We start from the raw sequence: 72,089 nt of genomic DNA, 5'->3' as shown, positions 1-72,089 counted from the left end.
CTGACACTGTGCCATCACATGCTGCGACTGTGCCATCAAATGCTAACACTGTGAGTGTGCCCCCCCGCCTGTTCGCCATCTGCCCGGCACTTACCGTGTCTTGTGGGGCAGCGGGTGACGGCGACAAGCGGGGTCCTTCATGTATCCTGCACTCCCGTCCTCTCCTCCCATCAGGCGTCCAATAGCGGCGCCTGTTGTTTCAGCCAATCAGGTGACAGGTAACCAGACCTGAGCAACCTGATTGGCTGAGAGGCAGGTCAGTGTTAAGGAAGCAATGTATTTGGTTCCCTAACACACCACTAAGCAATCAGCGAACGTACAACAGTGCGCCCGCTGTCTACCCTTTTGGAAGCCTATTAGAGCCCACAAGCTCTAATCAGGAAGACTATTAGAGCCTATAGCTCTAATTAGGCGCTTCCAAAACACCATCCCAGGAAACTGACTATTCTTGCCTGCCTCAACCACACCCTGGAAACTGATTATTCTTGCCTGCTGCCTACCTCAACCTCAAAAATGATTATTCTTGCCTGCTGCCTACCTTGACCTCTGCCTAGAAAATGACTATTCTTGTCTGCTGCCTGCCTCAACCTCATCCTGAAAACTGATTATTCTTGCCTGCTGCCTGTCTAAACCTCACCCTGGAAACTGACTATTCTTGCCTGCTGCCTGCCTCAACCTCACTCTGGAAACTGATTATTCTTGCCTGCCTCAACCTCAAAAATTATTATTCTTGCCTGCTGCCTGTCTAAACCTCACCCTGGAAACTGACTATTCTTGCCTGCTGCCTACCTCAACCTCAAAAATTATTATTCTTGCCTGCTGCCTACCTTGACCTCTGCCTAGAAACTGACTATTTTTGCCTGCTGCCTGCCTCAACCTCACCCTGGAAACTGATTATTCTTGCCTGCTGCCTTCCTCAACCTCACCCTGGAAACTGACTATTCTTGCCTGCTGCCTACCTCAACCTCAAAAATTATTATTCTTGCCTGTTGCCTACCTTGACCTCTGCCTAGAAACCGACTATTCTTGCCTGCTGCCTGAATCAACCTCACCCTGGAAACTGATTATTCTTGCCTGCTGCCTGCCTCAACCTCACTCTGGAAACTGACTATTCTTGCCTGCTGCCTGCCTCAACCTCACCCTGGAAAATTATTATTCTTGTCTGCTGCCTGCCTCAACCTCACTCTGGAAATGGATTATTCTTGCCTGCTGCCTACCTCAACCTGGAAAATTATTATTCTTGCCTGCTGTCTGCCTTGACCTCTGCATATAAACTGACTATTCTTGCCTGCTGCCTGCCTCAACCTCACCCTGGAAAATTATTATTCTTGTCTGCTGCCTGCCTCAACCTCACCCTGGAAAATGACTATTCTTGCCTGCTTCCTGCCTAAACCTCACCCTGGAAACGGATTATTCTTGCCTGCTGCCTGCCTTGACCTCTGCCTGGAAGCTGACTATTCTGGCCTGCTACCTGCCTCGAAACTGACTAGTCCTTCCTGTTTTGACCTCTGCCTGTAACTGACTATTCATGCCTGCTCCCGATTATTGCTAGTGATAATCACTGTCTTCTCCTGGTCGGGGAGGGCTTCCTCCCCCCACCCCGCTGCTGGGAGAAGACAATTGCCGATTCCCCTCTGCTTGTTCTGAATATTCTTGTATGCTGCATTCCTCAACCTTGGTCTAAACCAGAATATTCTTAGCTGCCTTGACCAAACCCTGGAAATTGACTATTCATGCCTGCCACCTGCCTCAAGCTCACCCCGGAAACGGACTATTCTTGCCTGCTGCCTGCCTTGACCTCTACCTGGAAACTGACTATTCTTGCCTTCTGCCTGTCTAGGTCTATGCCTAGAAACTGACTATTGCTTCCTGCTTTGACCTCTGCCTGAAACGGACTATTCATGCCTGCATACCTTTGCCTAGAAACTATTCTTGCTTGCCGTGCCACCTGTCTCGAATTCTGCCTTGAAACTGACTATTAATGTCTGCCACTTTCCTTGACATTTGCCTGGAAACTTTTCTTGCCTACCACCTGCCTCTACCTTTTCCTCAAAACGTACTATTCCTTCCTGCTTTGACCTCTGCCTGAAACAGTTTTTTCGCCAACTGCTGCCTGGAAACTGATTATTCGTGCCTGTCTGCCTGCCACCTGCCTCGGAGATTGACTATTCTTGCCTGTTGCCTGCCCTTACCTTTGCTAGAAAACTGACTATTCCTGCCTTGCACCTGCCTTCACCTCTTATGAGAAACTGACAATTTTTACCTGCTGCCTGCTTCAACTCTGTCTGCCACCTGCCTTATCGACTAATCACCTCTGCACCCTCCAGCCATGGCTAACCCACATCCACAGCTCACCTCTGCATCGCCCTACATAGCTTACACCCCATCCATGGCTCACGTCTGTACCCCCTGCCATAGCCAACCCGCATCCATGACTCAGCTCTGCACACCTTAGCTAACTCCCATTCAAGACTCCCCTCTGCACCCCTCAGCCATACCTAAATCTCATCCACGATCTATGGGTTGCATAGGTAAGCTGTGGATGGGAGTTCGCTATGTATGGCGGGGGGGTGCAGAGCTAAGCTTTGGATGGGAGTTAGCTATGGCGGGGGGGTGCAGAGGTAAGCGGGGGATGGGGGGTTAGCTATGGTGGGGGTACAGAGGTAAGCTGTGTATGGGGGTTAGCTATGGTTAAGGGGTGCAGAAGTAAGCTGTGGATGGGGATTAGCTACAGCGGGGGGTGCAGAGGTGAGCCATGGATGGGGGTTAGCTACAGCGAAGGGTGCAGAGGTAAGCTTTGGATGGGGGCTAGCTATGGTTAAGGGGTGCAGAGGTGAGCTGTGGATGGGAGTTAGCTTTGGCGGGGGGTGCAAAGGTAAGCTGTGGATGGGCGTCGACTATGGTGGGGGGTGCAGAGGTAAGCTTTGGATGGGGGCTAGCTATAGCGGGGGTACAGAGGTAAGCATTGGATGGGAGTTAGCTTTGGCGGGGGGTGCAGAAGTAAGCTGTGGATGGACGTTGGCGATGGCGGGGGGTGCAGAGGTAAGCTTTGGATGGGGGCTAGCTATGGTGGGGATGCAGAGGTTGAGCTGTAGATGGGGATTGGCTATGGCAGGGGGGCAGAGGTGAGCCATGGATGGGGGGTTAGCTATGGCGGTGGGTGCAGAGGTAAGCTTTGGATGGGAGTTAGCGATGGCAGGGCGTACATAGGTAAGCTGTGCATAGGGGTTAGCTATGGCGGGAGCAGGGGCGGACTGACCATTGAGTCACTCGGGCACTGCCCGAGGGCCCCATGCCACTAGGGGGCCCCATCAGGGTTGCCAGGCTCAGTAAAACCAGGGACAGTATGTAAAAATCTGTGTTTTTTTTAGATCTGTCCCTGATATGTCCGAAACTGACATGCTTTTGATGTGAATATCCCAAGATTTTAGCTTCCCTGCCTCTGCACTGCCTCCTGGCGTGGTGGCCATCTGTAAGCCAGAGGGGCCCCATAATCTTCTATTGCCCGGGGGCCCTGTTGGTGTTGAGACCCTGGTCTCACAGATAGTCCCTGACTACCCGGCGATCAGCTCGTGTTGTGTCTGCAGGCCTGGGAGGTTGGTTTCGTTTCAGAGAAGTAACATAGACGGAGACATATAATTGTGAAACCAAACTCTGTTTATTTTTGGCTCGTTTGCTGATTATAAAGAGGGGAAATAAGGGCGTACATTGTGGTTTTCAAAATACATATAACAATTCTTATAGGTTAAATGTTTTGCAGAAAAACAATCGTCATTTAGGGGATTTTTGGATTTTTAAGCGAGTAAGCATATCACCGAATATAGACATAGAAACTCATGACAAAAGGCAGCTGACTGTCTGAGTTTCTACGTGGCCCTTGATTGCAACAGAAAATAGAACAACTCAGCAAAAAACACGTATACACTTATATTGCTTATGTGGCTAAAATATGTCTGTATAAAATGGAGTATATGCATACAAAATGGAGTGCAAGCTGGATTGAGCTTCTGTCATCCCCCACAACCCCCTCTTAAAATATAATTAAATCCTTAATTAATTTTCTCATGTTGGAACTCATGATCATTTAGGAATGTCATCAGGGGATATACATCGCCCTGGTATATCTAATGTGGGTGGCGGATTAACCCTTTGCATCCCTGCTGGAGGAAAGGGACCAAGTCACATCCATCCCTAAATGATGAGGTTCTTTTTCTTTAGTTTATGCATTTTAATGTATGTTGAGTAATCCCCGGGTGCGTGTGGTTTCAGGGTGTCATAATCTGGAACTTGATTTGACACCATGGAAGTGTCGTGGGTGGGGGATTTGGAAGCCCTGGCAATAATACACATTATGAGCTTAAAACATGCATATAGAAATAATAGAAAAAGCAAAATTATTATAATAGTCATAGCAATGTCTTTCAACCATGAGAATATCCCTCCAAGCCCAAAACTCCCTTTACCAAAAGGACTCCATGTTTTAGCAATATCCCTGGCTTCTTGTTGCAGGCTATCTACCTCCTTCCGGTGTTGTGCAATAATATCATAATAATCGGGTATTTCAACAGATGTGTTGTGTATCCATGTGCAACACTCGTAATCCTCTGTAACCTCACATAACCCAGTAAGGGCAGCACTCATGCTTTCGATGGCTAGGTCATGGAGCTCAAGTTGTTTCTTAATTGCTCTCATCTCTTCATTTAAATTGGTGATGTCCCCCGAATTTTTATCTAGGATTTCATCAAGAATTTTAGAGTAATTGTTTAGCCTTTTCATTATGTCTATTCCCCAACCGGTCCAAGAAGGAAACCAGGCCCATGCCATATCCTTCTCGAAAAATAATTCCCTTTTATGGCGATGTTTAAGGGGATATCTAGGATGCATACTAGCTTCAAGGAGATGCTCACCCTTGTCACCTCCCACTACGCCCATAATGGGGACTAGGGATGCAAGATAACACCATCCCTGGGGTTTAGTGGGGATCCAAGGGTGACAGATTTTCCCACAACAAATATAAATACTGTTTCCTAGGGCTAGGGGCCGTTTGTTGAATATTGTCATTACCTCGTCAGAAAGACTTGAAAAGGTGAAACTTGACAACAGCTGACCTACTGGGGAGGTGGAGCTTGAGCTAAGGAAATCCATTAAGGTGGCGTTCATGGTAGGGTCTGAAGTGTGAAATACAGGGTCCTCAATTGAAGTCATTGAAAAATTAATTTTAGTATGTTGGCAAACTTCAGCCCTTTTTGTGGAGTTCCCCAACCTGAAACACCAGTCTGGGGAGTGGCTTCTACCAATAATTGGAAACGTAAGGGTATTATTTGGAAGCATCCTCGTGACGTTTGTAAGGATAATGGGAGGTGTGCCGTTTAGAAGGGGATAAAAATTTAGGGGTATCGCCATTAGAGGGATCCTAGCAGTACTAGGGTGTAGTTTACTACAAATCCAACATTTTTCATATCCAGTTTTTCGAGCATAGGCATACTTAAACTTTAACAATAACATATTGTCTGTGAGACTATCTGTCTTGCTCCCTTTGTTATATAGTCGTGTACCTCTCTTGTGCCTGGTATGTATAACATTGGTGGTGATCTGATCTCTAACTTGTGCGATGGTTATTTGTTGGGAACTAAGGTTACTGGAAGGGATACTCCTCTTACCTCGGGGCACTTGCATTTCTTCGCTGTAATTTTTACCACAAATACCTCGCAATCCCCCTAAATCTTCTGGGCTATAAATACAGTTGGTGGTAACCCATACTATGGTGAAAACTGATAATGAGGTAAGTCCTATGAGCAACCAAAGTTTTCCAGAGTCCGGTGAAATTAAGATTGTCATTTTTCTACAGGGCCAAGGCTGTCTGCCTCCGGAACCCCCTTTTCTTGATTATCCTGTTCAAGGCCAGGGCAAGTCAGCTTGCCCTCGTTAGTGCCTCTCTTGCTTCCGGATCTTCCTCTTCAAGGCCAAGGCAACTTGCCTCCGTTAGTACCTCTCTTGTCTCTAAATCCGGACTTGCTTCTGGACTTGCTTCTGCGGTTGGACCTTTCTTTACCAGCTTTACTCGGGTTGCGTGGATCCAGGTGGGGCTGTTCTCTGTCAGGACTGCTGTTCTGGTCACTGCAACAATGATGGTGGGAGGTCCGTAGGTGAAGTCTTGCGGTCTTTTCCCTTTTGGATGTAACTTGACCACTACTTCGTCCCCCTCTCTGAAGGGGTGTGTGTTTTCCTGTGAAGAAAAAGGACATTTGCGAGTAACATCTTCCTCGGTGCGGACCAAGGTTTCGATCAGCTTCCTTACATATTCATCTCTCAGGTTATCAAGGTTATCCATGGTCATAAAAGTTTTCCTAGACCATGGGGTGGGGAAAGGTCTACCAAACAAAATTTCGAAGGGGGAATACCCTAGGGCTTTGTTGGGGGTCATTCTTATTTCAGCCATGATGGCTGGGAGGTACCTTTTCCAATTGGAAAAGGTTCCACCTGTTGCTTTCCTCACCTTGTCTTTAATCGTCCTATTCATCCGTTCCACAATCCCAGAGCTTTGGGGGTGGTAGGGAATGTGGAATTTCCATTCCACCTGTAATGTCTTGGCCAGTTCTCTACAAATTTTAGATGTGAAGGCGGGGCCTTGGTCTGAGTTTATTTGTATAGGTATTCCCCATCTGGGGACTATCTCTCTTGTCAGGATTCCTACCACTGTTTTAGCATCTTCTCTTCTTGTAGGGAATGCCTCTGGCCATCTACTGAAAACATCTATAATTACACAAACTGGCTGTGTGCCCCCCTTTACTGGGAGATGTGTAAAGTCAATTTGTAGATGTGTAAATGGCGTTGTTGGATAGGGTAGGTGCTCGTGTTTGACCTTGTGTGGGTTGTTGGGGTTGTTCCTAATGCAGGTTATGCATCTCTGAACAAAACTTTTTACCATAGGTTCAACTTTGGTAATGTAAAACATTGTTTTAAGTTGTTGTAAAGTGGCTTTCCAACCTATGTGTCCTATTCCGTGAACATGTGCTATGTAGATTGGGGCACTATGTTGTGGGATGCATGGTCTCCCCTCTTTGCAAATGAGTCCAGTTTTAGGACTCTTTTGTAACACCGGAAAACACCAATCAGCAAGTTCCTCTGGGGTAGCGGAAGCTTGCAAATCAGTTAGCAGCTGTGTTTCATCTGGGAGGAGAGGTACCAAGGTTGGCATGGTCAGGAAAGTTGAAATAACTGTCTTAGCCGCTGACTTGGCTGTGATATCAGCAAGGGCGTTTCCTTTTGATATGTCATCTGAGCCTTGAGTGTGTGCTCTACAATGGATGATGGCTAATTCTGATGGGAGTTTTATGGCATCTAGCAATTGTTTTATCAATTGGGCATGTGAAATGCGCTTACCGTCGGCTCCTATATATCCTCTGATGGACCATAATACTCCATGGTCAAAGACAACACCATGAGCGTACCTGGAATCAGTATATATAGTCACAGGTTGGTTGGCATATAGAGTGCAAGCTCTTGTTAAGGCTATTAACTCGGCTGCTTGTGCTGACTGGTGGTTGATTGGTTCCGCCTCGATGACAACATCAGGTAATTTTACTACTGCATAACCCGCATGATAAGTGTTGTCATTTGGGCGGGAGCAAGAACCATCTACAAAGATTACATCCCCTCTTTCCAGAGGGGCCTTTTGCATGTCTAATCTGGGAGATGTCATGACTTCTATAGATTCTAAACAACTGTGTTCTTCCGCTATAGTGTCATCATGGGACTTCAGTCCCAGCAATCCATTTAAGATCATTGCTGGTCCTGCCGTGGTGGAATTGTACTGGACTTTTAGTTGGGGGTTGCTCAGCAATATAATCTCATATCCACTCTGTCTCTGGGCAGACATATGTTGTGTGTGTATCCCTTTCAGAATAGATAACACATCATGTGTTGTGTGTAGGGTGGTAGGGTGACCCAGTGTGAAAACAGTAGCCATTTCGACAACCATAGCGCAAGTAGCCAGTGCTCGGAGGCACGAAGGAAAACCCTGGACTTGTAGAGGCATGACCTTAGAAAAAAATGCGACTGGTCGCATCTTCCCACCGTGTTCTTGGCCGAGAACGCCCGCCATGGTTTTACAATTATCCCTAGCATACAAATGGAACATTTGACTATAATCAGGGAGGCCAAGACCAGGACTTGTCATCATTGAACATTTCAATGCCTTAAACGCTTCACACATTTCTTCTGACCATTTAACATTATCGGGGGAATCTTTTAGCGTGGCTTGTCTTAAGATATTATCATAGAAGGAGCAATCGCGTATCCATTGCCTGCAATAGCTTATCATCCCAAGGAAAGATAACATGTCTTTCTTGGTGTGTGGGGTGACCAGGCCCACGATGGCATCGACCCGCGATTTGCTCAAGCTTCTTACTCCCTTTGAGAAGACAAAGCCTAAGTATTCCACCTTTTCTAAACACCACTGTAACTTCTGTTTCGACACTTTGTATCCACATTCTAACAACCACAATAACAATGACTTGCTATCTTCCTGGCTGGCTTCCACTGATTGGCTGCAGACCATCAGGTCATCGACATATTGCAGCACTACCGAACCTTGGGGGGGGTTCCATGGCCTTAGTGTGGACTGTAGTACAATGCTAAAAACCACGGGGGAGTCCACATATCCTTGCGGTAATCTTGACCAAGTCATTTGGCGCTTTCCATCAAGGCTAAAAGAAAAAATGGGCCTTGTCTCTTTGTCAACAGGTATACTGAAGAAGGCATTCTTCAGATCGATAACCGAAAAATGGGAGGCTTCATGTGGGATGGTTGCCAGAAGCGCGCTAATGTCTGGGACTATTGGCGCGATGGGAATAACTAAGTTGTTAATAGCCCTTAGGTCTTGAACAAAACGGTACTGGCCATCGGGCTTTTTTACTGGGTTTACTGGTGTGTTGTAAGATGAGATACAATACTCCAGTATACCTTTCTCCAGGTATTCTTCTACCTGGGGAGTGATTCCTTCTATTTTCTCTGGTGACAAAGGGTACTGTTTTTGGTAAACTGGCATAGCTTGGGGTTTAAGGGTGGCTTTATACGGGGTACAGTCTATTAAACCTGTGTCATGATTCCCTTCTGCCCAGATTTCGTTCGGTAGGTCTAGTGGTAGACTTACACAAATAAAATCTTCGCTTCTCTGAGTAACCTTCAGATTTGGTTCCACTGAAAAACAGGGCGAATCTACAATCAGTCCTCCCCCCCTCTTATCCACTGTGATACTCAAACTTAGTTTTTCAAAGAGATCTCTACCAAGCAGGTTTACTGGGCACCCGGGTATTATACTAAAGGCATGGGAGCAGATGAATCTGCCTGTACCATCGGTAACCTTCAAGCGATTAGTCTTGAAAGTGGGAGTTGATACCCCGTTTATTCCCATAGAAGGCGTTGACCTTTCCCTTGGGCCAGAATAATTACTTGGTGCCATAACGGACGTGGTCGCCCCGGAGTCGACGATGAACGCAAGTTTTCTTTGGTTTACCGTTAAGTCTACGAGGGGCAGTTCCTTCCAAGTTTCTGTGATTTGTGGGAAAGTCGGGATATCAGCCTCCGGGCACCATCAGCGTTGTTGCTGTTGGTTTGACCAGTTGATAGGAAATTTATTCCCTGTCAACGTCGCCTGTGGTTGTTGTTCAGTGGACATGCTGTTGTTCTGGGGTTGGTAGTTTTTCCGGGGTCTAGGGCAGTCCCTGGCCCAGTGATTAGGGTCTCCGCAATTGTAGCAGGTACCCTGGGGATACCTAGGCTGTGGTGGATCTCTCTGGTTCCTTCCTCTCCCATACTCATTTCGGTTTTGACTAGGGTAACCTCTACCTCGACCTCTGCTCATTCCCCTCCCATACTGTGGGGCTTCAATCTTGTCAGTAAAATGGTGGGTACTGATGGTTGGTTTCTTTATCTCAAAACATCCAGCAGCCTCCTTTTCAAAAAGATGCTTCTGGAAGTCTGTCACCGTATCGGATGGCCAAGAGGAAACCATTTGTTTGATGGGGGTGACGAGGTGAGGCAGAGTGTTAATCAGAAAAGTAGAAATGAATAATTGATCATTATCTTGTATCTTTAAACCAGCCTCTTGAACCCAACAGTCATGGAATCTCTTCCAATATTCGGGGATGGGTTCATCTTTCTTTTGTTTGCATGCTAGCGCGGTGGATAGGGATGATTTTTGTTTAAAAACTCTTTTCATTTCATCTTCCAATTCCTCCCACATTTTGGCCACTCCAGCTTCCGTGTTTAATGCATACTGTCCGGCTAAAGGATTGGATGGGGGAGGGGGTCGTGCTGGTGGTGGGTCTACTTCCTCCTGTTTTATCTGTATTGTATTAATGGAAGGTACCTTTGTCCAATCCCACTCTGACCTAGGACCAATGATTCCGTCTATTATCAGACGCATGTCTTCCTGTGTATAATTCCTACCCTTACAAGCCTTTTTTAGATAATTCAATGTTCCCAATGGGGCCGCTGTGGGTTTGGGACAGTTCTTCACTATTCTATCGATATCTTCCAACTCTAAAGGCTTCTTTACCAGATAATTCCCCACTGACATAAAAGGAAAATGTTTATTGTTCCCTTCGGCAATGGCTGGGAGCCCAGGGGGGTTTGAATTGGGGTCAGATGGATTGTAGGTTTTTCCAGTCCTTGTATGGGGTGGAGAGGCTATTTCTTCTTCCAAACTCCCAGGCTCCGGTAATTCCCGGATGACCTGGGGACGATTGGAGAAGGTTGGGGACATCCGAGCTGAGATAGCGGGGGAACGGGGCATTCGGATCGTTGACCTAGCTGGGCTATAGGTAGTGACCCGTGGTATACCTTGTCTCTGCAGAGCAGGGGTAGATGACCCCTGAGTGGGTTGGTCAGGTGCTGTTGGTCTTATGTGATATGTTCCTTGTGGGTCATTGACTGGTTCTATTTCGGGCAGGGTGGATACTATGGCCAGTGACTCAATCTCACGTTCATCCAGTATCGGGTAAATATGGCTGTAGGGCGGGGGTGTAGTGTAAAATTGCTTAGTGTTATTTTTTTGAATATGGCTTGGTTTGGACAAAGTGTTCATCCGCTCCAAGTCATGGCACTTCTTTGGGTCTAGAACTTTAACTAATTTCTTTTTACCCTTTTTTTGTTGAACTTCCTTCCAGTAAGGGGCATATTGTAACCAACTCAACCCTCCTTGCTCCATATATTCCTGGTCCCACCCTGGGTCGGGACCATAATATGGCCACACTGTTTTGTCTAAAAGACATAATCCTTTCACCATATCCATGTGGAAGGGGTCATTGGCGCCTTCCCGTGGAAAGGGATTGGAACTATGCATGGCTTCGGTCCATCCCGCTATATTATCCACCCATGGATTGATTAGGAAATAATCAGTCCCGCTAACCCTTGCTACATATTCTTTACATGTTTCTCCAAGATCTGGTACAGGGGGTGGTTTACTACCTCCGTGGCCCATGGTTGTAAACAACGGCGGTCTTCGGAGGGGTAAGTCCACCTTAATCGGTGACCAACGTTACCGACTACGCTATAAAAATCGTCGTGCCAGACGACTTGGGAACACGATCCTATTCTTCCTAGTACCGATGGTGCTAATACTTCGTTGGGGGAGTTAATTATTGCCCGAACGACAGAATGTAATAATATCCCGTCGGTATTTGATATTATATATGTAACCCGTGGTTCTCCCCTGTTACACCAGTGACAACTCATTTGTTACAGAAAGCTGATCCCTGGTGTTGGTAGATATTTCTTATCTGCTTATATGTTATACCGATCAAATTATCGTCTATCTCCCCGTGAAAATTGATATTATATTCTACAGTCCTATACTTGGGGTTGGTGGGATTAACAACATGGGTTCCCAAGTCCCTTCTCCTTTTAGGTAAGCCTATAAACACTAATTTAGCAGAAGTTAAATTACAGTGCGTTATATCAAAACTCAAACAGTGGGTACAGAGGGGACACGTCATGTATTTTATCACGGGTTATGTATCAAGATATGGAACGTTCACAGTGCTCGACTGCCACGCAAATCGCTCCGCGTGCGTCTTCCCAAAACGTGAACTGGTCACCGTTGTATTTCAGCCGTGCTGACAATACGGGGCGGTTCGAATGCAGTGTGACCAATCTGGCATTCTCATCAGATAAAGGACATTTTAGTAAATGACTCGAGTTTGTCCACTTACCAACCAAACCCGTTGAGTCATACAAACAGATTATCTTACACTTCTATGCGATAGATAAGAAAAGCATAAAGATTTTCAGACACAAAACGAGCTAATTTTCTAACTCTTCTAAGCCTCCCCGAGACTAGATATTTCCTTGAAATATCTCTATTATGTGCAGACTGTATTCCCGGAATACATCAACACTTATTATGGTTCAATTGGATCTGAGTTTAATCAGCGCCCCCGTCACCTCACTACAATCGGTTACATAGAAAAAAGATTTCTACTTACCGAGTGTGTAGGTGTCCGCGGAGGATGATTTTCAGATCCCGGACGAGCCCCCACTTCTGTTGGTGTTGAGACCCTGGTCTCACAGATAGTCCCTGACTACCCGGCGATCAGCTCGTGTTGTGTCTGCAGGCCTGGGAGGTTGGTTTCGTTTCAGAGAAGTAACATAGACGGAGACATATAATTGTGAAACCAAACTCTGTTTATTTTTGGCTCGTTTGCTGATTATAAAGAGGGGAAATAAGGGCGTACATTGTGGTTTTCAAAATACATATAACAATTCTTATAGGTTAAATGTTTTGCAGAAAAACAATCGTCATTTAGGGGATTTTTGGATTTTTAAGCGAGTAAGCATATCACCGAATATAGACATAGAAACTCATGACAAAAGGCAGCTGACTGTCTGAGTTTCTACGTGGCCCTTGATTGCAACAGAAAATAGAACAACTCAGCAAAAAACACGTATACACTTATATTGCTTATGTGGCTAAAATATGTCTGTATAAAATGGAGTATATGCATACAAAATGGAGTGCAAGCTGGATTGAGCTTCTGTCATCCCCCACAGGCCCCATGAGTTGTCAGTCCGCCCCTGGGCGGGAGGCAAGCATTGGATGGGGGTTAGCTTTGGCGGGGGGCGCAGAGGTAAGCTGTGGATAGGGGTTAGCTATGGAAGGGGGGGGTTCAAAGGTGAGCTGTAGATGAAGGTAAAAAAACTTTTGTGTACAGCTCCCCGGTTCCCCAAGCTTCTCTTAATACTTACCCGAACCCAATGTATGTGCATGAGAGCAGGGGCTCGGCAGCGAGCACACAAGAGTGTCCACAAGCGGCTTGCTATGGGAGCATTCAGCTGGGAGGGGGGGGGGCAGGAATGACGGCAGGGACCCGAGAAGAGGAGTGCAAAACCATCACATAGATCAGGCAAGTATGATCTGTTTGTTTGTTTTTTCCTTTTTTTAACCTTCAGCGTAAAAATAAAAGTCGCATTGCCCGGTGTTTGCGTATCTCACAGTCGTGACTTAAGCAGCCAATTCACACCTATCATTTCTAGTGTCACCGCCGAGGTCACCGGATCTGCATCACGCTTTACACTTGGGAATTTGCCCATTTTACCCTGTCTTATCTAATAATGGGATTGCTGTGGTGGTAACGACGGCACGCCATTGTTCATGCCTGAGGAGTCTGCGTTTGTATGCTACGACGCGGCGTGAGCTCCGAGCCTCCAGCAAATCCTTGTCAGGAGAACATTGGGAGACAATAATAGTCATCAAAGTAATAAAGTATTATCCCCGAAAGACGCAAAACATCGTAGTAACCACAGAGAGGAATAATAAACATTATCGGAAATAAATGGCTACCTGGAGATCTTTTGGGCTATTTTGTGATCCAGCATCAGATAGTCTTTTTCATGTTACCTGCATATACATTGTCTTGAAAAAGTATTCATACCCCTTAAATTGTTCCACATTTTGTCATGTTGCAACCAAAAAACGTAAATGTATTTTATTGAGATTTTATGTGACAGACCAACACAAAGTGGCACATAATTGTGAAGTGGAAGGAAATTGATAAATGCTTTTCAATTTTTCTTTACAAAAAAAAAATATGTGAAAAGTTTGGGGGCATTTGTATTCAGCCCCCTTTACTCTGATACCCCTAACTAAAAATCTAGTGCAACCAATTGCCTTCAGAAGGCACCTAATTAGTAGAGTCCACCTGTGTGTAATCTAATCTCAGTATAAATGCAGCTGTTCTGTGAAGCTCTCAGAGGTTTGTTAGAGAACCTTAGTGAACATACAGCATAATGAAGGCCAAGGAACACACCAGACAGGTCAGGGATAAAGTTGTGGAGAAGTATAAAGCAGTGTTAGGTTATAAAAAAATACCCCAAGCTTTGAACATCTCACAGAGCTCTGTTCAATCCATCATCGGAAAATGGAAAGAGTATGGCACAACTGCAAGACATGGCCGCCCACCTAAACTGACCGGGCCAGGCAAGGAGAGCATTCATCAGAGAAGCAGCCAAGAGGCCCATGGTAACTCTGGAGGAGCTGCAGAGATCCACAGCTCAGGTGGGAGAATCTGTCCACAGGACAACTATTAGTTGTGCTCTCCACAGATTTGACCTTTATGAAAGAGTGGCAAGAAGAAAGACATTGCTGAAAGAAACCCATAAGAAGTCCTGTTTGCAGTTGGTTAGAAGCCATGTGGGGGACACAGCAAACATGTAGAAGAAGGTGCTCTGGTCAGATAAGACCAAAATTTAACCTTTTGGCCTAAAAGCAAAACTTTATGTGTGGCGGAAAACTAACACTGCACATCACCCTGAACACACCATCCCCACTGTGAAACATGGTGGTGGCAGCATCATGTGGTGGGATGCTTTTCTTCTGCAGGGACAAGGAAGCTGGTCAGAGATGATGGGAAGATGGATGGAGCCAAATACAGGACAATCTTAGAAGAAAACCTGTTAAGAGTCTGAAAAAGACTTGAGACTGGGGGGAGGTTCACCTTCCAGCAGGACAACGACCCTAAACATACAGCCAGAGCTACAATGGAATGGTTTACATCAAAGCAAATTCTTGTGTTAGAATGGCCCAGTCACAGTCCAGACCTAAATCACATTGAGAATCTGTGGCAAGACTTGAAAATTGCTGATCACAGACGCTCTCCATCCAATCTGACAGAGCTTGAGATATTTTACAAAGAAGAAGAATGGGCAGAAATGTCCCTCTCTAGATGTGCAAAGCTGGTAGAGACACCCCCAAAAAGACTTGCAGCTGTAATTGTAGAGAAAGGAGGTTCTACAAATTATTGACTCCGGGGGGCGCCATACAAATACAGTCCCAACAGTGTAATGCTTCCCGGGGTTACAGTATTCCCCCTGACAAAGTCTTCCTTTTCTTTTCCCTTCAGGAGGATGGTGCCATATTTATTCAGGCATCAACAAGGGTCACCATCTACCTCCTGGATGAGATGTGAGCTCAGAGATGACACAATCATGTAAATCCTGGTGCCTGTGCAGTTCTTGGCCATGTTCACAAATGTCTGAGACAGAGCAGCCCGTTACTTGAACACTGGGGGAGAGGAGACTGATGGCATCATGTCAGCCTAGGCAATGTCATTGGACAATCTGCTATCCCCGCCACTCTTCCCCTGTCCCTGACACTCTTCCCGTCCCCTGTCCCCACCACCTCTCCCTTCCCCAGTCCTCGACACTCTTCCCCTCCCCTGTCCCCGACACTCTTCCCGTCCCCTGTCCCCACCACCTCTCCCTTCCCATGTCCTCGACACTCTTCCCCTCCCCTGTCCCCGACACTCTTCCCGTCCCCTGTCCCCACCACCTCTCCCTTCCCATGTCCTCGACACTCTTCCCGTCCCCTGTCCCCACCACCTCTCCCTTCTCCTGTCTCCGACACTCTTCCCGTCCCCTGTCTCCGACAGTCTTCCCGTCCTCACCACCTCTCCCTTCCCCTGTCCCCGACACTCTTCCCGTCCCCTGTCCCCACCACCTCTCCCTTCTCCTGTCTCCGACACTCTTCCCGTCCCCTGTCTCCGACAGTCTTCCCGTCCTCACCACCTCTCCCTTCCCCTGTCCCCGACACTCTTCCCGTCCCCTGTCCCCACCACCTCTCCCTTCTCCTGTCTCCGACACTCTTCCCGTCCCCTGTCTCCGAAACTCTTCCCGTCCCCTGTCCCATCCCCTTAGCTATGATTAAGCACTAATTTATAGTGCGAAATGCATCAGCTGTTTTACTCCCCTGTAGTGTGCTGTGACTTGTAGTGCACTTTTCCTTTTTTAAATAAAGACAACCATCAAGGTTTTTTGGAGTGTGGCTGTCCATATTTTCCTTTTCCATTTGTTGCCTTGTGCATTGCCAGCACCCTTGATCTCCTGAGACCATACTGATCATCCTAACACAATCCACCTGGAGCGGTAACTTTCTTTCTTTCCCCGACACTCTTCCCATCCCCTGTGCCCGACACTCTTCCTGCCCCCTGTCCCCGACACTCTTCCCGTCCCCTGTCCCCGACACTCTTCCCGTTCCCTGTCCCCGACACTCTTCCCGTCCCCTGTCCCCACCACCTCTCCCTTCCCCTGTGCCCGACACTCTTCCCGTCCCCGACACTCTTCCCGTCCCCTGTCCCCGACACGCTTTCCGTCCCCTGTCCCCGACACGCTTTCCGTCCTCTGTCCCCGACGCGCTTTCCGACCCCGACACGCTTTCCGTCCCCTGTCCCCGACACGCTTTCCGTCCCCTGTCCCCGACACGCTTTCCGTCCCCTGTCCCCGACACTCTTCCCGTCCCCTGTCCCCGACACTCTTCCCGTCCCCTGTCCCCGACACTCTTCCCGTCCCCTGTCCCCACCACCTCTCCCTTCCCCTGTCCCCGACACCCTTCCCGTCCCCTGTCCCCGACACCCTTCCCGTCCCCTTAGCTATGATTAAGCACTAATTTATAGTGCGAAACGCGTCAGCTGTTTTACTCCCCTGTAGTGTGCTGTGACTTGTAGTGCATTTTTCCTTTTTTAAATAAAGACAACCATCAAGGATTTGAGTGCGGCTGTCCATATTTTCCTTTTCCATTTGTTGCCTTGTGCATTGCCAGCACCCTTGATCTCCTGAGACCATACTGATCATCCTAACACAATCCACCTGGAGCGGTAACTTTCTTTCTTTCCCCGACACTCTTCCCGTCCCCTGTCCCCGACACTCTTCCTGTCCCCTGTCCCCGACACTCTTCCCATCCCCTGTTCCCGACACTCTTCCCATCCCCTGTTCCCGACATTCTTCCCTTCCCCTGTCCCCGACACTCTTCCCACCCCCGACACTCTTCCCGTCCCCCGTCCCCGACACTCTTCCCTTCCCCGACACTCTTCCCTTCCCCCGTCCCCGACACTTTTCCCGTCCCCGACACTCTTCCCGTCCCCCGTCCCCGACACTTTTCCCGTCCCCGACACTCTTCCCGTCCCCGACCCTCTTCCCGTCCCCGACACTTTTCCCGTCCCTGACACTCTTCCTGTCCCCACCACCTCTCCCGTCCCCTGTCCCCGACACTCCTTCGGTCCCGTCCCCGACACTCCTTCCATCCCCGACACTCCTTCCGTCCCCTGTCCCCGACACTCCTTCCGTCCCCTGTCCCCGACACTCCTTCCGTCCCCTGTCCCCGACACTCCTTCCGTCCCCTGTCCCCGACACTCCTTCCGCCCCCGACACTTTTCCCTTCCCCTATCCCCAATCCTGGATAAATAAAATTACACAATCAACTTTTTCAATTGCTGCTGTGCCCCCATCCTTAAAAATACTGAAAGGTAGACAAACTGCTGTGAACAATATGAAACTGGCTAAATGTATAGAAAACGACAGTAACAATGACGCCACCTGCTGGGGAATTCCTGCTCCAGCCTTCCTGGACAGAGAAATAAAACAGGTATCTTTGTCCAGCAGAGGCCCCTTTTAAAGTGAAAAAAGCAACCCCACCCTCCCAGATCACTTCTATACACTGTAAGAATTTTATGAAACGTATTGCAGGTCTTACCTGCTTCTATCCTGCAGATACTGAGACAGGCCCACCCATTGCACTTGTGCTAGCTGGTTCTGTCCAGCCTATAATAATCACATGGCCAGGCCCTCAGATCTGCTCTGGACAGGTTCTTGGGTGAAACTCCTGGTGCAAGGCACAATATAATACTTCCTGCAGCAGACTTGCTGTAATCTGATGTCAAGCTCTGTGCATTCTTCTGGCAGCGCCGGGAAGCCAGGTACAGGAGCAGGGGGTGAGGATTCTGAGAAGTCTCGTCTTCCTCAGTATTAAATGATCATAGAAGCTCATGACTAGTGTTGCTCACGAATATTCGCATTGCGAATATTCGCGAATAACTCGAATTTCGCGGCCAATATTCGCTATTCCGAATATTCACATTTTTTCAAATTTATTTTTAGAACAGATCACATCCTATCGACGTCTAAAAGCATTGCTGGTATGATTAGAGACCCTGGGCCGAGTAGCTAAGCTGAGGCGATCCTTTTATGTTGCCGAATATTCGCAATCGCGAATATTCGATTTCCGAATATTCACGAATACTTTCTCCGCCCTTCTTTTGCATCAGAGTTCTCCTACCACAGTTGTCAAAATCTCGCAATCAAATTCGCATTAGCGAAATTTCGATAAAATATCACCAATATTCGATTTCCGAATATTCGCGAATACTTTCTCCGCCCTTCTTTTGCATCAGAGCCAATCAGAGTTGTCAAAATCTCGCAATCAATTTCGCATTCGCATTAGCGAAATTTCGATAAAATATCACCAATATTCGATTTCCGAATATTCGCGAATACTTTCTCCGCCCTTCTTTTGCATCAGAGCCAATCAGAGTTGTCAAAATCTCGCAATCAATTTCGCATTCGCATTAGCGAAATTTCGATAAAATATCACCAATATTCGATTTCCGAATATTCGCGAATACTTTCTCCGCCCTTCTTTTGCATCAGAGCCAATCAGAGTTGTCAAAATCTCGCAATCAATTTCGCATTCGCATTAGCGAAATTTCGATAAAATATCACCAATATTCGATTTCCGAATATTCGCGAATACTTTCTCCGCCCTTCTTTTGCATCAGAGCCAATCAGAGTTCTCCTACCACAGTTGTCAAAATTTCGCAATCAATTTCGCATTAGCGAAATTTCGCAAATTATTATTTTTTTTTTATAAAATATCACGAATATTCGATTTTAGCGAATATTCGGCTATATATTCGTGATATATCGCGAAATCGAATATGGCGTATTCCGCTCAACACTACTCATGACTGAAATAAACAAGGAATTTTAATAACGTGAAATTACAAAACATCTTGTGCAGCAATTACATTGTGTCACTTATTGTAGTCAGAAGAGATGGAAGGAAGAGTCACAGTGCATGGAAAATCCCGGATAATACTGATGGTGGAAAGTCCTCATCGATGTCCCACTAACTCATTCTTCAGGGCTGAATGGTGAAGACGAAGTTCCTAATTGACCAGAATTAAAGGGGCACTCCACCCATGACTGATCATTTCACGTGCAACAGATGCTGGAGAGTTGGCTTACCCAACAGCATCATATACACTATATTACCAAAAGTATTGGTACACCTGCCTTTACACGCACATAACGGCATCCCAGTCTTAGTCCGTAGGGTTCATTATTGAGTTGGCCCCGTCCTTTGCAGATATAACAGCTTCAACTCTTCTGGGAAGGCCGTCCACAAGGTTTAGGAGTGTGTCTATGGGAATGTTTGACCATTCTTCCAGGAGAGCATTTGTGAGGTCAGGCACTGATGTTGGACCAGAAGGCCTGGCTCGTAAAATCATCCCAAAGATGTTCCATCAGGTTGAGGTCAGGACTGTGCAGGCCAGTCAAGTTGCTCCACCCCAAATTCGCTCATCCATGTCTTTCGTGCACTGGTGGGCAATCATGTGGGAACAGGAAGGGACCGTCCCCAAATTGTTCCCACAAGGTTGGGAGTATGAAATTGTCCAAAATGTCTTGGTATGCTGACGCCTCACAGTCTCCACTTTGATTCATCCCAAAGGTGTTCTATCATGTTAAAGTCAGGACTCTGTACAGCATGTGAAGTATTGTATACAAATATGCATTACCAACCAACCATACAATAAAGCCAAGGTTAGTCCTTATAAAGTACCATTTGGTGCAATATCGTGCATAAATAGAAAAAAGAAAGTGCAAAACAAATTATATAAAAGTGAATCAATAGTCCATAAGATCATGACATCCACGACTGAATTCTTGTAAATATCCCATAGATGTTGCAGGTACACCAATAGAGTGTTGGAAAAGCAATCGCAATCCAGGAAGCAGCGTCAGAAGAAAAGGCACCTCCACCTCTAGTAACAAATCTCCTTACCGACTCCCATGGATCTCTGGTGTTTGAGATCATTTGAGCTTGTGGCTCTTTAACCAGTTCCCGACCCCCGCATGTACATATACGTCCACAATATGGCACGTTACAGGCACATGGGCGTACACGTACGTCCTTGCCTATTAGCGGGTGGGGGGTCCGATCGGGACCCCCCCTCTACATGCGGAGGTCGGGTCCGCTCGGGGAGCGATCCGGCACCACGGCGCGGCTATTTGTTTATAGCCGCTCCGTCGCGATCGCTCCCCGGAGCTGAAGAACGGGGAGAGCCGTATGTAAACACGGCTTCCCCGTGCTTCACTATGGCGGCGCATCGATCGTGTCATCCCCTTTATAGGGAGACACAATCGATGACGTCACACCTACAGCCACACCCCCCAACAGTTGTAAACACACACTAGGTGCACCCTAACTCCTACAGCGCCACCTGTGGTTAACTCCCAAACTGCAACTGTCATTTTCACAATAAAGAATACAATTTAAATGCATTTTTTGCTGTGAAAATGACAATGGTCCCAAAAATGTGTCAAAATTGTCCAAAGTGTCCGCCATAATGTCGCAGTCACGAAAAAAATTGCTGATCGCCGCCATTAGTAGTAAAAAAAAAAAAATTAATAAAAATGCAATAAAACTATCCCCTATTTTGTAAACGCTATAAATTTTGCGCAAACCAATCGATAAACGCTTATTGCGATTTTTTTTACTAAAAATAGGTAGAAGAATACGTATCGGCCTAAACTGAGGAAAAAAAATGTTTTTATATATATATTTTTGGGGGATATTTATTATAGCAAAAAGTAAAAAATATTGCATTTTTTTCAAAATTGTCGCTCTATTTTTGTTTATAGCGCAAAAACGAAAAACCGCAGATGTGATCAAATACCACCAAAAGAAAGCTCTATTTGTGGGGAAAAAAGGACGCCAATTTTGTTTGGGAGCCACGTCGCACGACCGCGCAATTGTCTGTTAAAGCGACGCAGTCCCCGAACTGTAAAAACACCTTGGGTCTTTAGGCTGCATATTGGTCCGGGGCTTAACTGGTTAAGCTGAGCCAGGATGGTTCTCAGTGCTCCTCTGTAAACTTTCCTGCCCAAATGATTTCACTTGACTGCTGCTCCCGCACAGAGGTAATATTTTACACTGAATTACTGGACAGATCTGGAAGAAATACACAAAGCACACTAAGATTCAAGGTATGATCTATGCGGTGAGACCTGGAGATTGCAGTCAAGTGAAATCATTTGGGCAGGAAAGTTTACAGAGGAGCACTGAGAACCAGCCTGGCTCAGCTTAAAGAGCCACAAGCTCAAATGATCTCAAACACAGAGATCCATGGGAGTCGGTAAGGAGATTTGTTACTAGAGGTGGAGGTGCCTTTTCTTCTGACGCTGCTTCCTGGATTGCGATTGCTTTTCCAACACTCTATTGGTGTACCTGCAACATCTATGGGATATTTACAAGAATTCAGTTGTGGATGTCATGATCTTATGGACTATTGATTCACTTTTATATAATTTGTTTTGCACTTTCTTTTTTCTATTTATGCACGATATTGCACCAAATGGTACTTTATAAGGACTAACCTTGGCTTTATTGTATGGTTGGTAATGCATATTTGTATACAATACTTCACATGCAGCGCAGCTTACCCCTTTTTTCTATTGCATTTGTGTTTTATCTAACACATTTTTGCTGCTACAGCAATTTCATTATACATTAATTTCTTTACATCACAGTATTAATTAGTTCAGTTAGACCTGCGCAGTATTTTTTACACACAGGACTCTGTACAGGCTTGTCAAGTTCCTCCACCCCAAACTTGCTCATCCATGTCTTTATGGACCTTGCTTTGTGCTCAGGTGTGCAGTCATGTTGGAACAGGAAGGGGCCGTCCCCAAACTGTTCCCACAAAGTTGGGAGCATGAAAGTGTCCAAAATGTCTTGGTATGCTGACACCTTAAGGAGTTCCCTCCACTGGAACTAAGGGGCCAAACCCAACCCCTGAAAACAACCCCACACCGCAATTTCCCCTCCACCAAATGATTTGGACCAGTGCACAAAGCAAGGTCCATAAAAGACATGGATGAGCGAGTTTGGGGTGGAGGAACTTGACCGGACTGACCTCAACCTGATAGAACACCTTTGGGATAAATTAGAGTGGAGACTGTGAGCCAGGCCTTCTCGTCCAACATCAGTGCCTGACCTCACAAATGCACTTCTGGAAGAATGGTCAAACATTCCCATTAAAGTTCATGTGCGTGTAAAGGCAGGCGTCCCAATACTTGTGGCAAGATGGTGTATCTTCATACTAAGGTTCCCAGTCTGTTAATCTGCATACTTATCAACATTTCAGTCCCAATTCCCAGGACAGGTAACTCCATCCACTGTCCACCTTGAGCCCACCCAGTGACTCTGGGGTGCCACCGAAACCCCACCTCTAATTATTCAGGGACTGCCCACTTGAAGCCCCCTGATCACGTAAATAAATACCCTATAAAAAGGTAATGTGTATGTACAGTAATTCAAATAAGGGTGACACTGTGATCCCAGGACATCGCCCGGGACATGCATCCCCAGGACCAAGGCCCAAGATGCAGGACTGTTGGCACCTATGTATCTGCTGTGCCTGCCCCCCACCATGCCATATGGAGAAAAGAAGAAGAGTGGGGACACCCCCTGATTGGACAGAGACAAGAACAATGACACAAGGCACTCAGACGCCACCTATGGCCGGAATATAATTTTCGGAGTGGTCTGACTCTTCAGATAATGAACCAATAGGAGGTCACAAGTTGTATCCTTCATTGCAGAATTGACGGCATTGAGATGAGAATTAGTGGAAGACCCAGGTAGGTGGCAGGATGGATCATGAATATGCTGAAGACCCCTGAGAAGAGTGTTGGGGCCCCCAGACTTGTCCGGGGGGCCAGACGGAGCGATCAGGCCTTGTTGGCTTTCCAGGAGAGGTAGGCGTTCCAGATGATGGCAACGCATTGTACCACGGCCAGCCTGGGAGAGGAGAAAGGACAGGAATGGTACAATAAATACAGGTGTGTATGGAGGGCCCGACCTCTGATCTGTGGGCCCCACCTCTGATCCGTGGGCCCCTGAGAGAGGTTTATGACTCTACACCTACATTTAAAATTTCTGTGCACACATAAAATTCTCACATTTATAGGCATCATTGTCATAGTTCCCGTTTTATTAAACTGTATCTGGAAAGGCTCAGAGAAAACAGAAGTGATGAGGAGCTGCAACACATACAAGCAAATCACGTTGGACTTGTAGGGGAAACAGTCAACCAGTTCTCAACCAAAATCCATAGATTAACCCAGGGCTGATCCTAGGGTCACAGGAGCCTGGGTGCAGAAATATTTCTGGCGCCCCCACATGGGCGTGGTCATTTTAATAACCCCTCCCCTTTACAAATGTTTCTAGGGCAACGACTCAACCACAGAGATGCTCCCCCACGAAGTCTTCATTACCCTGGGATCCTTACATGATCACTTAACAATAAACAAAATACAGGAAGAGAAGCAGAGTACTTTATTGGGACCTGGAGGGGGGGGGGGCTCTCTGATGGACACAGTGAGGGCTTCTGTTAGAGAGTCTGTAAGAAAGACCCCCAGACATACTACAGACATGATACAGGAGACGTCAGAGACTGCAGACATATTAAAGGAGATGGTCAGAGACATATCAGTTCTGGACGGACACACACCTATGCTCAGAACACTAGTTCTGGACGGACACAAACAAGGAGAGAAGGAGGGAGGTTAGAACTCTGCCACTTTGTTCATCTAACTTTGATTGTAGAACCAGGAGCATGCGACTGTGCACGCTCCTATTCCTAAGAATGAGCAGACAGTGCCTCACACAGCTCAGGAGTGCCACCTACGGCTCATACAGTAACTCACAAGCTAACCTCACACGAGCCCCATACAGCTCACACAGTGCCCCATACAGCTCACACAGTGCCTCATACAGTAACTCACAAGACAACCTCACACGAGCCCCATACAGCTCACACCATGTCTCGTGCCCCTCACACCATCCCTCGTGCCCCTCACACAGTCTTCATACAGCTCACACCGTCCTCATGCCCCTCACACAGTCCTCATGCCCATCACACAGTCCTCATGCCCCTCACACAGTCCTCATGCCCCTCACACAGTCCTCATGCCCCTCACACAGTCCTCATACAGCTCACACCACCCTCATGCCCCTCACACAGTATTCATACAGCTCACACAGTCCTCATGCCCCTCACACATTCTTCCCCACTTAGGACCATGAAATATTATACGTACCTGTGATATAGAGGGATGAAGTAGAAATTGGCAATTTGTACTGCGGGCCAAATCTGAGGAGAACAGAAATAAAAAAAAAGATAAAATACTCAAATAAAAGGAAGTGGAAATAAAAGGGGAGATACAGGGGTGGAGACACACAAAAGGAAAATAGGGTGGATTGTACCATCTTGGAGACAGGGGAGAAGAGATGGCACTGTTCTATAAAGGAAACAACAGTGCGAGCCAGGAATCTGTGTGGGCTCTTTCGTAGAAAAGGAATAGAGAAGAAACCAGAGGCAGGAGAGAAGGCTGGACTTTGCCAAATAGGAAACGCAGGGGTGGGGTTAGGGGCAGAAAAGGGGATCATACTGTTCTGTATAGGAAACACAGGGGAGGGGATAGAGGAAGAAAAGGGGATCATACTGTTCCGTATAGGAAACGCAGGGGTGGGGATAGAGGCAGAAAAGGGGATCATACTGTTCTGTATTGGAAACGCAGGGGTGGGGATAGAGGCAGAAAAGGGGATCACACTGTTCTGTATAGGAAACACAGGGGTGGGGATAGAGCAAGAAAAGGGGATCATACTGTTCTGTATAGGAAACTCAGGGGTGGGGATAGAGCAAGAAAAGGGGACCATACTGTTCTGTATAGGAAACGCAGGGGTGGGCATAGAGGCAGAAAAGGGGAACACACTGTTCTGTATAGGAAACGCAGGGGTGGGGATAGAGGCAGAAAAGGGGATCATACTGTGCTGTATAGGAAACGCAAGGGTGGGGATAGAGGCAGAAGAGGGGATCATACTGTTCTGTATTGGAAACGCAGGGGTGGGGATAGAGGCAGAAAAGGGGATCATACTGTTCTGTATAGGAAATGCAGGGGTGGGGATAGAGGCAGAAAAGGGGATTATACTGTTCTGTACAGGAAACGCAGGGGTAGGGATAGAGGCAGAAAAGGGGATCATCAGGGGAGCAACAGTGCGAGCCAGGAATCAGCGTGGGCTCCTTCGTAGAAAAGGAATAGAGAAGAAACCAGAGGCAGGAGAGAAGGCTGGACTTTACCAAATAGGAAACGCAGGGGTGGGGTTAGGGGCAGAAAAGGGGATCACACTCTTCTGTATAGGAAACACAGGGGTGGGGATAGAGGCAGAAAACGGGATCATACTGTCCTGTATAGGAAACGCAGGGGTGGGGATAGAGGAAGAAGAGGAGAACACACTGTTCTGTATAGGAAACACAATGGTGGGGATAGGGGCAGAAAAGGGGATCATACTGTTCGGTATAGGAAACGCAGGGGTGGGGATAGAGGCAGAAAAGGGGATCATACTGTGCTGTATAGGAAACGCAGGGGTGGGGATAGAGGCAGAAAAGGGGATCACACTGTTCTGAATAGGAAACACAGGGGTGGGGATAGAGCAAGAAAAGGGGATCAAACTGTTCTGTATAGGAAACGCAGGGGTGGGGATAGAGGCAGAAAAGGGGATCATACTGTTCTGTATAGGAAACGCAGGGGTGGGGATAGAGGCAGAAAAGGGGATCATACTGTTCTGTATAGGAAACGCAGGGGTGGGGATAGAGGCAGAAAAGGGGATCATACTGTTCTGTATTGGAAACGCAGGGGTGGGGATAGAGGAAGAAAAGGAGATCATACTGTTCTGTATTGGAAACAAAGGGGTGGGGATTGAGCAAGAAAAGGGGACCATACTGTTCTGTATAGGAAACACAGGGGTGGGGATAGAGGAAGAAAAGGAGATCATACTGTTCTGTATTGGAAACAAAGGGGTGGGGATAGAGGCAGAAAAGGGTATCATACTGTTCTGTATTGGAAACGCAGGGGTGGGGATAGAGGCAGAAGAGGGGATCATACTGTTCTGTATTGGAAACGCAGGGGTGGGGATAGAGGCAGAAGAGGGGATCAGACCGTATCATATAGGAGACAGGTAATGGATTAGAGACCGAAGAGGGTATCATACCATTTAAGAGATGTAAACTTGCAGAAGAAACAAAGAAAGGGATCCAACTGTTCCATAAAAGGAAACGCAGGGGTTGGGTTTGAAACAGAAGAGAGGATTGGACTGTACCATATAGAAGAAGTAGGGGTGGGGTGAGATACAGAAAAGGGTATTGAACCGAACCACAAAGAAGACAGAGGTGAGATTAGAGATGGTTGGAGCTTTGGTTGTACCATGGATCACACAGGAATGGGGCGCGGAGGGAAACTTCTCCTATATACACTTACATAGTAGTTTGTGATTAAGGCGTCCTTATAATCCTGTAATAACACAAAATGGAGAAAGATGAACAATGAAGCATCAACCCGGCATTGGTTACCAAAGAGGTCATGCAATAAGAGGTCAGAGATATCTAATGAGAACTCCAACTCCAACACTCCAATTCTAACCTCAACCCTCCAACCTCAACCCTCCAACCTCAACCCTATAAACGTTAACTCTAACCCCAACCCTATAATGTTAACCCTGACCCCCAACCCTATAACGTTAACTCTGACCCCAACCCTATAACGTTAACTCTGAGACCAACCCTATAACGTTAACTCTGATCCCAACCCTGAACGTTAACTCTGATCCCAACCCTGTAACGTTAACTCTGATCCCAACCCTGTAACGTTAACTCTGATCCCAACCCTGTAACGCTAACTCTAACCCCAACCCTATAACGCTAACTCTGACCCCAACCCTATAACGTTAACTCTGACCCCAACCCTGTAACGTTAACTCTGACCCCAACCCTGTAACGTTAACTCTGACCCCAACCCTGTAACGTTAACTCTGACCCCAACCCTGTAACGTTAACTCTGACCCCAACCCTGTAACGTTAACTCTGACCCCAACCCTGTAACGTTAACTCTAACCCTGTAACGTTAACTCTAACCCTATAACGTTAACTCTAACCCTATAACGTTAACTCTAACCCTATAACGTTAACTCTAACCCTATAACGTTAACTCTAACCCTATAACGTTAACTCTAACCCTATAACGTTAACTCTAACCCTATAACGTTAACTCTAACCCTATAACGTTAACTCTAACCCTATAACGTTAACTCTAACCCTATAACGTTAACTCTAACCCCAACCCTATAACGTTAACTCTAACCCCAACCCTATAACGTTAACTCTAACCCCAACCCTATAACGTTAACTCTAACCCCAACCCTATAACGTTAACTCTAACCCCAACCCTATAACGTTAACTCTAACCCCAACCCTATAACGTTAACTCTAACCCCAACCCTATAACGTTAACTCTAACCCCAACCCTATAACGTTAACTCTAACCCCAACCCTATAACGTTAACTCTAACCCCAACCCTATAACGTTAACTCTAACCCCAACCCTATAACGTTAACTCTAACCCCAACCCTATAACGTTAACTCTAACCCCAACCCTATAACGTTAACTCTAACCCCAACCCTATAACGTTAACTCTAACCCCAACCCTATAACGTTAACTCTAACCCCAACCCTATAACGTTAACTCTAACCCCAACCCTATAACGTTAACTCTAACCCCAACCCTATAACGTTAACTCTAACCCCAACCCTATAACGTTAACTCTAACCCCAACCCTATAACGTTAACTCTAACCCCAACCCTATAACGTTAACTCTAACCCCAACCCTATAACGTTAACTCTAACCCCAACCCTATAACGTTAACTCTAACCCCAACCCTATAACGTTAACTCTAACCCCAACCCTATAACGTTAACTCTAACCCCAACCCTATAACGTTAACTCTAACCCCAACCCTATAACGTTAACTCTAACCCCAACCCTATAACGTTAACTCTAACCCCAACCCTATAACGTTAACTCTAACCCCAACCCTATAAGGTTAACTCTAACCCCAACCCTATAAGGTTAACTCTAACCCCAACCCTATAAGGTTAACTCTAACCCCAACCCTATAAGGTTAACCCCAACCCTATAAGGTTAACCCCAACCCTATAAGGTTAACCCCAACCCTATAAGGTTAACCCCAACCCTATAAGGTTAACCCCAACCCTATAAGGTTAACCCAAACCCCAACCCTGTAACGCTAACTCTAACCCTATAACGTTAACCCCAACCCTATAACGTTAACTCTAACCCTATAACGTTAACTCTAACCCCAACCCTATAACGTTAACTCTAACCCTATAACGTTAACCCCCAACCCTATAACGTTAACCCCCAACCCTATAACGTTAACCCCCAACCCTATAACGTTAACCCCCAACCCTATAACGTTAACTCTAAGCCCAACCCTCCAGCTCAAACCAGTCAGCATTTATATCATCTAAAATTCATCCAGTTGGGCGTGACTGGGATGCTGGAGATCCATCAAAGGATGGGATTTGGATGGCCTCATTCTACCCATATATATCTTTCATGCACTGAGCGCCTCCTCCTCTCTTTGAAAAACCCTGCTGACCTCACTCCAACTCTCTTTCAGAGTTCAGTCACATAAGTATACTGCATCAGAGGTCTGGCACATAGGACAGCCTCTATTGGAGGTCGATTACATATGATAGTCTCTACTGGAGCACAGTCACATAGGACAACCTCTATTGTAGGTCAGTTACATAGGATTGCCTCTGATGGAGCACAGTCACATAGTACAACCTCTATTGGAGGTCAGTTACATAGGATATCCTCTGATGGAGCACAGTCACATAGTACAACCTCTATTGGAGGTCAGTGACATAGGATAGCCTCTGATGGAACACAGTCACATAAAGGTTGTCCTATTGGAGGTCAGTTACATAGGATAGCCTCTGATGGAGCACAGGCACTTAGGACAACCTCTATTGGAGGTCAGTTACATAGGATTACCTCTGATGGAGCACAGTCACATAGGACAGCCTCTATTGGAGGTCAGTTACATAGGATTGCCTCTGATGGAGCACAGTCACATAGGACAGCCTCTATTGGAGGTCAGTTACATAGGATGGCCTCTGATGGAACACAGTCAAATAAAGGTTGTCCTATTGGAGGTCAGTTACATAGGGTGGCCTCCAAACGGAACACAATCCCATATGACAGCCTGTAGCAGAGGTTGGTTAATTCGAATAGCCTCCAGGGGAGAACGTGGAGTACCGCCGGCACTGTGCAGCCCTGGATTTGGCCTAAGAGCTGACATTTTATATGTATTGTTTCTCCAGATCAGGATCTCCGTCAGAAGCCACAGACGAGGGGGGATGGGGTGGGTGGCCTGGGAGCGAGCGCCGTCTTCCGTATTAATAGATACAAGGCTGGTTATTTGTACACGGGGCCTCAGCGGTGTGACAATCTTTCTGTGTACACAGTCTATTCGTCTCAGCAGGCGGTAGCAAGGCGACATAACCGGGACCCCCGGGGTCACCCAGACGCCCTGCGGCGTTTACTTTACTAATAACTTCCTACAATGGAGCCGGCGCCTGTTCTACTTCTGTCACTGTGACGTCATCGGGGGATCTCTGAACGGCCGGTGCTATTCCCTCACCGCAAATGAGATGCCAGGGAGGGTGACCCCGACAGAGGCACCCAAGGTAGGGGGTTAACCCATTGTTTACCAGCCAAGAGCAACGATGCAAAGGAGCAGAAAATGTTAAAAGTGAACTTTTGCCAGAGTTTCTGTATTATTTTTACCTTGCGACACTGGGAGGTGAATTTAGTTTTAAAATAAACTGAAAAAAAAAGGGTATAATTTTTAAATATTCTTTGAGGTTGATTATATATAATTTTATAATAAAAATATAAAAAACAACCTCAAAGAATAAAAATTATATATTTTTTTTCATATATATATATATATATATATGAAAAAAAATATATAATTTTTATTCTTTGAGGTTGTTTTTTATATATATATATATATATATATATATATATATATATATATATATATATATATATATATATATATATATATATATATATATATATTATATTTTTATATATTTTATTTTATTTATTTACCATACTTATTGTCAGCACTAATTTGAGCCAAACTTGATTTTGCAAAATTTTTAATTTTACAGAAGCTGCTTTTTAAATTTTGCATCCCTGCAAGGCAACTTTTGTAAAATAATAATAATACAAAAAAAAGAATGTAAGGTGAATAAAAACACACAGGAAAGGGTGAAGTTGTTGTTTTCTTTTTTTTTTTTTTTTTACACTTATATTGAGTTTTAAATTTTAGATTTTTTCTTTGATTAAAAGAAAAGTTAACAAAAATATTCCATGTCCCTGCACCTTTTATTTATTTGTTTGCGTTCTTTGAGTGTATTTTATTCTAGGCAAGAGGAAAAACATGAAAAATTAAAAGAGGTGGTGCATAAGAAATTGTGTGTTCTTTTGTTTTTCTTTTTTCTTGTAGCATGTTAAAATATATCAAATACATGAATTAAAAAAAAAAAAAAAAAAAAATTATATATATATACACACACACAAAAAAAAAGATAAAATATTTTAAAATAATAATTTAATTAAAAAAATACTAATAATAGTAATGATAACAACGACACCACCAATAATAAAAAAGGGAAAATTGCCTCAAAACAGCAATACAAAAAAAAAAAAAAACACACACCCCAAAACATTAACGTATATATATAATTTCTAAAGATAATAGTAAAATAATTAAAAAGATAATGCAGTCTGGTTGTAATGTGTGTGGCGGCTTCATGTCGTCATTTTGCTCACCCGTTTCAGCTTGGCCCAGATCTCCTCCTTAGACAGTCCGTTGAGTGTGCAGACGATGGTCAGGAAACATCCAAGGAAGCACGGGGCAAATCCCCCCTGTGAACATAGAGAGAGGATAATGATGAGCGGTGTGGGCTCTCCAATCTCCAGTCTAAGGTTCCTGTCCCGGATTACGCCCCTCACCTGGTCCAGCAGCATCTTCTTTAGGGCTACAGACTTGGTGCTCCCAGGAACCAGACGGTCCAAGACATTATACCAACTACCGACCACGGGGCCCTGTGAAGAGAGACAGAGGGATCATAGGGTCTGTCTCTTCCCAATAGTCCCTTCAACAGGGCCTGTCTCCTCCCAATAGTGCCTACAACGGGTCTGTCTCCTCCCAATAGGCCCTACAACGTGTCTGTCTCCTCCCAATAGTCCCTTCAACGGGTCTGTCTCCTCCCCCCAATCCCTACAACGTGTGTCTCCTCCCCCCACTCCCTACAATGTGTCCGTCTCCTCCCCCCACTCCCTACAACGGGTCTGTCTCCTCCCAATAGGCCCTACAACGGGTCCGTCTCCTCCCAATAGGTCCTACAACATGTCCGTCTCCTCCCAATAGGCCCTACAACGGGTCTGTCTCCTCCCAATAGGCCCTACAATGTGTCTGTCTCCTCCCAATAGTCCCTGCAACGTGTCTCTCTCCTCCCCCCACTCCCTACAACGTGTCTGTCTCCTCCCCCCACTCCCTACAACGTGTCTGTCTCCTCCCCCCACTCCCTACAACGTGTCTGCCTCCTCCCCCCACTCCCTACAACGTGCGTCTCCTCCCCCCCACTCCCTACAACGTGCGTCTCCTCCCCCCCACTCCCTACAACGTGCGTCTCCTCCCCCCCACTCCCTACAACGTGTGTCTCCTCCCCCCCACTCCCTACAACGTGTCTGTCTCCTCCCCCCACTCCCTACAACGTGTCTGTCTCCTCCCCCCACTCCCTACAACGTGTCTGCCTACTCCCCCCACTCACTACAACGTGTCTGCCTCCTCCCCCCCACTCCCTACAACGTGCGTCTCCTCCCCCCCACTCCCTACAACGTGCGTCTCCTCCCCCCCACTCCCTACAACGTGTGTCTCCTCCCCCCCACTCCCTACAACGTGCGTCTCCTCCCCCCACTCCCTACAACATGCGTCTCCTCCCCCCACTCCCTACAACGTGTGCTCCTCCCCCCACTCCCTACAACGTGTGTCTCCTCCCCCCACTCCCTACAACGTGTGTCTCCTCCCCCCACTCCCTACAACTTGTGTCTCCTCCCCCCACTCCCTACAATGTGTGTCTCCTCCTCCCACTCCCTACAACTTGTGTCTCCTCCCCCCACTCCCTACAATGTGTGTCTCCTCCTCCCACTCCCTACAACATGTGTCTCCTCCCCCCACTCCCTATGTGTCTGTCTCCTCCACCCACTCCCTACAACATGTGTCTCCTCCCCCCACTCCCTACAACTTGTGTCTCCTCCCCCCACTCCCTACAACTTGTGTCTCCTCCCCCCACTCCCTACAACGTGTGTCTCCTCCCCCCACTCCCTACAATGTGTGTCTCCTCCTCCCACTCCCTATGTGTCTGTCTCCTCCACCCACTCCCTACAACATGTGTCTCCTCCCCCACTCCCTACAATGTGTCCGTCTCCTCCCCCCACTCCCTACACCGTGTCTGTCTCCTCCCCCCCCACTCCCTACAACGTGCGTCTCCTCCCAATTATACTTATATTCCCATTGCACACATTCCTAGATGAGCTCTCAAATTTGGGTGCTGCAGCAACAACCAGCTGGAAACTGGTTCAAGTCACAATGAAGATATTTGCCAGCACACCACGGATCGACACAGAATGGCGTCCAAACAGATATTTATTGCATGATCACAACACAAGGAGAATGCAACATTTCGGAGTCACGTAGGACCCCTTTGTCAGGCATGTCTGACAAAGGGGTCCTGCATGACTCCGAAACATTGCACTCTCCTTGTGTTGTGATCATGCAATAAATATCTGTTTGGACGCCATTCTGTGTCGGCAAATATCTTCATTATGGTCTCCTCCAAATAGTCGCGACAACGTGTCTGTCTCCTCCCAATAGTCCCTGCAATGTGTCGGGCCTCCTCCCAATAGTCCCTGCAATGTGTCGGGCCTCCTCCCAATAGTCCCTGCAACGTGTCGGTCTTCACCCTCCCTACAATGTGTCCGTCTCCTCCCAACAGTCCCTACAATGTGTCTGTCTCCTCCCAATAGTCCCTACAATGTGTCTGTCTCCACCTCCCACCCCCTTTGGTTGCAACGTGACAAAATGTGGAACATTTTAAGGGGTATGAATACCTTTTCAAGGCACTGTATGTCGGTCTCCTCCCCCCACTCCCTAAACGAAATCTATCCCCTGCCCCCACACCTTACACCACTTCTGCCTCTCCCCCCCCCCCCCACTCCCTACACCATCCCCCTGGTCTCATGCCCTTACTCCACCATTTGGCCCTCTTTCTTCGTCTCTCCTTCGTACATCTTACCACAACGTCAGGGAGCGATGGAGTAAAGAGGGAAATATTCAGCCAATACGTGTTGTTCTTACCACAAAGCAGAGTCCAACCCCCATCATCTTCAGCGTCCTCTCCACACTGTGACCCTGCACTCCTCTCCGCTCCAACAGCTGCTGGGAAATGACATCTCCCACCCCCATCAGGGAGCCTGCAGACAAGACAGGATTGGTAAGACTTCTGCAGGGGAGGGACCGTAAGAGAGAAGATGGGAGGGGGAAAAGGTTCCTGGAGGGAGGGGCTCAGTGCCACATTAGAAGGATGACTAAAAGCTAAAAAAGTTATCAACCTAAAGACTAAAAACCTGTGAAGGTAAGTGGTCACTGTGGAGCACAGAGGCTGTATAGAATATTTTATACTCTCTGATCACCTCCATCCTCTGTCTTCAGTCTCTATAAGATAGGTGTAATCATCTCTGATCTCTGTATCCTCACACTTACACTGCCAGCAGTCAGAGTTAAAGATGAGATCACCGCAGTGACAAGCGTGTTATTTAGTTCATGAACACCTATTATCTTTACACCGGTCTATTTCCTGTAGTGATGCTCTGGTTGGTCACATTGGTTGTGTCAGGACCTGGATCACCTGCTGGTGGCACTGTGGTTCCCTGGGTGGAGGGAATTCCAGTATCCACCAGCGGGTGTCTCTCAGCAGCCAGCAGATTCCACTAATCAGTTTCCACCTGATGCTGGCTACTGGGATGGTATTTAGGTCCACTCCTATTTGTGCCTCCATGCAAAGCCATAATTAGACCTGTCAAGGCCTCGGTGCAAGAAACCATGAAGGTGCCCCCATGACACGAGCCTGGGGCCCTTCCCATTGATCCCGAGGTCCTTTACAGAGTTCCCCCTTACAGAGTCCACAGAGTTCCCCCTTACATCAGAGTTCTCAGCTTTCCCAGAGCCCCTTCTTACATCAGAATTCTGCAGGGTTCCCCTTTACAATGCAAGAGGCAACTCAGCAGGACCCCAATCTAGAGGGCAACTCCGCAGGACCCCAATCTAGAGGGCAACTCCGCAGGACCCCAATCTAGAGGGCAACTCCGCAGGACCCCAATCTAGAGGGCAACTCCGCAGGACCCCGATCTAGAGGGCAACTCAGCAGGACCCCGATCTAGAGGGCAACTCAGCAGGACCCCGATCTAGACGGCAACTCCGCAGGACCCCGATCTAGACGGCAACTCAGCAGGACCCCGATCTAGACGGCAACTCCGCAGGACCCCGATCTAGAGGGCAACTCCGCAGGACCCCGATCTAGAGGGCAACTCCGCAGGACCCCGATCTAGAGGGCAACTCCGCAGGACCCCGATCTAGAGGGCAACTCCGCAGGACCCCGATCTAGAGGGCAACTCTGTGGACTCTGATGTAAAGGGTAGCTCTGATGTAAGAGGTCCCCCTCTTTTACAACAGAGTTTCCCATTGTGCTGTGAGGGTAAACTCTGCTGACTCTGAATTAGGGGAAATGCTGGGAACTGTAATGTGGGGGGGGGTAGCTCTTTCCCCCTTACACCAGAGTCTGCAGAGTGAATGCATCAAGGTAAAGGATTTTACTGCTGTAAGAGGGGAGTGAGGAAACTGGTATAAGAGGGAACCCTTCGATCAGTGCGACTAACAGACTCTGTGTGGCCTGGGGCAGTCACACATTGACCTCATTTAAGTCTAATCGCCCCCCACGCCCCCGTCTTGCAGTCGCTTTCAATTTCAGCAGACCAGCGGCCCGAGCCCAGTCCGGCCCAACCGAGACAGAGCAGAGATCATTCAGTTAACAATCACCTTGGGTGCGGAAGGGGGGGGATGTTGTGCAGGGCTGTGGAGTCGGAGGAAATTTTGGGTATCTGGAGTCGGAGTCAGAGGAAATTTTGGGTACCTGGAGTCGGAATCGGAGTCTGCAAACAATGCACTGACCCAACTCCGACTCCTACTAAATTTAGATTGTCGGAACATTTATCTACCGACTCCACAGCCCTGATGTTGTGTTCCACTGATCAGGTGTGTGGTGATGTTATTTGGTACCTTTTCAGTGGGGGGAGGAGGCTTGGGGGGGGGGGGTACACCAGGGGTCGGTCGCAAGTGCAACCATTGCGACCCTGGTAGCTACGCCACTGCCTCCCGCTCCAGTGTTTTGCTGCTGGCAGATTCTGGATTGCCATGGATTCTGTTCTTGCTCCTGCCCTGTACCCTGCTCTCCTGATCCCTGTGTTGGTTCCCCCTTCCCATCTGCTCCTCTGTGTTCTCTATTGTATCTAGTTAGTTAGATATTAGTCAGGTATTCTGTCACTGGGGTTTGTGATCTGTGGTTGGGGTGCCGCTAATAATCAATTGGCACCCGTAGCAAAGGCAATGCGTTTTGAAAGTGTTCTGGCGTCAACCAGTCCTTTTTGTGTCTTTTTAAATCCGATCGTCCCGAACATGTTTAAATTTACTCTCGGCTCACCACCTCTGCTAGAAGTCCGTTCCAGGTATCCACCACTCTTTCGGTAAAATAAAACTTTTTGAGGTTGGTTATGAAGACATAAAAGGTGAGTACAGAGGGGGCGGGACTGACCTGCAGTGATGATCTGTACCTTCCATGGGTGAGCGGACAGTAACCTCTGGTACCCACGCCACAGCCCGGCCATACCGCCTGCGTAGAGAGGATGATGGGGGTTATATGAGGGAGGTCTGCAGTACATCTCCACACCACTAATGATGTCCCAGTTCACTATTATGAGGACCCATTCACATTAATAGGTAGATTCAGAAAGAGTTAGGCCGGCTTATCTACAGATAAGCCGACCTAACTCCGAATCTACGCCGCCGTATGTTTAAGCGTATTCTCAAACAGAGATACGCTTAAACAAAGCTAAGATAGGCCAGCTTGCGCCGTCCTATCTTAGCTTGCAATTTTTCGGATGGCCGCTAGGTGGCGCTTCCATTGCGGCCGGCGTAGATTATGTAAATTAGCTTTTACGCGGATTCCCGAACGTACGCCAGCCCGACGCAGTCGAATTACGTTGTTTCCGTAAGGCCTTAGGCGGCCTAAAGTTATTCCACCTATGAGGTGGAATAACAATGTTAAAGTATGGCCGCCGTTCCCGCCGCGAGGTTCGAATTTTTTACGTCGTTTGCGTAAGTCGTCTGCGAATCGGGAGTTACGTCGTTTACGTCGAAATCAATAGGCCCGTACGGCCTAGGCATGTGCATTTCGTTTCGTTCCGAATCGAAATTCGGACGAATTTTTCATTATTCGGACGCATACGAATTCCTGAATTTCAATATTAATGAATTTACCGAATCCGAACGAACGTTTTCGATTCCAAATCGAAAACCCGCGGACGAAATTCGAACGGAATTCGAAAAAAATAAAATAAAAATTCGAATCGAATTCGAAAACAAATTCTATTCGAAAAGAGACTATTTGTTTTCGAATCCGGTCGAAATATTTTCGAATTCGACCGGACTTTTCGAAATTCGGTCGAAAACAAACGAATTCCGAAAACGAATTTAACACATGTAACGAATCCAACTTAACAAAATTAATTAAATAACGAATTAAAACGAAACAAAACAAATTTTTCCCTTTTGCACATGCCTAGTACGGCCTACTTAGCCGCTATGCGCACTGGGAAATGTAGGCGCCCGGCGCATGCGCAGTAGCAAAAAACGTTAAAAAACGTGAGGTCAAGCCTCATTACCATACAACACGCCCCCCTCCAAGTCATTTGAATTAGGCGCCCTTACGCCCGCTCGTTTGAGGCTACGCCGCCGTAGATTAGCAGGTAAGTAGATTGAAAATCACTACTAGCCTAGTTAATTTACGGCGGTGTAGCCTAAACAGGCTAGGCTACGCCGACCTAAAGATAATCCAATGTACCTGAATCTACCTATAAATGTTAAGGCATTCCACTAATTATGAATGGGCTATCAACGCTGTTGGGGTGCCATTCACAATCAACAGCAATGTAAAGCTCCACTGTTGGGGTGTCACTCACAAATCAATGGGAACATAACACTCCACTGTTGTTGTGTCATTCACAATCAACACAAATGTAGCATTCTACTATTGGAGTGCCATTCAAAAATCAATGACAACGTAACGCTCTACTGTTGGGGGTGTCAGTCACAAAAAATGACAACATAGCGCTCTACAGTTAGGGTGCCATTTACAGTCAATGACAACATAGTGCACTACTGTTGAGGTGCCATTCACAACCATCTCAATGTAATGCTCTACTGTTGGGGTACCATTCACAATGAATGGTAATGTAGTGTTGGGGTGCCATTCACAGTCAATGACAACATACTGCACTTTACTTCTGGGGTGGCAATCACAATAAATTGCAACGCAGCTCTCAACTGTTGGGGTGCCATTCACAATTAACGGTAACGTAATGCTGTACTGTTGGGGTGCCATTCACAGTCAATGACAACATACTGCTCTACTTTTGGGGTGCCTTTCACAATCAATATTAATGTAGCGCTCTACTGTTGGGGTGTCATTCAAAATTGGTGACAATGTAGTCTTCTACTGTTGGGGTGCTATTCGCAAATCAATGGCAATGTGATGCTCTACTGTTGGGGTGTCAATCACAATCAATTGCAATGTAACACTCTACTGGTGGGGTGCCATTCACAGTCAATGACAACATACTGCTCTACTATTGGGGTGCCATTCACAGTCAATGACAACATACTGCTCTATTTTTGGGGTGCCATTCACAGTCATGGACAACATACTGCTCTACTTTTGGCGTGCTATTCACAGTCAATGACAACATACTGCTCTACTTTTGGGGTGCCATTCACAGTCAATGACAACATACTGCTCTACTGTTGCGGTGCCATTCACAGTCAATGACAACATACTGCTCTACTTTTGGCGTGCTATTCACAGTCAATGACAACATACTGCTCTACTTTTGGCGTGCTATTCACAGTCAATGACAACATACTGCTCTACTTTTGGCGTGCTATTCACAGTCAATGACAACATACTGCTCTACTTTTGGGGTGCCATTCACAGTCAATGACAACATACTGCTCTACTGTTGCGGTGCCATTCACAGTCAATGACAACATACTGCTCTACTTTTGGGGTGCCATTCACAGTCAATGACAACATACTGCTCTACTTTCGGGGTGCCATTCACAATCAATGACAACATAGGACTCTAATATTGATTGTGAATGGTACCCCAAATGTAGAGTCCTATGTTGTCATTGATTGTGAATGGCAACCCGAAAGTAGAGCAGTATGTTGTCATTGACTGTGAATGGCACCCCAAAAGTAGAGCGCTACATTAATATTGACTGTGAATGGCACCCCAATAGTAGAGTGCTACATTAATATTGATTGTGAATGGTACCCCAACTGTAATGTAGCACTCTACTATTGGGGTGCCATTCACAGTCAATGACAACATACTGCTCTACTGTTGAGGTGTCATTCACAGTCAATATTAATGTAGCACTCTACTGTTGGGGTGCCTTTCAAAATAATGACAATGTAGTCTTCTACTGTTGGGGTGACATCCACAATCAATGGCAATGTAACGCTCTACTGTTGGGGTGCCATTCACAATCAATTGCAATGTAACGCTCTACTGTTGGGGTCCCATTCCCAGTCAATGACAACATACTGCTCTATTTTTAGGGTGCCGTTCCACTGTTGGGGGCCACTCAAAATCAATGGCAATGTAGTGCTCTACTACTGGGGTGCCATTCACGGTGCATGACAGCATAGTGCACTACCATTGGGGGTGCCATTCGCAATCAATATCGATGTAGCGTTTTACTGTGGGGTTACCATTCACAATAAATGGTAATGTAGCATTCTACTGTGGGGGTACCATTCATTATCAATGGCAATGCAGCACTCTACTGTGGGGGTACCATTCATTATCAATGGCAATGTAGCACTCTACTGTGGGGGTACCATTCATTATCAATGGCAATGTAGCGCTCTACTGTTGGGGTGTCATTCGCAACCAATGGCAATGTAGTGCTCTACTGTGGGGGTACCATTCATTATCAATGGCAATGTAGCGCTCTACTGTGGGGGTACCATTCATTATCAATGGCAATGTAGCACTCTACTGTGGGGGTACCATTCATTATCAATGGCAATGTAGCGCTCTACTGTGGGGGTACCATTCATTATCAATGGCAATGTAGCACTCTACTGTGGGGGTACCATTCATTATCAATGGCAATGTAGCACTCTACTGTGGGGGTACCATTCATTATCAATGGCAATGTAGTGCTCTACTGTGGGGGTACCATTCATTATCAATGGCAATGTAGCGCTCTACTGTGGGGGTACCATTCATTATCAATGGCAATGTAGCGCTCTACTGTGGGGGTACCATTCACAACAAATGGCAATGTAGCACTCTACTGTGGGGGTACCATTCATTATCAATGGCAATGTAGTGCTCTACTGTGGGGGTACCATTCATTATCAATGGCAATGTAGCACTCTACTGTGGGGGTACCATTCATTATCAATGGCAATGTAGCGCTCTACTGTGGGGGTACCATTCACAACAAATGGCAATGTAGCACTCTACTGTGGGGGTACCATTCATTATCAATGGCAATGTAGCACTCTACTGTGGGGGTACCATTCATTATCAATGGCAATGTAGCGCTCTACTGTGGGGGTACCATTCAATGGCAATGTAGTGCTCTACTGTGGGGGTACTATTCACAATAAATGGTAATGTAGCACTCTACTGTGGGGGTACCATTCATTATCAATGGCAATGTAGCACTCTACTGTGGGGGTACCATTCATTATCAATGGCAATGTAGCACTCTACTGTGGGGGTACCATTCATTATCAATGGCAATGTAGCGCTCTACTGTGGGGGTACCATTCAATGGCAATGTAGTGCTCTACTGTGGGGGTACTATTCACAATAAATGGTAATGTAGCACTCTACTGTGGGGGTACCATTTATTATCAATGGCAATGTAGTGCTCTACTGTGGGGGTACCATTCATTATCAATGGCAATGTAGCGCTCTACTGTGGGGGGTACCATTCACAACAAATGGCAATGTAGCACTCTACTGTGGGGGTACCATTCATTATCAATGGCAATGTAGCACTCTACTGTGGGGGTACCATTCATTATCAATGGCAATGTAGCACTCTACTGTGGGGGTACCATTCATTATCAATGGCAATGTAGCACTCCACTGTGGGGGTACCATTCACAACAAATGGCAATGTAGCACTCTACTGTGGGGGTACCATTCATTATCAATGGCAATGTAGCGCTCTACTGTGGGGGTACCATTCATTATCAATGGCAATGTAGCGCTCTACTGTGGGGGTACCATTCATTATCAATGGCAATGTAGCAATCTACTGTGGGGGTACCATTCCTTATCAATGGCAATGTAGCGCTCTACTGTGGGGGTACCATTCATTATCAATGGCAATGTAGCGCTCTACTGTGGGGGTACCATTCATTATCAATGGCAATGTAGCGCTCTACTGTGGGGGTACCATTCCTTATCAATGGCAATGTAGCGCTCTACTGTGGGGGTACCATTCATTATCAATGGCAATGTAGCACTCTACTGTGGGGGTACCATTCATTATCAATGGCAATGTAGCGCTCTACTGTGGGGGTACCATTCATTATCAATGGCAATGTAGCGCTCTACTGTGGGGGTACCATTCATTATCAATGGCAATGTAGCGCTCTACTGTGGGGGTACCATTCCTTATCAATGGCAATGTAGCGCTCTACTGTGGGGGTACCATTCATTATCAATGGCAATGTAGCACTCTACTGTGGGGGTACCATTCATTATCAATGGCAATGTAGCGCTCTACTGTTGGGGTGTCATTCGCAACCAATGGCAATGTAGTGCTCTACTGTGGGGGTACCATTCATTATCAATGGCAATGTAGCGCTCTACTGTGGGGGTACCATTCATTATCAATGGCAATGTAGCACTCTACTGTGGGGGTACCATTCATTATCAATGGCAATGTAGCGCTCTACTGTGGGGGTACCATTCATTATCAATGGCAATGTAGCGCTCTACTGTGGGGGTACCATTCATTATCAATGGCAATGTAGCACTCTACTGTGGGGGTACCATTCATTATCAATGGCAATGTAGCACTCTACTGTGGGGGTACCATTCATTATCAATGGCAATGTAGTGCTCTACTGTGGGGGTACCATTCATTATCAATGGCAATGTAGCACTCTACTGTGGGGGTACCATTCCTTATCAATGGCAATGTAGCGCTCTACTGTGGGGGTACCATTCATTATCAATGGCAATGTAGCACTCTACTGTGGGGTTACCATTCACAACAAATGGTAATGTAGCACTCTACTGTGGGGGTACCATTCATTATCAATGGCAATGTAGTGCTCTACTGTGGGGGTACCATTCATTATCAATGGCAATGTAGCACTCTACTGTGGGGGTACCATTCATTATCAATGGCAATGTAGCGCTCTACTGTGGGGGTACCATTCACAACAAATGGCAATGTAGCACTCTACTGTGGGGGTACCATTCATTATCAATGGCAATGTAGTGCTCTACTGTGGGGGTACCATTCATTATCAATGGCAATGTAGCACTCTACTGTGGGGGTACCATTCATTATCAATGGCAATGTAGCGCTCTACTGTGGGGGTACCATTCACAACAAATGGCAATGTAGCACTCTACTGTGGGGGTACCATTCATTATCAATGGCAATGTAGTGCTCTACTGTGGGGGTACCATTCATTATCAATGGCAATGTAGCACTCTACTGTGGGGGTACCATTCATTATCAATGGCAATGTAGCGCTCTACTGTGGGGGTACCATTCACAACAAATGGCAATGTAGCACTCTACTGTGGGGGTACCATTCATTATCAATGGCAATGTAGCACTCTACTGTGGGGGTACCATTCATTATCAATGGCAATGTAGCGCTCTACTGTGGGGGTACCATTCATTATCAATGGCAATGTAGCACTCTACTGTGGGGGTACCATTCATTATCAATGGCAATGTAGCGCTCTACTGTGGGGGTACCATTCAATGGCAATGTAGTGCTCTACTGTGGGGGTACTATTCACAATAAATGGTAATGTAGCACTCTACTGTGGGGGTACCATTCATTATCAATGGCAATGTAGCACTCTACTGTGGGGGTACCATTCATTATCAATGGCAATGTAGTGCTCTACTGTGGGGGTACCATTCATTATCAATGGCAATGTAGCACTCTACTGTGGGGGTACCATTCATTATCAATGGCAATGTAGCGCTCTACTGTGGGGGTACCATTCAATGGCAATGTAGTGCTCTACTGTGGGGGTACTATTCACAATAAATGGTAATGTAGCACTCTACTGTGGGGGTACCATTCATTATCAATGGCAATGTAGCACTCTACTGTGGGGGTACCATTCATTATCAATGGCAATGTAGCACTCTACTGTGGGGGTACCATTCATTATCAATGGCAATGTAGCGCTCTACTGTGGGGGTACCATTCAATGGCAATGTAGTGCTCTACTGTGGGGGTACTATTCACAATAAATGGTAATGTAGCACTCTACTGTGGGGGTACCATTCATTATCAATGGCAATGTAGCACTCTACTGTGGGGGTACCATTCATTATCAATGGCAATGTAGTGCTCTACTGTGGGGGTACCATTCCTTATCAATGGCAATGTAGCGCTCTACTGTGGGGGTACCATTCACAACAAATGGCAATGTAGCACTCTACTGTGGGGGTACCATTCATTATCAATGGCAATGTAGCACTCTACTGTGGGGGTACCATTCATTATCAATGGCAATGTAGTGCTCTACTGTGGGGGTACCATTCATTATCAATGGCAATGTAGCGCTCTACTGTGGGGGTACCATTCATTATCAATGGCAATGTAGCACTCTACTGTGGGGGTACCATTCATTATCAATGGCAATGTAGCGCTCTACTGTGGGGGTACCATTCACAACAAATGGCAATGTAGCACTCTACTGTGGGGGTACCATTCATTATCAATGGCAATGTAGCACTCTACTGTGGGGGTACCATTCATTATCAATGGCAATGTAGCGCTCTACTGTGGGGGTACCATTCAATGGTAATGTAGTGCTCTACTGTGGGGGTACTATTCACAATAAATGGTAATGTAGCACTCTACTGTGGGGGTACCATTCATTATCAATGGCAATGTAGTGCTCTACTGTGGGGGTACCATTCCTTATCAATGGCAATGTAGCGCTCTACTGTGGGGGTACCATTCATTATCAATGGCAATGTAGCACTCCACTGTGGGGGTACCATTCCTTATCAATGGCAATGTAGTGCTCTACTGTGGGGGTACCATTCCTTATCAATGGCAATGTAGCGCTCTACTGTGGGGGTACCATTCCTTATCAATGGCAATGTAGCGCTCTACTGTGGGGGTACCATTCATTATCAATGGCAATGTAGCGCTCTACTGTGGGGGTACCATTCATTATCAATGGCAATGTAGCACTCTTCTGTGGGGGTACCATTCATTAATGTGAATGTGCCCCCTTCATTTCCACTCTGTCACTCAGATCCTGACTCCTCCCACAATCACATGACGTGCGTTAAAACCCCAAAGTGAAAACACGTGTGAGCTCTCATGACTTAGGGCATGGGTCTTCAAACTACGGCCCTCCAGTTGTTCAGGAACTACAATTCCCATCATGCCCTAGTCATGTCTGTGAGTGTCAGAGTTTTGCAATGCCTCATGGGATGTGTAGTTCTACAACAGGGCCGTAGTTTGAGGATCCCTGACTTAGAGGATCTCCTCCAGCTGTCCTTTCAGGGCCACGTTCACAGCTCGGGATCCCAACATTCGCCCTTCGAGGGCAAACTCGGCTGGGTGTCCGGAACATTCGCTAGATTTCTAATGCGTCCGGCGCTCTGATCGCCGACCCCCCATCACTTTTACACATCCCCTATTTCCCTTAAATTTAATCAATGAACTCTCTATAAAAATTGAAGTCATAGAGTGAAGGTGTGATCACCTTAATTGTCCAATCAAAACAAAATCCTGACCTTCTAGTTCCCCTCCGATTGGGCGAACAGAGTTCACTCTCCTGGCACAAATAATATCCAGATCTGCAGATACAATGTGACACTTTCCATGTTACTCACCCAGCAGCTGCCAACACAGGAAGTGATGTCATCACCCTACACAAAGCATTCTGGGAGGTGTAGTCCTTGAGTCCATTGGCCAGCAGCTGTGCTGGGAAGTCATGTGACATGGGAAGGGGGTGGGGAACGCTCCATTCATGGTGGAGACGCTGGAGAGGAGAATACGATGAGACTTTATTTTCACACCTCAACGTAGCCATTTACTGGCGTTTTTATGGCTTTTTTTGTTTTTGTGTTTTTTCACAAGCGTTTTTAACACTTTTTCGCAGGTTTTTACACACGTTTTTGCACACCTTTCTAACGCTTTTTTGCAGCTTTTTATACGCTTTTATTAGAGCGTTTTTTGCAGTTTTTAACGCATTTTTGCAGCCTTTTGCATGCCATTTTAAAACGTTTTTGCCACTTTTTACAAGCGTTTTTGCAGTTTTTACATGCTTTTATAAAAGTGTTTTTGCATCTTTTTACACGCGTTTTAAAGTGTTTTTGCAGTTTTTACATGCCTTTTTAAAGCGTTTTTGTAGCTTTTTACACGCTTTTTAAAGCTTTTTTTGCACTATTTACAAGCGTTTTTACATGCCTTTTTAAAGCGTTTTTGCAGGTTTTTACATGCCTTTTTAAAGTGTTTTTGCCGCTTTTTACAAGTGTTTTTGCAGTTTTTACACGCCTTTTTAACGTGTTTTTGCAGCTTTTTACACACGTTTTAAATCGTTTTTTTGCCGTTTTTACAAGAGTTTTTACATGCCTTTTTAAAGCGTTTTTGCAAGTTTTTACATGCGTTTTTTCAGGTTTTTACATGCATTTTTGCAGCTTTTTACGTGCGTTTTTGCAGTTTTTAACACATTTTTGCCGCTTTTTACAAGCGTTTTTGCAGTTTTTACACACCTTTTTAATGCGTTTTTTGCAGCTTTTTACATGCTTTAAAGCGTTTTTGCAGCTGCTTACACGCGTTTTAAAGCGTTTTTGCAGTTTTTACAAGCGTTTTGCAGTTTTTACATGCCTTTTTAAAGCGTTTTTGCAGCTTTTTACACACGTTTTAAAGCGTTTTTTGCAGTTTTTACAAGCGTTTTTACATGCCTTTTAAAGCGTTTTTGCAGGGTTTTACATGCTTTTTTTAATTGTTTTTCCAGGTTTTTACATGCTTTTTTTAAAGCCTTTTTGCAGCTGTTTACGTGTGTTTTTGCAGTTTTTAACACATTTTTGCCGCTTTTTACAAGCGTTTTTGCAGTTTTTACACACCTTTTTAATGCGTTTTTACATGCCCTTTTAAAGCGTTTTTGCAGCTTTTTACAAGAATTTTTAACATGTTTTACACTTTGCGCCTGGGAACAGGAAGCGCATTGATATAAGGCGTGCTTGGGAACAGGAAGCGCACTGATATAAGGCGTGCTTGGGAACAGGAAGCGCACTGATATAAGGCGTGCTTGGGAGCACTGAAATAAGACATACCTGGGAACAGGAAGTGCACTGATATAAGGCATGCATGAGAACAGGAAGTGCATAAGGCGTGCTTGGGAACAGAGAGCGCACTGATATAAGGCATACCTGGGAACAGGAAGCACATTGATATAAGGCGTGCCTGGAAACAGAAAGCGCACTGATATAAGGCGTGCTTGGGAACAGGAAGCGCACTGATATAAGGCGTGCCTGGGAACAGGAAGCACACTGATATAAGTCGTGCTTGGGAACAGAAAGCGCACTGATATAAGTCGTGCTTGGGAACAGGAAGCACACTGATATAAGTCGTGCTTGGGAACAGAAAGCGCACTGATATAAGGCGTGCCTGGGAACAGGAAGCACACTGATTTAAGTCATGCTTGGGAACAGAAAATGCACTGATATAAGGCGTGCCTGGGAACAGGAAGCACACTGATATAAGTCGTGCTTGGGAACAGAAATCCCACTGATATAAGGCGTGCCTGGGAACAGGATGCGCACTGATATAAGGCGTGCTTGGGAACAGGAAGCACACTGATATAAGTCGTGCTTGAGAAAAGAAATCCCACTGATATAAGACGTGCCTGGGAACAGGATGCGCACTGATATAAGGCGTGCTTGGGAACAGAAAACGCACTGATATAAGGCGTGCTTGGGAACAGGGAGCGCACCGATATAAGGCGTGGCTGGGAACAGGAAGCGCACTGATATAAAGCGTGCTTGGGGACAGAAAGCGCACTGATATAAGGCAAGCTTGGGAACAGGAAGTGCACTGATATAAGGCATGCCTGGGAACAGGAAGTGCACTGATATAAGGCGTGCTTGGGGACAGGAAATGCACTGATATAAGGCGTGGCTGGGAACAGGAAGCGCACTGATATAAGGCAAGCTTGGGAACAGGAAGTGCACTGATATAAGGCGTGGCTGGGAAGAGGAAGCGCACTGATATAAGGCGTGGCTGGGAAGAGGAAGCGCACTGATATAAGGCGTGCCTGGGAACAGGAAGTGCACTGATATAAGGCATGCCTGGGAACAGGAAGTGCACTGATATAAGGCGTGCTTGGGAACAGGAAGCGCACTGATATAAGGTGTGCTTGGGGACAGGAAATGCACTGATATAAGGCGTGGCTGGGAAGAGGAAGCGCACTGATATAAGGCGTGCCTGGGAACAGGAAGTGCACTGATATAAGGCATGCCTGGGAACAGGAAGTGCACTGATATAAGGCGTGCTTGGGAACAGGAAGCGCACTGATATAAGGTGTGCTTGGGGACAGGAAATGCACTGATATAAGGCGTGGCTGGGAACAGGAAGCGCACTGATATAAGGCGTGGCTGGGAACAGGAAGCGCACTGATATAAGGTGTGCTTGAGGACAGAAAGCACACTGATATAAGGCAAGCTTGGGAACAGGAAGTGCACTGACATAAGGCATGCCTGGGAACAGGAAGCACACTGATATAAGGCGAGCTTAGGAACAGGAAGCGCACTGAAATTAGGTGTACCTGGGAACAGGAAGCACACTGATATAAGGCGAGCTTGGGAACAGGAAGCGCACTGATTTAGGACGTGCCTGGGAACAGGAAGTTCACTGATATAAGGCATGCCTGGGAACAGGGAGCTCATTGATATGAAGCGAGCTTGGGAACAGGAAGTGCACTGATATAAGGCTAGCTTGGGAACAGGAAGTGCACTGATATAAGACTTGCTTGGGAACAGGAATTACACTAATATAAGGCATGCTTGAGAACAGGACGTGCACTGATATAAGGCGTGCCTGGGAACAGGAAGTGAACTTATATAAGGCATGCCTGGAACAGGGAGCACACTGATATAAAGCGAGCTTGGGAACAGGAAGTGCACTGATATAAGGCTAGCTTGGGAACAGGAAGTGCACTAATATAAGATATGCTTGGGAACAGGCAGTGCACTGATATAAGACGTGCTTGGGAACAAGAATTACACTAATATAAAGCATGCTTGGGAACAGGAAGTGCCCTGATATAAGGTGTGCCTGGGAACAGGAAGCGCACTGATATAAGGCATGCCTGGGAACAGGGAGCACACTGATATAAGGCGTGCTTGGGAACAGGAAGTGCACTGATATAAAGCGTGCTTGGGAACAGGAAGCACACTGATATAAGGCGTGCCTGGGAACAGGAAGCGCACTGATATAAGGTGTGCCTAAGAACAGGAAGTGCCCTGATATAAGACGTGCTTGTGAACAGGAAGTGCATTGATATTAGGACTGCCCACGCACAGGAAATGCATTGATATTAGGACTGTCCAAGCACAGGAAGGGCACTGCTAATTAAAGCCCAACCCTAGCTAACTAGGCAGTTACATCTTCCTTTTTATTTTTTTTACATAACAGGATTAAACCAAATTAATAAAAATATATGAAAAGCCTACTTGATAGAAAAAGAATGATGTACGGTACCTTCGTATTACTAGATAGAAAAGTTGGACATTATGGACTTTCATGGTACGGTCTAGAGACTTACACAGTAAGGTTACAAAAAATATAAATTTATTATACAAAAATATACATCATAAAAAGCATAAATAAGTAGACACCAGACTCCAGAGGGCAGATCCTCAAAGAAATTAAGCCAGCGTATCTATTGATACACCGGCGTAATTTAAAATTTTGCGTGTCGTATCTTTGTTTTGGTATCCACAAAACAAGATACGACGGCATCTGGGTTAGATCCGACAGGCGTACGCCTTAGTACGCCGTCGGATCTTAGATGCGATTTTTCTGCGGCCGCTAGGTGGCGTTTTCGTCGTATTCCGCGTTGAGTATGCAAATGAGCTAATTTCGACGATCCATGAACGTATGAGCGTCCGTCGCATTTTTTTACATCGTTTCCGTTCGGCTTTTTCCGGCGTATAGTTAAAGCTGCTATACTGAGGCGTACTCAATGTTAAGTATGGCCGTCCTTCCCGTGTATAATTTAGAAAATTTTACGTCGTTTGCGTAAGTCGTCCGTGAATGGGGCTGGACGTTCACGTCGAAAACAATGACGTCCTTGCGACGTCATTTGGAGCAATGCACCCTGGGAGTTTTTACGGACGCCGCATGCGCAGTTCGTTTGGCGCGGGGACGTGCTTTATTTAAATGAAACACGCCCCCTACCCGCCGAATTTGAATTCCGCGCCCTTACGCCGCGAGAGATACACTACGCCGCCGTAACTTACGGCGCAAATTCGTTGAGGATTCAAACAAAGGCAAAGTAAGTTACAGCGGCGTAGCGTATCTGACATACGCTGCGCCCGGCGCAGATGTATGTGGCTCTGCCCCCAGATCCTACTATATGTGGAGCATCCACTTGTCTGATGCAAATTGGAAAAATTTATGTACAAAGTAGTTCCACAATGTTATACACGGAAACGGTTCTTCCAGTTACAAACTCTACGTGTTTCGCGTCTGCCCCGCTTCTTCAGGAGTATATTATGTCAGAAAATGATCTACGAGAAAAACATCAATCAAATAAACAATACATTATTGATTATAATAAAGAACATCATTGCTTGTATTAACCTCACATAGGTACAATTATTTGGCCTCTAAAGCTCATCGCCGTCACCACGTGCAGCTTTGGATACCTGAGGGCCCCATACCAATTTTTTGGTTCGGTAGAAGCCTCACACTTCCCCGTGGGTTTTATTTATAAAGACAATATTCATTTTGTTTAGAAAAAAAGACCAGGGCCCGGATTCAGAAAGAATCGCGTATCTTTAGGCGGGTGTAGCGCATCTCATATGCGCTACGCCGCCGTAACTTAGAGAGGCGAGTACCGTATTCAGAGAGAACTTGCGCCCTAAGTTACGGCGGCGTAGCGTAAATGGGCCCGCGTAATTCAAATGATCAAGGCAGTGCACGTGTTGTATTGAAATGAGCCGTGGCCCCATGTAAATGAGGGGCCGATCGAACGGCGCATGCGCGCGCATGCTCAGAGTCACGTCGCAAATACTCCCTAGGATACGTTGGCTCAATGCTTTGTCGACGTAACCTACGCCCATCCCCATTCACGTACGACTTACGCAAACGACCTAAAATACGACGCTGTTCCGACGTTTCCGACGTCCATACCTTAACATGACTTACCCCTGCTTTATGAGGGGTAAACTTACGGCGGACCGACGCCTTACGTAAACGGCGTAACTAAATCCGACGGGCGCAAGTACGTTTCTGAATCAGCGTATCTAGCTCATTTGCATAATCTACGCGTAAATCTACGGAAGCGCCCCTAGCAGCCAGCGTAAATATGCACCCAAGATACAACGGCCTAAGAGACTTACGTCAGTCGTATCTTGGACAAATTCTGGCGTATCGGATTCTTTGAATCAGGCGCCGAGATACGACGCCTCACATTCAGACTTACGACGGCGTATCTGGAGATACGCCGTTGTAAGTTGTTTCTGAATCCGGGCCCAGAAGTCTTTTTTTCTCAGGTAGAAGACTGAAGGAAACCTTCCGGTATTCCCGGCACGTGTGTAAATTGAAGTGATTACGGAGCGGGGGGGGGGCTGAGTCATTGTCGGATGAGTTTATTTAAGGCTGAAGTCATAATCCTCGTCTCTTTCATGTCCCGTACTCTGGTGATTGTTATAGTTAAATACCCCCTGTAACACGTATGACGGTCTCCATAAATGTCACCCCTCCTCTCTTACTACACTAATTCTTCTATTAGTCCCTCATAACCGGGGGATAGGTCACCCGGGAGCATACAGCTCATCGCCTGTAAACGGGGTGAGTGTGCTAGGGCTGGGGGTATATATATATGAGACAGAGGTCAGTCTGGATCACAAACCATCAACACCTGGAGTAAGAAGACCTTCAGCTGCTCTACCAGACTCAACCATGGAAACCCAACGCACCAAATCTAGTGCTTGCCTGTGTCTGCTGGCTGTGTGTCTCTTCCTGAGCCTGAAGGGGGCAGGTGAGAGTACCCAGGGGTTGGGAAGATTCTTAGGGTGGGCAGAATCCGGGGGTAAGGGGGTGCTAGGACAGCTCCTGGGGCCGGAGGGAGCAAATTATATCAATATAGAAAAAGGAAAAGATCAAGTTCCATTGGCACTACTGCATACTTTGTTTTGTATTAGTTAATGCAAGTTTGTATTACTTTTTTTTTTTTTTTTAAATACTATACTATATTCTTTTCTATTAGTTTATATTTATTTTTATATGATATTTTATATCACACTTCTTTTCATTTCACAATACATCATTTTATATATTTTTTCCATTATTGTCTTTTCTATTTGTTTAAATTACATATTTGTATTATATAATATTAGATTATTTTTTTTTTTATAATATTATATTAGTTTACCTTTTGATATTACATTATTTTATTGTATGATATTATTTTGGAAATAGTTTAGTTTATATTATATTTTATAATATATTCTTTTATATGACATTATTTTATATATTTTTTCCATTATTGTCTTTTCTATTCATTTAAATTACGTTTTTGTATAATATAATATAAGATTATATTATTTTATATAACATTAGATTCGTTTACCTTCTTATATTACATTCTTTTATTCTATGATATTATTTGGGATTTTTTTTTAAATAGTTTAGATTCTATTTTATAATATATTCTTTTATGATACATTATTTTATATATTTTGTTTCTAGTATTTTCTTTTATATTCGGTTATATTACTTTTTTAATAATATTATTTTATATATTATTATAGCAGTTTAACTTTTTATATTACATTCTTTGATTGTATGATACTATTTCAGATTCTTTTTACATTAGTTTATTTTCTGTTTTATAATTTAGTTTTATATTCTTTTATTATTCTTTTATATTACATTATTTTATCTTTATTTTTTTTCTAGTATTTTCTTTTATATTAGTTTATATTACTTTTTTAATAATATTATTTTATATATTATTATAGCAGTTTAACTTTTTATATTACATTCTTTGATTGTATGATACTATTTCAGATTCTTTTTACATTAGTTTATTTTCTGTTTTATCATTTAGATTTATATTCTTTTATTATTCTTTTATATTACATTATTTTATCTTTATTTTGTTTCTAGTATTTTCTTTTATATTAGTTTATATTACTTTTTTAATAATATTATTTTATATATTATTATAGCAGTTTAACTTTTTATATTACATTCTTTGATTGTATGATACTATTTCAGATTCTTTTTACATTAGTTTATTTTCTGTTTTATCATTTAGATTTATATTCTTTTATTATTCTTTTATATTACATTATTTTATCTTTATTTTGTTTCTAGTATTTTCTTTTATATTAGTTTATATTACTTTTTTAATAATATTATTTTATATATTATTATAGCAGTTTAACTTTTTATATTACATTCTTTGATTGTATGATACTATTTCAGATTCTTTTTACATTAGTTTATTTTCTGTTTTATAATTTAGTTTTATATTCTTTTATATTACATTATTTTATCTTTATTTTTTTTCTAGTATTTTCTTTTATATTAGTTTATATTACTTTTTTAATAATATTATTTTATATATTATTATAGCAGTTTAACTTTTTATATTACATTCTTTGATTGTATGATACTATTTCAGATTCTTTTTACATTAGTTTATTTTCTGTTTTATAATTTAGATTTAGATTCTTTTATTATTCTTTTATATTACATTATTTTATTTTAATTTTTTTTCTAGTATTTTCTTTTATATTAGTTTATATTACTTTTTTAATAATATTATTTTATATATTATTATAGCAGTTTAACTTTTTATATTACATTCTTTGATTGTATGATACTATTTCAGATTCTTTTTACATTAGTTTATTTTCTGTTTTATAATTTAGATTTATATTCTTTTATTATTCTTTTATATTACATTATTTTATCTTTATTTTGTTTCTAGTATTTTCTTTTATATTAGTTTATATTACTTTTTTAATAATATTATTTTATATATTATTATAGCAGTTTAACTTTTTATATTACATTCTTTGATTGTATGATACTATTTCAGATTCTTTTTACATTAGTTTATTTTCTGTTTTATCATTTAGATTTATATTCTTTTATATTACATTATTTTATCTTTATTTTTTTTCTAGTATTTTCTTTTATATTAGTTTATATTACTTTTTTAATAATATTATTTTATATATTATTATAGCAGTTTAACTTTTTATATTACATTCTTTGATTGTATGATACTATTTCAGATTCTTTTTACATTAGTTTATTTTCTGTTTTATCATTTAGATTTATATTCTTTTATTATTCTTTTATATTACTAGGGTTCTTCAACAAGTTTCCTCACTTTTTAAAGTGGTTGTAAACCCCACTTTTTGACTTTTACCTACAGGTAAGCCTATAATAAGGCTTACCTGTAGGTATAAAGAATATCTCCTAAACCTGTAAGGTTTAAGAGATATTCTCCTCGCAATGCGCCACTGATTGCAGCAGTTCATGCGCAGGGAGGATCCTCGGCTAAAGGGCCTGGCCGCCGCCGCCCCTTGCCGGAATGAAATCTCCCGCGCGCATGCGTGGGAGTGACGGCATCGCCGCTCCAGCCAATCACAGCGCTGGAGCGGTGATACCCGGAAGACACGCCGGAGCAAGATGACATCTCACTCGGCGTGGACCAGGTAAGTTCCCTACACCTCGTTAAAGGTAAGTATTTCATACTAGCTCATTATGGCTTTTACTTTTCAGGTGTAAAAAAAAAAAAATGCGGGTTTACAACCACTTTAAACTCTATTAAACATAAAAAAGTGCAGAAACTTTTTGAAGACGTTATTTTATATGCTTTTTTTCATTAATTTATTTTATGCTGGTTTATATAAAATGTTTATAAGATAGAATTTCATATTACATTATTTTAAATATTAGCTTAATATATATATATATATATATATATATATATACATATATATATATATATACATATATATATATATATACATATATATATACATATATATATATATATATACACACACACACAGTGGGGGTTATTTACTAAAGGAAAATTCACTTTGCACTACATTTTTTATTCTATGATATTAGTTTGCATTCTTTTTTAAATTATTTTATATTCTTTTAGATTTGTTTGGATTATTTTATGTTTCATTATATATTACTTTTGGATTTTGTTTAAACTAGTTTAGACAATTTCAGATTTGTTTATCAAAACACCAAGTAATATAAACTAATCTGAAATTGTCTAAACTAGTTTAAACAAAAAACAAAAGTAATATATAAAAAATAATGAAACATAAAATAATCCAAACAAATCTAAAAGAATGTGAACTAATTTAAAAAATTGGTTTACATTCTTTGAGTTTGTTTTTTATTACTTTTTATTTTTATTATTTTTATTGTATTATTTTAGAGTATTTTCAATTAGTTTATATTCTTTTTGGATTTGTTTAGATTCTTTTATGTTTCTTTATTTTATGTATTGTTTTAGATTTTGTTGTAAAGTTGTTTAGATAATTTCAGATTAGTTTATATTACGTTTATGTTTCATTATTTTTCTTGATATTTAGATTCCTTAATATTAGTTCTTTTAGTTTGGTTTATATATTTGTTATTCATTATTATTATGATATTATTTTATATTCTTTTGAATTAATTTGTATTCTTTTAATTAGTTATAATACTTTTAATATACATTTCAATATATATTTTTGTTAAATATTTAATATATATTATTTTATGCAATGTAGGCATGAAATACTGTTTTTAATTGGTCACGACCCCTTGGCTTATTACATTTTCTTATGATAAGAGGCGTGATATTGCCTCCATATAGGGGAGATCCAAAGACCGGGATGATTATCACTATTATAAATAAAATGTATTCTTGAGGAGAGCTCAGATTTATAAAATTCTGAGATGTACCATTGGATAGTCCATTCTGGTTGCTGGCTTATTAATGGGAGTTATTGTAAAGTTTTATTTACTTTGATACACAGTACATATTATTCTTGCGCCTAATATTCTGTTTATTTGTCTCATGTGATATCTTCTGGACCAATGAAATCTGATCCTCCACTTCTCTCCTCCAATCACAGATGCCCAAACCAACACAACCACAGGTAGGTACTTGACACAGCTGCCCTGCTCACTGCAAAAAAAAAAAAAAAGGAGGGGTTTATGGACTCCTCCCACTCCAGGGTGACACAGACAGAAAGAAGTTGGACCCTCCCACTGCAGGGTCATACTTACAAACGATTATGCCCCTCCCACTGCAGGGCCATACTTACAAACGATTATGCCCCTCCCACTGCAGGGCCATACTTACAAACGATTATGCCCCTCCCACTGCAGGGCCATACTTACAAATGATTATGCCCCTCCCACTGCAGGGTGGGATGGGCAGTATAGAATCTGCCTATTTAACGGCAGTGTGGGACCGGCAGAATGGAGTCAGCGCCTCCCACTGTAGGGTAACAGACAGAAGAGAGTCTGCCCCTCCCACTGCAGGGCGACACATAGAAGGGAGGCTGCCCTGATGTAAGTGAAACTCTAATGGGGACTCTCATGGGGACCCAGATGTATGGAAACCCTAGCAGGGATCCCAATGTAAGGGAGGATTTTGATAGTGACCCTTAGGTAAGGAGGACTCTCATGGGGACCCAGATGTAAGGGAGGATGCTGATGGGGCCCCTGATGTAAGGAAAACTCTAGCAGGGACCCTGATGTAAGGGGGAGGGGTCACTTAAATGGACCCTAATGCAAGGGATTTTCTGATGGGGAACCCGATGTAAGGGAGACTCTGATGGAGAACCTGAGATAAGGGTGGCTCTGATGGGGAATCCGATGTAAAGGAGGCTCTGATGGGGAACCTGATGTATAGGGGAGCTTTGATGGGGAATCCGATGTAAAGGAGGCTCTGGTGGAGAACCTGATGTAAGGGGGGCTCTGATGGGGAATCCGATGTAAAGGAGGCTCTGGTGGAGAACCTGATGTAAGGGGGGCTCTGATGGGGAATACGATGTAAAGGAGGCTCTGATGGAGAACCTGATGTAAGGGGGGCTCTGATGGGGAATCCAATGTAATGGAGGCTCTGATGGGGAATCCGATGTAATGGAGGCTCTGATTGGGAATCCGATGTAAAATGGTGATGGGAAAGCTGATATGAGGAAAACTCTAGCAGGTACCCTGGTGTAAGGGAGGCTCTCATGGGGACCCTAATGTAAGGAGGACTGTGACAGGGACCCCTAATGTAAGGAGGACTTTGATGGGGACCCTTAATGAAAGGAGAACTTTGATGGTGTCTCTGATGGTAAACCTGATGTATAGGGGAGCTCTGATGGAGAACCTAATGTAAGGGGAACTATGATGAGGAACCTGATGTATAGGGGAGCTCTGATGGAGAACCTGATGTAAGGGAGGTTCTGATGGAGAACCTGAGATAAGGGTGGCTCTGATGGGGAATCCGATTTAAAGGGGGCTCTGATGGGGAATCCGATGTAAGGGGGGCTCTGATGGAGAACCTGAGATAAGGGTGGCTCTGATGGGGAATCCGATGTAAAGGAGGCTCTGATGGAGAACCTGATGTAAGGGGGGCTCTGATGGGGAATCCGATGTAAAGGAGGCTCTGATGGAGAACCTGATGTAAGGGGGGCTCTGATGGGGAATCCGATGTAAAGGGGGCTCTGATGGGGAATCCGATGTAAAGGGGGCTCTGATGGGGAATCCGTTGTAAGGGAGGCTCTGAGTACCCCGATGTATGGGGAGACTTTGATAGTGACCCAGATGTGAGGGGAGCTCTGATGGGAAAGCTGATATGAGGAAAACTCTAGCAGGGACCCTGATGTAAGGGAGGCTTCTCTTGGGGACCCTAATGTAAGGAGGACTTTGACAGGGACCCCTAATGTAAGGAGGACTTTGATGGGGACCCTTAATGAAAGGAGAACTTTGATGGTGTCTCTGATGGTAAATCTGATGTAAGGGGGGCTCTGATGAGGAATGTGATATAAGGGAGGTGCTGGTGGGGAGTCTGATATAAGGGCGAATCTGATGGGGAATATGATGTAGGGGAGGTTCTGATGGGGAACCAGATGTAATGGGGGCTCTGATGGGGAATCCGCTATAAGGGTGATTGAGAGTCTGATGTAAGGGGGCTCTAATGGAGAATCTGATGTGATGGGGGGTGGGCACGGTTATGGTGACCCTGATGTAAGGCAGAACTCTGACAAATTAGTAAAGTTTATGTTGTGGTCCTCATACTTTTTGAAGACCCCTAACACTATAGGATGACACAAATGGGACTCCCTGGGGTCTCAGGGACAGAACAACAAGAACTAACCTACTTCTCTCTTGCCGGTAGGTGTCCCTGGATGGGGCGTGGCTCTCCTGGTGATGACATCACTGATCCTGTCCTACCTGCTGCTCTGCATGATCTGTATGGTGAGATATAGGGCTGTGACATCACACTACAGGGGAACTTGGGATGAGGGAACCCCAGTACTGTACCATGCAGACTCTCCACCTTCGGGACTACAATACAAGCGATAGAGCTGATGAAAGAGGAATGTCTGAACACTCCGAAACACAGCTGTTCTATTTTTTTTTTCTTCTTATGAGCCAATGTGTTTCGGGAGTTTAAACATTCCCCTTTCATCAGCTCTATATTGTATTGTTGTTCCGAACGGGGAGTGTCTAAAACCCCCAGAATGCATTGGGGGTTCAGACTCCCATCCTTCAGGAGTACAATGCATAGCTCTTATGTATCTGAACCACAGAAACACATATCATGAGAAAACATAGAACAGCCAATGTGTTTCAGGGGTTCAGACAAACCCCCTTGCTCAGGGCTATAAGTTGTATCGCAGTGCTGAAGGGGAGTGACTGAACCCCCAAAACGCAATGGCTGTTGTATGTTTTCTCGTTATCAGGCAACACATTTTAGAGGTTCAGACACCCCCCCTTCGGGACTACAATAGTATAGCCCTATAGAAGGGGAGTGATCTGAGCCCCCCCACAAAAACACATGGGATCATAACAAAAAAACAGAACAAAGCTGATGCATTTCAGAGATTCTGGGAACATGCTTTCTGACACAGTTCCCAGTCCCTCGACAAGCAGGAGGCAATGCCATGGTACATGACCTTAAAGCTGTATAGTAAACATTATAGTTCCACATGTGGTCCTCAGACTTGTGGTCAAGCACTTGGGTGTATAGAGGACACTGAAGGCCAAGCGCTTGGGTGTATAGAGGACACTGGAGGTCAGGCACTTGGGTGTATAGAGGACACTGAAGGTCAAGCACTTGGGTGTATAGAGGACACTGAAGGCCAAGTGCTTGGGTGTATTGAGGAGACTGAAGGTCAAGTACTTGGGTGTATAGGGGACACTGAAGGTCAAGCACTTGGGTGTATTGAGGAGACTGAAGGTCAAGTACTTGGGTGTATAGAGGACACTGGAGGAAAGGGAATTGGGTGTATAGAGGACACTGGAGGTCAGGCACTTGGGTGTATAGAGGACACTGAAGGCCAAGCGCTTGGGTGTATAGAGGACACTGAAGGCAAAGCGCTTGGGTGTATAGAGGACACTGGAGGTCAGGCACTTGGGTGTATAGGGGACACTGAAGGTCAAGCACTTGGGTGTATTGAGAAAACTGAAGGTCAAGTACTTGGGTGTATAGAGGACACTGAAGGCCAAGCGCTTGGGTGTATAGAGGACACTGGATGTCAGGCACTTGGGTGTATAGAGGACACTGGAGGAAAGGGAATTGGGTGTATATAGGACACTGGAGGTCAGGCACTTGGGTGTATAGAGGACACTGGATGTCAGGCACTTGGGTGTATAGAGGACACTGGAGGCCAGGCACTTGGGTGTATAGAGGACACTGGAGGAAAGGGAATTGGGTGTATATAGGACACTGGAGGTCAGGTACTTGGGTGTATAGAGGACACTGGAGGTCAGGCACTTGGGTGTATAGAGGACACTGGCGGAAAGGGAATTGGGTGTATATAGGACACTGGAGGTCAAGCACTTGGGTGTATAGAGGACACTGGAGGTCAGGTACTTGGGTGTATATAGTACACTGGAGGAAAGGGAATTGGGTGTATAGAGGACACTGGAGGAAAGGGAATTGGGTGTATAGAGGACACTGGAGGTCAGGAACTTAGGTGTATAGAGGACACTGGAGGAATGGGAATTGGGTGTATATAGGACACTGGAGGTCAAGCACTTGGGTGTATAGAGGACACTGGAGGTCAGGCACTTGGGTGTATAGAGGACACTGGCGGAAAGAGAATTGGGTGTATATAGGACACTGGAGGTCAAGCACTTGGGTGTATAGAGGATACTGGAGGTCAGGTACTTGGGTGTATAGAGGACACTGGAGGTCAATCACTTGGGTGTATAGAGGATACTGGAGGTCAGGTACTTGGGTGTATATAGTACACTGGAGGAAAGGGAATTGGGTGTATAGAGGACACTGGAGGAAAGGGAATTGGGTGTATAGAGGACACTGGAGGAAAGGGAATTGGGTGTATAGAGGACACTGGAGGAAAGGGAATTGGGTGTATAGAGGACACTGGAGGAAAAGGAATTGGGTGTATAGAGGACACCGGAGGAAAAGGAATTGGGTGTATAGAGGACACTGGAGGAAAGGGAATTGGGTGTATAGAGGACACTGGAGGTCAGGCACTTGGGTGTATAGAGGACACTGGAGGTCAGGCACTTGGGTGTATAGAGGACACTGGAGGAAAGGGAATTGGGTGTATAGAGGACACTGGAGGTCAGGTACTTGGGTGTATAGAGGACACTGGAGGAATGGGAATTGGGTGTATATAGGACACTGGAGGTCAAGCACTTGGGTGTATAGAGGACACTGGAGGTCAGGTACTTGGGTGTATATAGTACACTGGAGGAAAGGGAATTGGGTGCATAGAGGACACTGGAGGAAAGGGAATTGGGTGTATAGAGGACACTGGAGGTCAGGTACTTGGGTGTATAGAGGACACTGGAGGAAAGGGAATTGGGTGCATAGAGGACACTGGAGGAAAGGGAATTGGGTGTATAGAGGACACTGGAGGAAAGGGAATTGGGTGTATAGAGGACACTGGAGGAAAGGGAATTGGGTGTATAGAGGACACTGGAGGTCAAGTATATGGATGCATAGGAGGGGGCTGGATGTTGAGTATATGGGTTTATAGAGAACACTGAAGGTCAACTATGTGGGTGTATAAAGGGGGCTGAATGTTTAGTATATGTGTGCTGGATGTGGAGTATATGGATGTATAGAGGACACTGAAGGTCAAGTATATGGGTGTATAGAGGGGACAGAATCCATGTACCAGTACTGATGGCTACTCTCTGTGTTCCCTTACAGCCACTCCTCAAGAAGCACCAGAGCAGCCATGGAGGACACTGAGGGATCCCATAGTGTCTGCAATTCTCCATTTCCTATTTTCTCACACTATTTTCTCAATTTCTCTACCGTTATTTATGACTTGTTAATAAACACATTTGTATCTGAGATGAAGTCCGCAGTCTTAAATAGGGGAGGGGAAGGGGGGGATTCTTCATATTGTGGGCCATGGATCCCAGAGACTGAACATTCACCTCCTTTTAGGCCTTGTGGTCGAAGCACAATCATTTATATCTACCTAGCAAATTCTGTATGGACATAATGAAACTTCTAGTCTGAGCACAGACACAACATGAGATGATGGGTCTTACAAAAGGGGTCATATCCTCATTACAGGGAGGTTTTATACCCATCATAAAGGGGTCCTATCCCCAATACAGAGAGGTTGTATCCCTGTATCCTCAGCACAGAGGGGTCGGGTTCTCATCTACAGAGAGGTGACATACCAATGTCGCCATTACAGAAGAGTCATACCCCCATGACCTCATTACAGAGGAGTCCTATCCACATGCCATCATTCGAGGGGAGTGGTATCCCCACGTTCTCAACTTGGACAGGTTATAGCTCCTATGTAATCATTACAGAGAGGTGGTACCCCCATGTTCTCATTGCAAAAAGATCATAACTCTTTGTATTCATTACAGAGAGGTCTTATCCCCATATCCTCTTCACAGACAAATCATATTCCCAAGTCCTCATTACAGAGAGGTCCTATCCCCATGCCTCCATTAGGGAGGGTGGTATCCCCATGTCCTTTCACAGAGAAATTATATTCCTATGTCCTCATTACAGGAAAGGTCCTATCCCCATGCCTCCATTAGAAATGGATAGTATCCCTATGTCCTCATTACAGAGGGTGGTATCCCCATGCCTCCATTAGAGATTGATGGTATCCCCTTGTCCTATGACTTCATTACAGGAAAGGTCCTATCCCCATGCCTCCATTAGAGATGGATGGTATCCCTATGTCCTCATTACAGAGGGTGGTATCCCCATGCCTCCATTAGAGATGGATGGTATCCCCATGTCCTACGACTTCATTACAGGAAAGGTCCTATCCCCATGCCTCCATTAGAGATGGATGGTATTCCCATGTCCCAAGACTTCGTTACAGGAAAGGTCCTATCCCCATGCCTCCATTAGAGATGGATGGTATCCCCATGTCCTATATCCTCATTACAGAGGGGTGGTATCACCATCCATCTCTAATGAAGGCATGGGGATACCACCCCTCTGTAATGAGGATATAGGACATGGGGATACCATCCATCTCTAATGGAGGCATGGGGATACCACCCTCTGTAATGAGGACATAGGGATACCATCCATCTCTAATGGAGGCATGGGGATAGGATCTTTCCTGTAACGAAGTCTTAGGACATGGGGATACCATCCATCTCTAATGGAGGCATGGGGATAGGACCTTTCCTGTAATGAAGTCATAGGACATGGGGATACCATACATCTCTAATGGAGGCATGGGGATACCACCCTCCGTAATGAGGACATAGGGATACCATCCATCTCTAATGGAGGCATGGGGATAGGACCTTTTCTGTAATGAAGTCATAGGACATGGGGATACCATCCATCTCTAATGGAGGCAAGGGGGTAGGACATGGGGGATACCATCCATCTCTAATGGAGGCATGGGGGTAGGACCTCTTTGTAATGAGGACATCGGACACGGGGATACCATCCATCTCTAATGGAGGCATGGGGATAGGACCTCTTTGTAATGAGGATGTAGGACACAGGGATACCATCCATCTCTAATGAAGGCATGGGATCCCTGTGTCTTACGTCCTCATTACAAAGAGGTCCTATCCCCATGCCTCCATTAGAGATGGATGGTATCCCTGTGTCCGACGTCCTCATTACAAAGAGGTCCTACCCCCATGCCTCCATTAGAGATGGATGGTATCCCCCATGTCCTACCCCCTTGCCTCCATTAGAGATGCATGGTATCCCCATATCTTCAATGCAGAAGGGAGACATCCCCATGCCCTCCTTATGGAGAGGTTCTATCCCCTAGGTCAGTGTTTCTCAACTCCAGTCCTCAAGGCGCACCAACAGGTCATGTTTTCAGGATTTCCTTCAGATGAAATGGCTGTGGTAATTACTAAGGCAGTGAAACTAATCAAATCACCTGTGCAAAATAATGAAAAGCCTGAAAATATGACCTGTTGGGGCACCTTGAGGACTGGAGTTGAGAAACACTGCCCTAGGTAATCATTACAGAGGAGTCCTATCTCCATGTTCACATTACAGAGGAGTTCTATCCCCATGTGCTCATTAAAGAAAGGTTGTATATGCGCGTCTTTGTTACCGAGGAGTCGTATACCCATGTCCTCTTTATAGAATAGTCATATCCCTTTGCCCCCATTACAGAAGAGTCATATCTTGGTGTCCTCAATATGGAGAGGTTAGATCCCCTATGTTATCATTACAGAGGAGGTGGTACCCCCATGTCCTTATTACAGATGGGGATACCACCCCTCTCTAATGGAGATATGATAGGACCCATGTCCCCTTCACAAATAAATCATATTCCTATGTCCTCATTACAGAGAGGTCCTATCCCCATGCCTCCATTAGAAAGGGGGTGGGTATCCCCATATCCTCTTTACAGAGATCATAATCCAACATAATCATTACTGGAGGAGTGGTACCCCAATATCCTCAATACAGAAGGGCGATATCCCCATGTCCACCTTATAGAGAGATTCTAATTCCCAGGTAATCATGACAGAGGGGTCATACCACCATGCCTTCATTACAGGGGAGTCATATCCTCAATGTCCTTTTTACGATGAGTCCCATCTCCTTGTCATTACAGAGGGGTCAAACCCCCATGTTTTTATTAGAGAAAGGTCATATCCACGTATCTTGATTACCAAGGGGTCATATACCCATGTTATCTATACAGAGTCAGCGTATCCCCTTATCCACATTACAGAGAGGTGGTACCCCCATGTCCTCATTGCAAAAAATGTCAGCCTGAGAGACGGGGTCTGGGAAGCTGACCAAAGAGACGGGGTCCGGGAAGCCGACCAAAGAGACAGGGTCCGGGAAGCCGACCAAAGAGACGGGGTCCGGGAAGCCGACCAAAGAGACGGGGTCCGGGAAGCCGACCAAAGAGACGGGGTCCGGGAAGCCGACCAAATTGACGGGGTCCGGGAAGCCGACCAAAGAGACGGGGTCCGGGAAGCCGACCAAAGAGACGGGGTCCGGGAAGCCGACCAAAGAGACGGGGTCCGGGAAGCCGACCAAAGAGACGGGGTCCGGGAAGCCGACCAGAGATGTGTCTTCATTACCTAACCTCGACCCCAAAGACCCAAACCATCGTCTACCTATAACCAGCCTCAACGTCTTCTCCAAGATTATTGAGAAAGCAATAGTACAACAGCTACACCACCATTTAGACACCCACAAACTACTGGACCCACCACAATTGGGTTTCCGCCCAGGTCATCGGACGGAAACAGCACTTCTCAAAATATCGGACGATGCCCTTGAAGCAGCAGACGAAGGAGAATCCTGTCTTCTGATACTGCTGGACCTTAGTGCTGCCTTTGACACCAGTAGACCACAAAATGTTGCTAACTCGCCTCACAGAAGTAGCCAGAGTTGCAGACTCGGATCTACCCTGGTTCACATCATTCCTGGAAAAATCGATCCCAGACAGCGAAACTAGGACCCTTCACTTCGGAAGCACGTATCATTTCATACGGAGTCCCTCAAGGATCACTCCTGTCGCCCGTACTATTCAACATCTATCTCCGCCCACTCCTCAAAATCATCAGTAATTAGGACCTACTCTACCATTCGTACGCTGACGACACTCAACTTTACTTTCGCATCAGCAACAAAAAAGACCAATATCACGGACTGGAACAATGTCTCACATTGATAGACAACTGGATGGACGGAGAGTCACCTTAAAGTGGAGGTTCACCCAAAAAGTACATTTTTAACATTAGATTGATGCTCGTTTTGTGAAGGGAAATCGGGTGTTTTTTTTAAATCGAAGCAGTACTTACCGTTTTAGAGAGCGATCTTCTCCGCCGCTTCCGGGTATGGGCTGCGGGACTGGGCGTTCCTATTTGATTGACAGGCTTCCGACGGTCGCATACATCGCGTCAGGATTTTCCAAAAGTAGCCGAACGTCGGTGCGCAGGCGCCGTATAGAGCTGCACCGACGTTCGGCTTCTTTCGGCTACTCGTGACGCGATGTATGCGACCGTCGGAAGCCTGTCAATCAAATAGGAACGCCCAGTCCCGAAGACCATACCCGGAAGCGGCGGAGAAGATCGCTCTCTAAAATGGTAAGTACTGCTTCGATTTAAAAAAAAAAACACCCGATTCTCCTTGACAAAATGCGCATCAATCTAATGTTAAAAAATTTTTTTCGTGTGAACTCCCGCTTTAAACTTAATGGATCCAAAACAGAACTTCTGCTTCACGCAAATCGAAAGACAAATTCTAGGACGCCACCCCCCATTTTGGGACAAACCATCACCCCAAGCACCAAAGTCAAAAGTCTAGGAGTCACCTTTGACATGACTATAGACGCACAAATAGGATCAGTAGTCAGCGGCTCTCACCACCTTCTCCGCCTGCTACGAAGACTCATCCCCTTCATCCCGAAAGAGGATACAGCGGTAGTGGTTGGAACAATTATCAACTCCAGACTCGACTATGCAAACTCCCTCTACCTCGGACTACCCAAATACCAGATTGCTCGTCTACAAGGCGTCCAGAACACGGCAGCAAGACTAGCAACAGGAAAAAAACATGGGAATCAATCACCCCGTCCCTGAGGACCTTCCATTGGCTGGCCGTAAAGGACCGAGTCACATTTAAGGCCCTCTGCCTGACTCACAAATGTGTACGAGGACTCGCCCCCCAATATTTATGCGAGAAAATAAAATACCACAACCCCAATCACGTTCTTCGATCAACCAACCAAAATCTACTTCAAATCCCCAACGCTACAAGTCTAGAGGAGAACGAAGATTCGCAGTCCAAGGACCTCGACTGTGGAACGCGTTACCAACTAACACCGAACGGAAGAAAGTCATCAGGCCTTTAGAAAAAAGCTCAAGACCCACCTCTTCTGAAGGCCATAGAAGAAAATGGATACCAAGCACCTTGAGGCGATTCAGTTCGCATTTGTAGCGCTATACAAGTTATTCACTCACTCATATACCCATGTTCTCTTTACAGAGTCAGCGTATCCCCTTGTCCACATTACAGAGCCACACCCCTATGTAATCATTACAGAGAGGTTATATCCCCCAAGTAATTATTACAGAGGCAGGTACCACCATATCCTCATTGCAAAAATGTCAAACCTCCTTGTACCCCCCCATGTACTCATTACAGATGGGCCCTATCCCCATGATCTCATTACACTCCAGGAAGGGTCTATTCTATCATGGCCTATACCAACACTTTTTTCGGTCACAGCATCCATGAAAACTTGTAAAATCTCAGACACCCCAGCCTAAACTGTAAAAAATCTAAATGCTACCACCTTGGTTAAATTAACATCACATCAGAGACAGATGCGGCTCTCTAATTAGGCAAATAAGGTGGTCGCCTAAGGCCTCGCACTCACCTAATTGAAGCTTGACTTATTTTTTCCCCATTATGGACACAAGTGGGGCCTCGTTTTTAGGTTTTGCCCAAGGCCTCACAAAGCCTAGAGCCGCCTCTGATCAGAGAGCTCCTATATACGAGTCCCCAATTATACAGGCCCAAACAAAAGAAAAAAAGACAAGACACACAGGTCAGTCAACCACCAAAAAGGCCCCCCCCCCCTCCCCAAATAGCTTTTGGCTCCAGCAGTGCCTCAGAAGACCGAAGGTGGTGCCAAGTTGGTGGACTTCCATCCTCTCCTGAATGCCACACGTGCCCTGGACCGGAGCCATGCATTCTGGCCCTAGAGTATCATTGTTGCTTATGGTAGAGAGACATTGACCCAATTTTTTCAATGAATTTTTGTATAATAAATGAATTCTTAAAAAAATATAATTTTGTTTGGGAGCCACAATTGTCATTCAAAGTGCGACAGCGCTGAAAACTAAAAATTGGTCTGGGCAGGAAGGGGGTGAAAATGGCCAGTATGGAAGTGGTTAAAAATCCCCCCAATAGAGGTTTTTCACCAATTTTCATATTTAAGGGATGATGGCAATTACATGAGTCGCCTTGATTCTATTTAATAAAGCGACACGCACGGATTGTACTTCTGACATTTTACTATGCTATACGTGGGTTACAAAGTCTGGTGCAGACAGAGTTTCAGAACTCCACAATCGCACAGTTCAGATGCCCAGTGCAGTAAACTGCTAGCGATGACTTATTTCACTTCAAGCTCTGGGAATCCTTTATCTCCTCCTCTTCGAGCTTTACAAGTTAAACACACAGAATAAACATCACAAGAGTCAGAAGTAATTGTGCGCATTTGACTTTATTTAGAAAAAAAAAAGGATAACAAGCATTCATTCCCTGTACCTTCACATTATAAAAGTTCTCTCCAGAGCAGTCCAGCATCTCCATTAGCACTACTAAAGCAGCAGAGACCACCGAGGAGACAAAAAGGCCTCCTCCAATTCTTGATTCGGAGAGGACCCTCCATGAACACCCCCCAGTGATCAGAATAAGTCAGAATAGTGAATTATTATAAGGACAACCGGCGAGCGATTTGTACAAACATGCAGTCATGGAACCGTCTACATCGCTTAATATTCTCATCTTCATTTAAAGCGAGGTGGAGATGGTTGGCTGGTGGGAAGTGGCTGCTCTCCCGTACTCCAACCAAGAAAGATACTTTACCCAAAATGCGGCAAATTTAACCGAAATAGTATAAAAACGATAAATATATAGCAAAAATGGGATGTCGTCCACCATTAATGTTACGTAAATATGCAGAAAGCAAACTGCTACAACAGGACAACAAAGTACTTTGACTCAACATACGATGATAGTTAGAGGGCCCTACGCTAGAACCAAAGAGATACATAAAGAACAAAAAAAACACACACACTTGAAATAAATGACTTGAAAGATCGAATGGAAAGACTTTTAGGCTTTGGCATGACCAGGGGAAGGACGACAGGCTAGAACATGGGTCTTCAAACTACAGCCCTCCAGTTGTTCAGGAACGTAGTTTGTGGACCCCCGGGCTAGTGCTATACGACTCATGAGTGGAACAGTTAGGAAGCTGATCAGAGACGGCGTTAGGGACCTCCATGTCTTATTCCCAGTGTTCCATCCCTGCGATGGAGGAATGATGACCTGTTTGTGCCATTGACAGGTACGATGTTGACTGGGGCTAGAGTAGGAGACCGTTGTACCTTAAATCTGGAGTGTTTTGTCCTTATGATCGGGAAATAAAGATAGGCTAGTGCTATACATTTCATAAAATTATCCGGGGGCAGGGTCGCAAAGCTGAACAGAGACAGAGTTAGGGACCTCTATGTCTTAATCCAAGTGTTCCGTCCCCGCAATCAGGGAGATTTGACAGGTTTGTGCCATTTATCATGTTACGATGTTGATGGGGTGGGGTATGGAGTAGAAGACCTTTATACCTGAAATCTGGAGTGTTTTCTCCCTATGATCAGGAAATGAAGATAGGCTAGTGCTATACATTTCATGAAATAGTTGCAGAAAAGGGAGACAGGGATCCGGAAAGCAGACCGGGAGACGTAGGGGGGTTCGGAAAGCAGACAGGGAGCCGAGGGGGGGGGGGATCGGAAAGCAGACCGGGGAGAGACGTAGGGGGGTTCGGAAAGCAGACAGCGAGATGGGGGGGGGGGGGGGTTCGGAAAGCAGACAGGGAGACGAGGGGGGGGGATCGGAAAGCAGACCGGGGGGAGACGTGGGGGGATCGGAAAGCAGACCAGGGGGAGACGTGGGGGGATCGGAAAGCAGACCGAGGAGAGACGTGGAGGGAGCGGAAAGCAGACAGGGTGGGGGGAAAGCCGATCAGAGACAGGGTGTGGGGGAAGCCGATCAGAGACAGAATGGGGGAAAGCCGATCAGAGACAGGGTGGGGGAAAGCCGATCAGAGAGGGACAGTTAGGAAGTTGAACAGAGACAGAATCAGGAAGCTGATTGGAGACAGAGTCAGGGACCTCCATCTCTTATTTCTAGGCTGTTCTGTCCTTACGATCAACAAACAAAGACAGGCTAGTGCTATACGCTGCACTAAATGATAGGTTTGTGCGATATGCTTTATGATATGATTGGTGACAGCATAAGGGACCTTTACCTCCAATTTCGGGCGTTCTGTCCCTACGATAGGGGAAGACCATATAGGATTACACCCCTCATGAAAAGTTTAGGGTAAGAGTTTAGAAACCTCTATCATTTCCGAACCGTTCTGTTCCTACATCTATCCTTGTAGGTTTTGTATTCCAAGATTCCGGTTATACGGTTGTATGCACTTTTTTTTTTTTTTTTAAGATTTTTTTATACATGCATGACTGTTTCTGCCCCCTTGTGCTGCTGGAATAATTTCCCTTTAACCCCAATACCTGTTATAGACTGGATACTCCACTTGCTTGTAAGCCTTCGATATTGCAGTCGTCATTTATTAAAAGGTCAAAAGCCATGTATAAGTGTCACGTAAATAGGTCAGAGTAGGTCACAGCATAGCCAACATTACTACCAAATGGAAAAATGAACTATGGGGAAGCAGCCAAGCACTTCCACCAGCCAGACCATAAGCCCCATAATCCGTGTAGACAGCAGCAGCACTAAGCGTTGGATGTGTTATGGGGTGAATGGAGTGGGGAGGCCGGTTAGTGCATCTAGTTTGGGATTTCTACAGAGTCCAAAATTTGGTCCAGAGCTGGTGGCTTCTCTTTGGTTCTTTTCCCTGGAGTGCAGCCTCAGAGATCCACGTGGGGTGTTGATAGTTGTAACCATTTCAGGGGGGGGGGGGGGGGGTGTCAGTACTTCCCCAGGACCGTGGCCAGCAGCGCCATGCGTACGAACATACCATTCTCAGCCTGGCGGAAGTAGGCCGCGCGGGGGTCTGAGTCTACTTCAAAGCTGAAGGAGAAAAAAAAATAGAGAGTCATAACAAAATGGGGAAAATAAATAAATAAAATAATCGGTAATGCAGGGAGTTAACTTCAATTCACTAGAGGTAATCCTACGATGATTCCCTTCAATGTTCAGTTTCAAGCAAAGTCCCATATAATTCATAAAGTCCATAACATCACTTAAATTGGCTGGTGACAACATGTTGAAACGCGTAGGGCAGAGCCCCATACTAGCCCAGGGGGGCTGGCAGCCTGAGTTTGCAGCTGGAGCCAGCAAGGCAGGAGAAAATAATACAAACCCCCTTGTGTCAGGCAAGACATCTACATGCAAGTGTATTTTGTTGGTTTGATATATCTTGGTCATATTCCATTATGCACATTAAGCCTAGGTTCACATCGCAGAGACTTGACATGCCAAATCGGCGGCTTTTGCCGGCAATGCCACTGTCCGAATCGGTGCGACGTATTTTTTTGTATTAGTACATGCAAGTATGCATCAAGATATTTGAACCAACGAGCCTACATTTCACAGCCTGCAGGGCACGGGTCTCAAACTGTCGGCCCACCAGCTGTTGCAAAACGACAAGTCCTATGAGGCATTGCAAGGCTGACAGTTAGAAGCTTGACTCCGACAGTCAGAGGCATAATAGGACTTGTAGCTCTGCAGCAGCTGGAGGACCATCAATTGCATCAGTTCCCCGTCCGTTCCAATCGCAGGACACTCCAGAGTCACATGTCAGCGTAGCAGAACCTAAGTCTCACCTGATCTCATTAACTCGCGGCATTGGGTGCATAACCACCATTTTCTTCTTGGCCCGGGTCATGATGTGCGGACTGAGGATAAACTGGCCAAAGCACTGGAAGAGAGAAAAGAAGGTAAACCGACAAGACTGGGGCGACAAAGCAGACTCCCCGATATCATCAGGGAGGATTATAAAACGGTTACTCACCCGGTCGTACTCCTCTTTGCTGTCAAACCGTTCCTTCTGTATGCGGGTCATGTAGAGGACATCCGTGTCCGGCAAAGCCTCTTCAATGCTGTCAAACTCTTCCTGTGACCACAAAATGTCTGAATTAACCCAACACCCGGCACTCCTCCAGACACCCTGGGCTTGTTTCTTCAGCCCCAACACAATAAGCTCCCTTAAATGTCCCCTCCCGACACCCCACGTTCCTCCCATCACAATTTACCTCCCCAAGCCAATCCCAATAGGCTCCCATCCCATACCCTCCTGACACCCCACAGTGCTCCCATCACAATTCCCCTCTCAAGACCATCCCAATAGGCTACCTCCCCAGCCCCTCCTGACACCCTCCCGACACCCTCCCGACACCCCTCCCAAGTGCTCCCGACACCCCAGATTCCCTGCGCACTCCAAGCGCCATCTCCAGCCCCTCACCTGTTTTATTCCTTTGGAAGCCACAAAATGGATTATCTTAGCGGGCATCCTCAAGCTGCGTGGCGTGACATACCTCAGGTTGACACGGTATTGGGTAAGGAGGCACGCCAGAGAGTGAACTGTACGGCCGTGCTTCAAATCCCCCACCATGGTGATCTAAAGGAAAAAATGTAATCACTTAAATGAGAAGACACTGCAGGTCTGCATTCGCCATACACCGTAAGAAGAGGACAGCCCGTGAAGACAACGCAGGACACCACAAGCTCCATATCTCAAGTTCATTACATCTGATAGGTTTACATCATAATTGTATTCAAACCTTTGAGTAAATTAAATTCCTGAATGCTGGCGTGTCCCCATGGTTGGCGGCAATGGGAGGCAATGGTGCCCATGGTTGGCGGCAATGGTGCCCATGGTTGGCGGCAATGGTGCCCATGGTTGGCGGCAATGGTGCCCATGGTTGGCGGCAATGGTGCCCATGGTTGGCGGCAATGGTGCCCATGGTTGGCGGCAATGGTGCCCATGGTTGGCGGCAATGGTGCCCATGGTTGGCGGCAATGGTGCCCATGGTTGGCGGCAATGGTGCCCATGGTTGGCGGCAATGGTGCCCATGGTTGGCGGCAATGGTGCCCATGGTTGGCGGCAATGGGAGGCAATGGTGCCCATGGTTGGCGGCAATGGGAGGCAATGGTGCCCATGGTTGGTGTCAATGGGAGACAATGG

The 72,089-nt window shown here is 45.4% G+C and overlaps 2 protein-coding genes across 5 annotated transcripts in view; both read right to left on the bottom strand.

Moving 5' to 3' along the window:
* Positions 1-23,116: 23,116 nt before the first annotated feature.
* MPV17 (mitochondrial inner membrane protein MPV17) lies at positions 23,117-45,176 on the bottom strand. 3 transcript variants are annotated; one of them, XM_040348010.1, is made up of 8 exons: positions 45,096-45,176; positions 36,484-36,561; positions 33,975-34,090; positions 31,568-31,660; positions 31,385-31,480; positions 26,932-26,964; positions 24,715-24,767; positions 23,117-23,413 (listed from the first exon to the last, which is right to left on the bottom strand). In XM_040348010.1, the coding sequence occupies exons 2-8, from the start codon at positions 36,554-36,556 to the stop codon at positions 23,344-23,346; spliced, it is 534 nt and encodes a 177-aa protein (XP_040203944.1). In that variant the 5' UTR covers positions 36,557-36,561; positions 45,096-45,176; the 3' UTR covers positions 23,117-23,343. The 3 variants fall into 3 exon arrangements, with proteins under 3 accessions (XP_040203944.1, XP_040203946.1, XP_040203943.1); XM_040348012.1 differs by lacking the exon at positions 45,096-45,176 and adding an exon at positions 44,997-45,089; XM_040348009.1 differs by lacking the exon at positions 45,096-45,176 and adding an exon at positions 44,966-45,070.
* Positions 45,177-69,363: 24,187 nt separating this feature from the next.
* Positions 69,364-72,089, bottom strand: part of CAD (carbamoyl-phosphate synthetase 2, aspartate transcarbamylase, and dihydroorotase) — a 94,769-nt gene continuing 92,043 nt past the window's right edge. For both annotated transcript variants that reach the window (XM_040348007.1, XM_040348008.1), the window contains 4 exons: positions 71,367-71,522; positions 70,917-71,018; positions 70,729-70,823; positions 69,364-69,973 (listed from right to left, as the gene is read on the bottom strand). In XM_040348007.1, coding sequence (XP_040203941.1) covers positions 69,871-69,973; positions 70,729-70,823; positions 70,917-71,018; positions 71,367-71,522 — 456 coding nt within the window. In that variant the 3' untranslated portion in view covers positions 69,364-69,870. The remainder of the gene's footprint in view (positions 69,974-70,728; positions 70,824-70,916; positions 71,019-71,366; positions 71,523-72,089) is intronic.

The sequence above is a fragment of the Rana temporaria genome, chromosome 4 (assembly GCF_905171775.1).
Source record: "Rana temporaria chromosome 4, aRanTem1.1, whole genome shotgun sequence".
NCBI classification, from domain to species: Eukaryota; Metazoa; Chordata; class Amphibia; order Anura; family Ranidae; genus Rana; species Rana temporaria.
This window is presented reverse-complemented; position numbering and strand designations above follow the sequence as displayed.

Bases quoted from the DNA above. Each gene is read 5' to 3' on its own strand.
- MPV17 (XM_040348010.1), bottom strand. From the start codon at position 36,556: ATGGCCGGGCTGTGGCGTGGGTACCAGAGGTTACTGTCCGCTCACCCA. The intron at 26,965-31,384 runs GTGAGCAAAATG...GTGTTATTACAG, and splicing joins TCTGGGCCAAGCTGAAACGG to GATTATAAGGACGCCTTAAT. The intron at 23,414-24,714 runs GTACGTATAATA...CTCCTCTCCCAG, and splicing joins TTCATCCCTCTATATCACAG to GCTGGCCGTGGTACAATGCG.